Below are 72,089 nucleotides of genomic sequence, written 5' to 3'. Positions count from 1 at the left end.
GGAGGCTTGGCGTATGGCTGTGCAAGGTGATCCTATGTACAGAGTAACCCGCAAGCTGGAAATGAACAAGCGCAGGCTATGTAAGTGGAACTAGGAAGAGGTAGACAACATTTTAGGAGGGTAGTGGAGACAAAAGATTCCATTGCCTATCTCCAATCTCTCGAAGTACGTAGAGGCGCCTAACTAAAGGAGAACAGGGGGAGCTCAGGTGCAGTTAGCCAGGCACCACTCACTCCTTAGACGACAGGATGTCCTCTGGAGACAGAAGTCCTTATTATAGTGGATCACAGAGGAGGATTGGAACCCTAGGTTCTTCAACCAGTTGACAATCATTTGGAGGCAAAGGAACAAAGCAGGAGCATCAAGGATGGTAGTGGACGGTTGATAGAGGAACCTGACACCATCAGAAGGGCATTGAAGTAGTTCTTCAGATCTAGGTGGGCAAATCAGGTGGGCGATGGAGGTATAGCCAGCAAGTGAGCCCCATCGGTTAGCGTATTAGAAGAGGAAAATGAAGCTTTGGTCAGCCCGATATATGCCATGGAAGTCCAGGAGGCTCTCTGGTCCTTGGGGAAAAAAAGGCCATGGAGCTAGATGGTTTTTCTTTCATGTTCTTTAGAAGGTATTAGCACATAATCAGACAGGATGTGACGACGGCAGTCCAGCAATTCTTCAATATGGCTAAGTCATTTTCTCGATACCACCAATTTATTTTCAATATTACTATAACACCCAGCCCATTTGAGAGTTAGGTCTGGTCCACTTGATCGGCCCAAAGTAGCCAATGGGCCAAAATGGAAAACAAGAAAAACAACAAAAAGGCAAAGGCCTATTCAATTGGAGGAGGAGGCGGACTCCTTCTCCAACCTAATCTCTGATGGACCTAGGAAACCTAGCTTTCACCGGCTATTTAATGGCTCCTACACCTCCCTTTGAGCCTCATCAACAAATCATTGTCCGACTATCATCATTCTTTTTTCTTCCTCCTTGATTTGCCGAAGATCTAGTTTCACTTAACCATCAGAATCATGTCTCAAACCTTCTTTGGAGATGAGGTATAAAACCCCAATCCCTCTTTATCTATTTCCCTTAGTCTTCTCTTTTCTCCATTGAGCCGTCGCCTGTCGAATTCTATCGAGAACCACCGAGAATCTGAGTTGAAAATCGCCACCCCTATTTTGGAAATCAGCCTCATTTTTCTTCTTTTCTTTTCTTTCAACCACCGGTGTCACCGTTGGGGCTTTCGTACCCATCTTTTGTGATGGGATGTTGGAGCACTAGCTACGGGTAAGTAAACCAGAGCTCAAATCAAAATCGAGGTTTAATTCCTATTTTCAGCTATTTTTTCATGACATTTTTTTTCTTTTGGCACCAATCGCCGCAGTCAACCATTGATTGTCAGACCTCCGATGGTGTCGTCATGACTAGTGCTACCAACGGCATAGCCACCATCGGCTATAAGGCCCTCCTCTATCCTAGAGAAGGGACGGGCATGAATCCTCTATTCCGCCAAGAAGCCAAGGATAGAAAGGAAAAAGAAGAAAAGAAAAAAAAAGAAAAGGAACAAGAAGAAAAAGAACGAAAAGGATAATGAAAAAAAGAAAAAAGAGCGAGAGAGAGAGATTCAGTTTTTCTCTCTTCTCTCCTTCTCCCTTTCTCTCTTCCCCACATTTTCTCTCTCTTGTTCTCTTTCTTATTTCTCACTCTACAAAGTTCCTCTCTTCTTAGACTTTCTCTCTCTCCTCTCTCTACAATTGTTAGATCCAGTAACGACTCCTCTCGGTGATTTTGGATCCACTCTAGTGAAGGGTCCTGATCCATGGCCGTCGAGTAGCATGCCACTTTGATCCTTACTAGACACTATTAGATTTAGATTTGGCCATCTTTGATTTCTGCTGAACCATCTATACCCTAATTCAACCATAATGGGATGAAATTTGCTTTAATCAAATCGACCGAAGTGTCGGGCACTCTCGCTTGGTCAGCACTATGAGGGTATTGAAATTTAGGGCTTTTACTTTTTGAATGATCATGATGAAATTTTGATGAATATTTTTTTAAAATATCAAGCTTTGAGAGAGAATTTTGAAATTGATTGGACTTATAGATTGGTTTTGTTCGCAAAGTAAGTAATGCTTCACTTTTTCTAGATTAATTGGCAAAATTTTAAGATTATTATATTAATAAATTTTGAATCGTACTGTTCATGATGCATATATTTGATGAACAAAATTTTTATTATTGAATATATTTTATTTTAGAATATTATGATTATGTATGATCTCGATATTGATTATGCTTGATCGATTTCAATATTGCATGATTTTGGCATTTTTATCCAATTGAATTATGGAAACCTATAATGACTTTAAATTTTCTACCTGACTAAGTTAAGAACCCCACCAATAGAGGCTAATATATTACAACTTGATAGTCTTGAAAGTTATATTGCAAGAAGATGCACGACATACTACAAGCAGATACACGGTCCTAAAGGACTTTGTTGCAAGATGATGCGCTGCACACCGCAAGAAGATTTGCGGTGTTATGATCCTACTATAGAAAATATATGGTATAGCTCATGGTTGATGAGATGAACTGAATATTTTAAAGAATTGGAATTCATGAATGAAATTTGAAGAAAGATTTGATTTGCTTATTTTCTATAAATTATTGTTTATTTATTTGCCTGATTATTTTGTTAAAATGATCATTGCCTACTAGGTTGTCTAGTGCATTATACATTTTCTTACTATTTTTATAGATTTACAGAACTAGTAGGATTTTGTTATAAGAAAGCATTGGCAGACTTTCAGCAAACATTATCTTAGATTAGTATTTATTAAGTTGATGCAATACTTTAGACTATTGTTGGATTTGTGCGATTGGCTTTCTTTTATACTTAGAAAGTTGGTTGGCTATACTGGCCTGTAACCACATGTGTACTATATAAGGAATTTTTGCCTGTCTAAAAGGTGCATCATAAATAACAACCACAAATCTGGTGACCTTGTATTCTGTGTTGGTTGCATTGTTGGTTACTGCCAACGATGTGAGATTGCTGACTTGATGGATTTGGAAGGGTGTTTGTCATAATGTTGTTGTTGCCTCAAATCTTACCCAAGATGTTGGTTTATATCGTTATCAACCATTGATCCACACTCTAAATAAGATATCGGCCTTTGTTATCTCAAGGACATAAAATAATATACTTCGAGTTGTCAGCCCAAATAGTATCAGTGTATAAACTTTTTCAGTTTCTCAAGAAGATAAGATTTAGGTTCAAAATATTAGTTTTGCTTTTATTAATATATCAGACATTATTTGGACATCTTGGTCGCTGTATATTGGCCAAGATTTCAAAGTCTTGGACATTTGAACTTCCCAGTCTTTCATCCCGACCAAGATACCTATCACTCATCTCAGCACAATCTCACTCGCTAATGAGATGGTCATGGATATAATTCACTATAAACCTTACTCTATGCTGAAAACTGAACTATGTTTAGCTGGTATTTAATTTGGAAATTTTTCAATAAAGCAGGGATTAGATTTATTTTGGGATTCTTACCTTGCGATTTTGGATTGTGTCACTTTTTCTGATCTTTCTGCCCCCCAAATGTAAAACAAGTTTGTACTAAAAAGTTTAGTCCAAAGGGAACCCTACCAACCGCTACATGCATGGAATGGTAGATTGTAATATAATTTTAATTTCTTCTGCTAGTTTCTTCCTTTAAGACCTTCTTTCAAAATAGTTTACGTGGTTTTCTCCTAGGAATTGTCTTATTTATGGAGACAGTATACTTCAAGAGGGTGTTTGGAGTTTCAAGAGATATGCCAATGCGACTCTGTATTTGTAGTTTAGCAAGATGGCTGACTTCATCCCTTACTAGAAGATGATGGATGCTTTGCATATAGTGGATTTGCCTATGGAGTTCCCAAAACTGCCATTTCAGATCATGACATCAAATTTTCAAGTCACTTCTGGAGGATGCTGTGGCGAAAATTTGAGACAAACATTGTAGTTTAGCAGTGCCTACCACCCCAAAGGATGGCAAAACCGAAGTATTCTTATTGCTAGCAGAAACAATAGAAATACCTCATACGTCCAAACAACCATCTTGTGAATCATCGGTAAAACATCTCCCAAAAATCTTAAGAGTTGCAAGAATAACGGGCGTTAGAGGAAAGGAAATAAACTAAACTTTGTGGCCTTTCAAGGACCATCTAATCTTAATAATAAAAATAATAATAAAACAACAACAGCAACAGAAAAAACAACAACAAAGCCATCACAAAGGCAAGAAAAAGTAAATAAGGAAATTATATTGTTTTTTATAATAGAGAAGGCTATCAAACACAAATCTTCATGTAGCTAAAAGGTTCTAAACCCATTAGAAGGTTTTAGCACTTCCGTACATAAAGAAGACATGAAAGAATGATCCAAAATCCAGTTCTCTTTAGGAGATGTGAAAACAAGCATCCCCTACAGACTAGAGGCTCTTTTCCTTCTTTTCTTAGAGTAGAGTAAGAGAGGGGAGAAACGAAGGCTAGGAGGTGACTATATATATATATTGGAGAATGGTAGAGAAGAGAGGGTGCAAGAGAGGAAGAGAGGTGGGAAAGAGAAGAGAGCATTTTCTATTTTCTTTCCCCTTTGAATCAAGGAAACATGATGAAAAGAAGCCCTTTGCCTTCTGTGAAAATGGATATATGGGCTTAAGAGAATAGCATAAAGCAGATCTAGATTTAGAACAAATTAGGGGTCTACAACATAGAGTAATAGAGGAAGAGGAATACAACAGGACTTGCATTCTTGCGCCCTTGACAAATAGGCTGGATTCTCATTTTAGAGTTTGTCGTCGAGATGTAGCCCCTTCCCCATTGGAAAGAGAGAGAGAGAGAGAGAGAGAGAGAGAGAGAGAGAGAGAGAGAAGGGAAGAAGAAGAAGAATACGTGCATATTTGAACTTTGTTTATACTCACATATGTCAAGCGGTTTGCTAAATTATGGAGATATTTAACATGACATTTTAAAACTAAAATATGTTAAAAATCAAATGTTAGCATATTTTCATGTCGAGATAAAATAATAAAAATAAAGGTCTATAAAACTGCTTGCAAGTATAAAGACTAACAAACGATGAATAATATGAACAAACAAATAAAATGTGGAACTCACCCTAGCAGGTTAACAAAGTAAAGCAAGCAACATCTTCACTTCAGGTGATATTTTATTGTGTGGAAGATTGAAGGGAAAATTAGGGTTAATGGAAATAGATGGTGGTAACAACTAGTGCTTGTAAGTGCAAACGATTAGAAAATTGGTATTTGCAAGAGCTTAGCTATACTTTCTAACACCTTAGTAATCCAAAAGGATCATTGTACCTAGGCCATTATGAATACCTCTAACTAGGGTCCTGAAACAAGATCCACCATATTCATAGTTAAAAACAAATTCATGATGGTCATAACTTTCACATACAACGTTCATTTTTTATGATTTTTTTATTTTCAATATTTGTCAAGAAGAACATGGCCTAGTGGGTGCATAATGACCCCGACTCGAGGCTATCGAGGGCTTCGAAATGCTAGTCAAACTTGCCTCATAATTTATAGTAAATGTTGATAGGGTATAAATCAGAATCCGTCTGGAACTATGACCCAAGAATATCACTAGGTCCATCATGGATTGACTCAAACACTTCAAGTATGTTACAACAAGATTTAGAAGCAAGATCAGATTCAACTATGCCACCTAACTTTCAATGGCTGTAACTATCTTGAACCATATCCAAATTATAACAATATTTTTCTCAAAATTGGATAACTTCTTAAAATCTACGATCAGACTAACCCTTCAGTTCATCATATCAATTACCCTCAAGGGTTCCTTACCCTATTGACATGGGGTATGATGATATTTAAGCCTTAAAACAGTCCAGTCAAAGTACACTTCCTTTATTTATAGGAATTTAATTGAATATATTTTTCAATATGGGATGAATTAATTGATGTGATATAAGACAAAATTAATGTAGGAGTCAAGATCTAACTCTATGATGATTTTTATCTTATTAATAATTTTCTTATTATTTTAAAAAACTTTAATCTCTTTTAGTTAGGAAAGGAATTCGACCTGAATTTAAATTTGAACAATACTAGTGTAAATAGAAGGCTTCTTATTAGTTTGATGAAACAATTGATAAAGTAAAAGGGTCCAAAAACCTACTTTCATAATACTACTATTTATTATTATTCTCAGGTTCGAGTTGAACAGATTAAAGGATTTGTTGCTTTTCTCTATAACCAAATCAACATAAACATAATTATAGAAAATAAAGTTGATAAAGGAGTTGATAACTAGATTTCTATCCAATTATGAAAATCTAATTTTCTTATTTTTAGTAAAGTTTAGCTTCTTAACTAGTAGGGGAAATCGACTAGAATAATAAAGCCAAACTTCTATAGTATAAATAGAGGCCTTGTATTATAGTTTTGACATAGGGTTTAAAGAAGGAAGAGAAGGCAAAAAAACTCCCTTTCAAGTTTTTCATAGAATTAGTTTTACATTTGTGTTTGAGGCCCACGCGATAAACTAGCCAGATCCAAGTGCTTGAAGATGCAGTCCCAAGACTCAAACCTTGAATCTCCTCAAAGTGAAGGAGGCATTTAACCACTATGGCATAACATTGTTCATGCATTGCATGCAGGGACTTGTTTCTCAGTGGGTTATTGAGCCTTTAAGAATTAATTCAATTCAGCATGAGAATAGAAAAAGAAAAGATAACAACTTTCTTATTTTAGTAGTACAAAGTAATTACAGTGTCCAGAAACATCAAAGAAAGTGTATATAAAATTCGGAAATGAAGTAGCAATATTACATATTTGACATCATTTATACTCCTTGAGAAACACCAGCAGTTTAAGAACTTCATAGGCATGTAACGAAGAAGGGGCCTGCTCACCTCCCAAGAATTCCCCTGCAAAAGGAAGCACATTACGAAACTATTAACTTTGTATTAAGGATGACATACCGGATTCGTAGAAGTTTCCTTGTGTAAGCTCGGAGTAATATAGATTCTTTTGTTCATATCAAGGGGAAAAAAAAAGTATGATGTTACTATCTTGTTTGCACTTAACCCCTTTTCAACAATAAATTATGTAGTGCCATGATTATGGCTACATATAATGTAGTGTTGGTCATATAATGTAGTTATACCCAGGCTGTGGTGTTTCGAGGAAACACTACATGATCTTTGGCGATGTTTTCTGTCAAAAATATTGTTGATAGTAACAATAACAACTTTATTGTTGATTATTCAAAAAAAAAAATAGTTATCATCTAGTCACTCTTTGGCCTATAGCTTAAGAGGTTTAAAATTTATAGTAAAAATTAATTAAGCAGATATTTGAACTACCACTCTTCGACGGGAAAAACAAAAAAAAAATGGCGAAGTCAAAAGATTAATATTAGCAATCGCAATGTTTCCGAACGCTTCAACCTGTGACTTCGATTGCAAGGAATGGCTTGACTTGGATTTTAATTAACTTAACTATAAAAATTCATGCAAATTTCTGATATGGAAGAAAGGAATTTCAGCCTAACGTGAGATCCAATGACACTTGGAAGTAGTCTCTGCAGTATCATAGTTAGATTCAGGCCAACTTAGGGTCGAAATACTGCTAAGAAAATTCAGGTTGGTCAGTCTGCCTGATTTTTTTCACGCCAACATTACCTAAATTAAACTCCAGTTTGACATTTTTCTGACCCAGATCCAAGATAATTATGGTTCTTTAGGTCCATTCAAACCAGACCATGGAATGAAGAATTGGATTCACCTCAAACTTGCACACCATCCAGTAGGTGCTATTCCTGTGATGTACCAGTAGACTTAGCAGCGAAGAGTAAGGTCTTGGACTAGAGAGCTGCAAGGGAGCCCGACCGTGAAGAGGATTTAACATGATTTGATCTAAATTTCGAAAGGATAAAAAAAAAAGTTGGAATTCAGACCGAATTTACATCTTTTTGGTAGACTTGGAGTTAGGGTCAAAATTTATGTTATTGATTCAATAGATTTTTCTTGTCAGACAAACTAAATATGATCTAGTCAAAAGCAACCAAGATATATGTATAAATTGGATTGTTGAGACCTTTGGCCTCTCCCTAATAGAGGGGGATATATGCCAACTTACAGGGCTAAGTCTAGTCCATGCAACCATGCTATAATAACCATCAAATTTGGATTCCACATGACATTAATCTTCAATCTTTCTTATCCAGACTTGGAACTGGGCATGACAGTATAAGAAAAGAGTTCAGACTGTAACTCTAGTTAATGAAAATTATTCAGCTACATATTATAAGAATAATCCAAGGGATATATATATTTAGGTTACAAAGGAACACAAATCTATTTTCCTCAAAAAGAAAGGTAATTCAGATCATTTTCCTAGATGTTATGGGCAAAGAAGTTAGCCAATGCAAACCTTAGCACTCGGCAGGCGGAGTGAGATTGCATTTTTGTGGGAGCTGCATGGCAAGGTCAGGGTCTATTCCAAGGGATGGCAGCAGCATTGAGTGCCGGTAAGAGCAAAGGCATGGAAGGTCGGCATTGGAGAGGGCTTCACAACACTCTTCAGATGGCTCAGTAGGTTCTGGGCCGGTGACTGCAGGCTTGCATGCATTGAAACCCTCCATTGTCATGTTACAGAAGCCATCAGCCCTCAACAAGGCGATCTCACCGCAGCCAAGGATGATCGACAGCACCAGCATCACCATGATCACCAACTTCTGAAGAGACTCCATTGCTTCAAGCTTGAAACTTTTTTTGATATGATTGGAGGCTAGGAGTACAGCTTTCTTTTATACAGGGAACTGCGTTATTTTAAGTGGATCAATTGACGATGACAACCATTTTTCTCCAGAAAAAAAAAAACGTAAAAAAACGACGGCAACCACAAAATTTTGAGCCCGTGACTTTGTCTTGGCTGCGTTGCAGGGGTGGTCACGAGTGTGAGTTGGCTGAACTAACAATTTTGGAGGTGTCCTCGCGGCCTCTGATAACTTTGCGGCAATGTGTTGTCTTTATTATGGCTGCTTGCATTCATATTGCTGGAGCTTTGCCACTAGGAGAATCGAGTGGTCCCGATGCCATGATTTTTTTTAAGGACATGGGAATGGTCCATGTTATGCAGCGAAATAAAATAAGAAGCACGAAATGTTCTTTTACTATAAATCATAATGAATACATAGATTATATGCATAATAAGAGAGTTGTATACTTGAGATATTGAAACTGAAAGTATATGACTCTTTGGAAATTATTATCCTCGGTTGTTTCAGTCCATAAGCCTTTTTAGAGCTTTGCACGGCTCTAAGTCTCCTACAACCGCTAGGAATACACTAGAAGAAGAATTTGTCTCATAAGCTTCTCTCTCTCTCTTGCTTTTGGAGAAGAAAACCCTAGCCTAAACTAGTGCCCCTCTCCTTTCTCTCGGTGGTGTGTGAAGAATTGAGTGCCAATACCCCTAGAACACCTCCCATTTATGTAGAGAAGGGAAGCATGGGGTTTCCTTGAACACCTCCAATTGGGAGCTTGAGTCCCAATAGGACTCCGCCAGAGAGGATAAGATAATGATGTGGCGGTCTTACCTGGCTATTCTTTATAGAGTCCTCAAGTTCTGAATGTAAGAGGAAGGGGGCGCTGACCACTAAGGTTGACGCCGAAGCGCCTAGAGCTCACCTACTAGGCGAGTGGGTTTAAACCCACACTAGGTGCCGCCCCACATTGGGCCATCCCATATTGGGATCAATGCTCCATGTCGCCCCACTTAGGTGTCAAGTTTCAATTGGTAAAGTTTGTGTTAGTAAATTTGAGAAAATTTTAATTCTGTAAACTATTTTTCTTGGAGAACTTTTGATGTTATTAGAAAAGTTAATAATTAGAGTTATTCGAATTATAATAAGATTAGGGATCCCACATTGGACAAGTAAAGAAAAAAAATTTCTTGTACTACTTATAAATATACCATTGGAACTCCTCTTGTAATCATTCATGAGTTATTAAATAGTAAAAATTGTATTGTCAGAATTATCATTGGCTCTCCTCTATTCTCTCACATCCCTTTTGGTGGATTTTTAGTTTGTGAGCCCGTTGCTATTTTCGGCTTTGGAAGAAAGTGAACCAACTCTGCCTTCTTCCAACTAACATCTACCTCTGTTGAGAGTCAATCAATTTATGGGTTCACCACTGCCGCGTAAGGCTCCAATTTTTGGTTTCATATGAGCTGTAGTGAGATTTCTACCTCCCTATAATCGGTTCTATTGACAACCCTTTCTTCCTTCAAATTCCAAGTGCAATTCCACACCTCCCATCATCAAACGTAGCTGACCCCCATCTTCTAGATGTGTTCACTCCTAATTGGAGTGTGCCATTTAGTTGGTGTTACACAAGGCAGACATCATGGTCCACCTTGCATGGTTGGTTGAGCCCAACTTAGATTCTATCCAAGTGGTGTTAAGGTTTACTCACCGAAATATTTTTCTAGCTGAATCTCTTCTCTTCTCCAATTAAATCCATATCTTCTTTTATTCAATCAATGAGAGAATTATCAACTAGAATTTCATTCCAATTAACTTGAAGATAGATAGCACATGCTATATATATTACTGGGATAGGTAAACTAAAGTTCTTGCTTACCAATAATCTACCCCTTTAGGTCCGCTTTAATTACATATTGACAATGTAGTCCAACATGGGGATATGGAGCCCATAATGCACTACTGTATCTCTTGGTGTGTAAGATCAAAGCAGTTGGGCTGCTATTTATGTACAAGCTATGTTGTACAATTTAGTCTCCTGATATGACCATCAAGCATGGCACTATTAAGCCCTTAATCATATATTTTATGGCCTAATAGAATCCTTGATCATGTCACACATCCTTTTATGAAAAATGTTCACATGAAATCTTTTCAAAATAATCAATTATTAATTACAATAATCTATAAAAGTAATTATTCCCAAAAATAGTTTAAGTTACTACTCAGCCAAATCTGATATAAAAAGATAATTTCCATGTTGGACAACCGACCCTCACTCACACCCAAACCCAACAAAGTCCTATACTTCCTATCAAAGAGAGTCCAAGATATCATTATCAATACATATGTTGGGCAGCAAATTTATTGACCTCCAGAATATAGCATGGTTCTCTATCCTTTAGTCAAGGGACTACTTACACATTAGTGTGCCTGGTTCAACCTCTATTCTTGATAGTACTTTGTAAAGTTGATTGTCAATATTAACAGTTCAATGTGACAGCACATCTGGATGTTAGTGCATGGCTTCATCTCAGTGAAAAAAGAACTCCATGAAATCATTGTCCACTTTGATAGCCATAGAGATGTGATGTCTAACCTTACTCTAGCTGTAAACATATTTCGAATACCTATAAATATCCAATCTTCCCTATAGAGAGCACTCCATCCATTTGGATAAGCCTCCAAAGTACTTGTACACTCTTTTCTGGCTCTATGATCAATGTATAATATATTTCTTATATTGTTTATGATAGTACATAGAAAGAAGATAGCCATGATTTCTTGATAATTCTTGATGTTAAATACGTGTGGAGTGACTGAGTATTCCCTAATTGATTTTGATGAGCTCAAAGCATTGGAGTATGTCTTATGTCATTCTAATGAATTCAATCTAGTGTTTTAGGTAAATCTTTATGAATATCTATCTAAATGTCTTAAGCTTTGATTCAAAATAGTTTGGTTAAGTATTAAACTCTATTTGAACTAAAGTATGCATCACGAGTCGACTCCTGAATCTTACGAGTCGACTCCTGCACACTTCGAGTTTCTGGTACAAGCTCGAGTCGACTCCGGGACTCTCCGAGTCGACTCCGACTGGTAACAGACAGAAAGACAGAAAGATGAATTTTAGACCCTGTTAGCGAGTCGACTCCGATGCTTGGCGAGTCGACTCCAAATAGTTTCGAGTCGACTCCAAAGGGTAACAGACAGAAAGACAAAATGATGGATTTTAGACCTTGTTACCGAGTCGACTCCAGAAGGTTGCGAGTCGACTCCGACACTTGGCGAGACGACTCCAAGTTTGTCCGAGTCGACTCCCAGAGGAAAGCTGTCTGAAAGGCAGAGACTCAGTTTCGAAAACCCTGTGAACGAGTCGACTCCAAGTATTCCAGAGTCGACCCCCAAGTCAACCAAGTCGACTCCAACAAGGTCTGAATCGACTCCAAGGTAGAAATGTTCAAAAGACAGATAATCGATTTTTCGGTTTCTGAGAATGAGTCGTCTCCCAAAAATATCGAGTCGCCTCTCAAGTCAGCCGAGTCGACTCCAAGTAAACCCGAGTCGACTCGAGGAAGAAAAACAGAAAGTTGAGCTTCTGAAATCCTGAGAACGAGCCGACCCCTAAATGCCCGAGTCGTCTCTAACTGTTGGCGAGTCGACTCCAGTTTGGTCCGAGTCGACCCCAGGACGAGGCATATACTTTAATTCAAATCTGGAACAGCGGGCGAGTCATCTCCAGTAAAGCGCGAGTCGACTCCAGATCATACGAGTCGACTCCGATCCCAACGGATACATTGTCAGATTGTGCAGACGGATCAGAACGGCTCCAAATCACTCTCTAACGGCTAGTTTTCGAAAGAAATCACTTAAATAGCTAGAGTGAACAGTAGTAGACAACAAGAAAGCTATTCCATCTGAGTATTAAAGCATTTCAACCACCAAGAGCTTCCGTAGAGTGAATCCAAGAAAAAGAACGAAAAAGTGCATTCAACTCAAACCAAAAAGTACTTCCGTCGCATTCAAGGCTCTACTACTGTCCTCCATCCTTCGGCCTATTCAAGAGGAGACTCAGAAATCGAGAAGCCCCCACTTTCTCATCTAAAATCTGTTTGAGGGCTTCTAACTCAACTTTGTTTATATTGTCTCACACTTGCTTTTTTAGAAGCTTTCTTGTGAACTATAAACTCTTATTTTGTATACTTGATTCAATCAGGGGATTGAATCAAGGGTTGTAAGGTTTGTTGGTGAGCCAAAGATAAAACCAACGGTATAAGGTTGTGGTTGGTGAACTGGAAAAAATCAACTGGGTTTGATTGTGAACTCGAAAAAACAATCGAGTGGTTCTAGTCGGTGAGCCTGTCAAAACCAACCGAGTTCGTTGTCACCTCGTGAAAACAACAAGTTGGGTTGTGAGCTTGTAAAACAACCGGCTGTAATCCTAGGGATTATAGTGAACTCCCAAGTACGGCTTAGGGAGTGGACGTAGGAGCAAGAGTTGGCACCGAACCACTATAACTCTCTCTGTGTTTGTATTGCACCTTATCTCTTTCACTCTCTTCACTCATTGCATCTTGTGATCTAATTAATTCATTTGCAGTAGGTTTAGTTAATCACTCACCTTATTTTTAATTGGTCAATAATTAATTAAAACCCAATTCAACCCCCCCTCTTAGGTTGTCTCCTTGGGCAACAAGTGGTATCAGAGCAGGTGCTCTCATATTGATTGGTGTTCCAATTCTTAAAAAGAGTAAAAGATTAAGATGACAACCCCTTTTGGATCTTCCCTTAGTGAGGGGCAATCCACCAATAGGCCTCCATTGTTCAATGGAGCTAACTATACCTATTGGAAGGCTAGAATAAGGATATTTATCCAAGCCCAAGATTATGATGTTTGGAGCATTATAGTTAATGGACCGTATATTCCTTCTATCTATGTTGATAACATTGCTATACCCAAGCTTGAAAAACATTGGGATGATAATGATAGAAGAAGGCACAACTAAATGCCAAAGCAATGGATGTTCTTTATTGTGCCTTGGATCCTAATGAATTCAATAAAATTTCTACTTGTAACTCTGCAAAAGAGATATGGGATAGACTTGAAGTGACCCACGAGGGCACAAATCAAGTCAAGGAATCTAAAATCAACATGCTAGTTCATAAATATGAACTATTTAAAATGGAATCTAATGAAACCATCTCTTGCATGTTCACCAGATTTACTGATATTGTCAACGGCTTAAAAAGCCTTGGCAAAAGTTATACTAACAGTGATCTTGTCAGAAAAATTCTTCGTTCTTTAGCAAGGTCATGGGAAGCCAAGGTCACGGCAATCCAAGAAGCAAAAGACTTGAACAAGCTGCCACTCGAGGAGCTCCTTGGATCTCTAATGACGCATTAGCTCACAATGAAACAACACAGCGAAGAAGAATCCTTCCATAAGAAAAAGGTAATTGCCCTCAAGTCTACCTCTTCTAACAAAGATCTTTCTTGTAGTAGCAGTAGTGAAGAAGAAGACAATGAGGAAGATAAAAAAGTGGCTCTCCTTGTGCAAAAATTCAAAAGATTCATCAATCGAAAGAAGCCCTTCCATAAGAAGAGATTTCCTTCGAGTTCCTTCAATAAGGATAAAGGTAAGGAAAGAAAAAGTGCGGAAATCGGATGCTATGAATGCAAGAAGCCATGTCATTTTAGAGCCGACTATCCCTTGCTGAAGAAGGGCAACAAGTACAAGAAGAAAAAAGCTCTTGTCACCACCTGGATTGACTCTGATAAGTCATCATCATCATCGGAAGAGGAACAAGAGGAAAAGACCAATTTCTGCTTTATGGCAAACGAAAATGAGGTAATATCTAAAACTCATTTAGATTTTACCTTTGAATAATTGTATGATGCCTTTAATGAACTAATGGATGAATATAGGACAATAAACTTTAAAAACAAAGAATTGAAGCTAACTAATCAATCTTACATTCATAAAAATGATAAATTGATTAAGGATAAGGACTCTATTGTCAAAGAAAACTTAGAACTTAAAACAAGCAACCAATTGCTAACTCAAAAAACTGATACCTTAATTAAAGATAAAGAAAGACTAACTAAGAAAATTTCAGAACTTAAAAACAGTAATCAAACTCTAAAAGATAACTTTACAAAAGATTTAAACTTACTAAAAACAGAAAAACTGAACTTAACAAAAGAATTTGAAAAATATAAACCTATTGTTGAGAAGTTTACTTATAGCTCTGAAAAACTAGAAATAATTTTTAATAGTCAAAGAGCTGTGTTTAATAGAGCCGGTTTAGGGTATAAGCCTAAGAACAAGCAAAAATTTCTTAAAAAACTTCTTTGTAAAAGTCGGTGAAAGTAAAGCTAAAGATGTAACCTATTTTTGTTGTGGTAGAGTAGGACATAAAGCTAATATGTGTAACTATAGAAAAACAAAAGCTAAAAGAAAGATTAAAAGGATTTGGGTTCCAAAAGGAACTAACATAACTAACCTTAAAGGACCCAAGAAAACTTGGGTACCTAAGACTGTATGATTTTCTTGTGTAGAAGTGTCTTGCAGCCAAGCTCAATAAACACTGTTGGTACTTGGATAGTGGCTGCTCAAGACACATGACGGATGACAAGGAGCAATTCTTCACCCTAGAGTCTAAGAAAAGAGGTGCGGTGACTTTTGGAGACAATAACCAAGGTCACATCATTGGTATCGGTAAAATACAAATCACACATTCAACCTTTGTTGATAATGTTCAGTTTGTAGAGGGTCTCAAGCATAACTTACTTAGCGTTAGTCAATTATGCGATAGATGTTTTGATGTTTTGTTTAAGCCATCTATGTGCATCATAGCCAATTCAATTAACAATAGCTTAGTTTTCAAAGGACTAAGACGTGGCAATGTTTATGTAGTAGATCTTGATGATCTTGCTAAAAACAGCCGCTGCTTAGTAGCTAATGATACTAAGCTCAATGAGGCAAGTTGGTTATGGCATCGTAAATTAGGTCACGCAAGCATGGACACACTATCTAAGTTAATTAAAAGAGATTCTGTGATTGGTTTGCCAAAGCTGAAATTTGAGAAAAATAAAATTTGTAGAGCGTGTCAATTTGGCAAACAATCTAGAAGTTCTTTTAAGTCTATAAATTTTGTCTCTACTACTAAACCTCTTGAGCTACTTCACATGGACCTTTTTGGACCAACTAGGATCACGAGCCTTGGTGGAAACAAGTATGGTCTTGTCATAGTAGATGATTTTTCTACATACACATGGGTCATATTTTTAACTCATAAAGATGAAGCATTTTTAGTGTTTAAGAAATTTCATAAGGAAATAACTAACGCAAAAAATACTTCAACTATAGCTATTAGGAGTGATCATGGAACGGAATTTAAAAATCATCTATTTGAAAAATTTTGTAGTAAAAAGGGAATAACTCATAATTTTTCTGCGCCTAGGACTCCACAACAAACTGGAGTGGTGGAAAGAAAAAATAGAATCCTAGAGAAAATGGCTAGAACCATGTTGTATGAAAGTGATCTTCCAAAGTATTTTTGGGGTGAAGCTATTAACACATCATGTTATATTCTAAATAGAATTCTATTGAGACTAATTATAAAGAAAACACCTTATGACCTTTGGAGAGATAGAAAGCCCAAAGTAAACTACTTTCATGTTTTGGTTGTAGGTATTTCATTCATAATAATGGCAAAGATAACTTAGGTAAATTTGATTCCAAATCTGATAAATGTATCTTTTTGGGATATTCTACATCAAGTAGGGCATATAGAATCTTCAACAAAAGAACTCTTGTTATTGAAGAATCTATTCATGTTGTTTTTGATGAGACTAATGATGCTTCCTCTAGCAAGAGAGTAGCTTTTGATGATGATGCAGGGATACTTGAGGAAAAGATGGATGACATGACGTTGCAAGAGGATGAACCGAAGCAAATTGAAGAAACTTCAACAAGCCAAGAGGTAATTGCTGAACATGGGCTTACAAAGGCTTGGAGGTATGCTCACGGTTACCCTAAAGAGTTAATCTTAGATGATCCATCTCAACCTGTTAGAACTAGAGCCTCTCTTAGAAACTTAAATAATCATCTTGCATTTGTTTCACATTTAGAACCTAAAAATATTGAAGAAGCTGAAAATGATGTAAATTGGATAAATGCTATGCAAGAGGAACTAAACCAATCTACAAGAAACAAAGTATGGAACTTAGTTGAAAGACCCTCTGAATACTCAACAATTGGAACCAAATGAGTGTACAAAAATAAGCTTGATGAAAATGGAGTTGTGGTTAGGAACAAGGCTAGACTAGTAGCAAAGGGCTATAATCAAAAGGAAGGTATAGATTTTGATGAGACTTTTGCTCCTGTGGCCAGAGTTGAAGCAATTAGACTATTACTAGCATTTGCATGTTTTAAAGATTTCAAATTATTTCAAATGGATGTAAAAAGTGCTTTCTTAAATGGGTATATTAATGAGGAGGTTTATGTAGAACAACTTTCTGATTTTGAAAATCATCAATACCCCAACCATGTTTACAAACTAAATAAAGCACTTTATGGTCTAAAACAAGCCCCTAGAGTATGGTATGAAAGGCTTAGCAAATTTCTATTAGATCATGAATTTTCTAGAGAGAATGTTGATACAACCTTGTTTTTGAAAAAGAAAAACAAAGAATGTTAGTAGTGTAGATTTATGTAGATGATATTATTTTCGGTGCTACTAACAATCGTCTTTGCGAAGAATTTGCTGAATTAATGCAGAATGAATTTGAGATGAGCATGATAGGAGAGTTGAACTACTTTCTCAAACTTCAAATCAAACAATCTAAGAAAGGGATTTTCATCAATCAAGCTAAGTACATCAAGAAAATGCTAAAAAAATTTAATATGAATGGAAACAAGTCAATTGGCACCCCCATGAGCTCATCATGCAAACTAAACAAAGATGAATCAAGTAAGTCAGTAGATCAAAAGCTGTATAGAGCTATGATCAGATCATTGTTATATCTTACAGCAAGTAGACCTGATATCATGTTTAGTGTATGCATGTGTGCTAGATATCAATCTAATCCTAAGGAATCACACCTAATTGCGGTTAAAAGAATCTTTAAGTATTTAATAGGAACAAAAGATATAAGATTGTGGTACTCTAAAGAATCAAGCATAGACTTAATAGAATACACTGATTCTGATTTTGCTGGTTGTAAACTTGATAGAAAAAGCACCAGCGGGTCATGTCAATTCTTAGGAGAAAACTTAATCTCATGGTTTAGCAAGAAACAAAACTCGGTTGCACTATCTACGACGGAGACCGAATATGTTGCTGCCGGGAGTTGTTGTGCTCAAATCTTGTGGATCAAGCAACAACTTGAAGATTATGGCATTAAGCAAGATAAGATTTCCATAAACTGTGATAATACAAGTGTCATAAATCTAACAAAAAATTCAATTCAGCACTCAAGAACTAAACACATTCAGATAAGACATCACTTCATAAGAGATTATGTGTTAAATGGTGATGTGATGCTTGAATTTGTTTGTACTGATGATCAACTTGCTGATATCTTCACAAAACCCTTGAGTGAAGATCAATTTTGTACTCTTAGAAGAGGGTTAGGAGTAATTGATCCATTTCTTTAATTCTTTTCTCTCATTCATTGATTTTGATCATTAATTTACGTTTGATATAATATTCCATGTCTATGATCATCAAATCATTTCTTGACCTCTAAAAATTACCATATCTCTCTTTTGGCACGGTATTAACTGAGATTTTGGTTATGTGCCAGAGTCGAGTCGACTCGGATGATTCTGAGAGTCGACTCGCGAATTTTTAGGAGTCGACTCGAGGTCGGGAATCCATCTTTTAATCCTAAACGAAATGACATTTTTTAATCTTTCTTTTCAGCCGTCACTGTTCCAAAACCCTCGAGTCGTCTCCCCTGATTGTCTTCGCCTTCTCTCTCCACTTCTCCTCCGTTTTTTCTCCCTTTTCACGTCTCTCCGTCCTTGGATAGGACAAGATGCCTAGGAAAGCCATTGTCCCTAGCCGGAAGAGACCTCTTGCAGCGAGCGGCGCCGAGAGACGGTCCAAGGCGCGGAATGAACCCATGAGGTCACCACCTCTAGTTCCCTCTCCGCCTCGATCGACTCCCTCGCGTTCGTGCACCGGAAGGTTTGTCTCAACCGGGAGGAAGATCGATTTTGACTTCTTCTCCCGTGAAGGGTTCACTCTAGGGCATCGTCTTAGGGTTCAAGGTTTAGAGTACTTTTGTTTCCTTGACCTTCCTACATATCCTAGGTTAGTCCGGGAATTATATGGCACCGTCACACGGGGTGGCGGTGGTATTCAAGGGAGGGTAGCCAACATTCCCATCTGCATCTTGGAGGACCTCATTGCACAAGTCCTCCACCTCTCTAGAGAGGGTATAGCTCCCACTCACCCTACTGATAGGTCTGAGGCCCTTACGGCCATTCTAGGGAGAGTACCCCAATCCTCCATTAAGGAGATTTTTGCAAATCAGCTCTCTGCTGAAATGCGCCTCCTACTTAGTATCATCTCTCACACCCTCTTTCCCAAAACTGGTAGATTTGATTTCATTTCTGAAAAAGACCTAGCCTTAATGTTCAATATCTTACATGACGTCCCTCTCAACTTTCTAAAACTTATTTACAGTTATATTAGTAAACCCCTAGATAAACCTAGATTGAGTCTTCCCTACGATATGCTCTTCACCTTGATATTTAGGGAGTTAGAGGTTCCTATCTCTGAGGGGGAACCCTCTCGTTCACTCCGTTTCACTGACTATATGGGCGAGGAGACTCTCCACCGAATGGGTTTCCACAAGGTTGAGGGTATTTGGGTTAGAAAAGGTTCCTCTACCATACCATCTGACCCCACTACTCCTCACTCTCCCACTTCTGACCATGACCAGGATATCTCCGCAGATCCTTCCACCTTCCCATCCACTGCTGGCTCTTCATCCACTGCCGGCCCCTCATCCTCTGCTGGCCCTTCATCCACAGTGCCACCATCTCAGCAGCCTCTAGAGGTCAGGCTTAGTACTGAGCAGCTTAGAGCTTTGAGGGACGACATTATGAGGAAACTCAGAGGTACCACTAGTACACCCTCCACTGACTTGACCCCCTCCACTATAGCAGTGTCTGTCATGATTGCCGAAGTCAAGAAGGAGTTGTCCAGTATGAGGAGTCTTATTCAGGGACAGTATATGAGATTCTCCAAAATTCAGGAAGCTACCAAGCAAATGCAAGACTCGGTGAGGTCTGAGCTGCTGAGCCTGAATCAAGGAGCTGAAAGGGTAGCAAACGCAGTCATAGATAAGCTTGATACAATCATCGACAGCGTAACCCAACTGACCCAAACTCAAGCTAGGACTACTTCAGAAATTATTGCGCAACTGGGGAGTATCTCTGAAGGAGTTCTTCTGCTTATGGAGTGTCAGCGCAGAAATATTGGAGCTTCATCTTCTTCCTCTAGACATCCACCTTCCTAGACTTGTATTTTCTTGCAAATCATATGAAGTCCTTTTGGACTTTCAATCATTGTACTCATTTTTGTAATACTTACAATGAATTGAAAAGTCTTATCTTTACCTAAGAATTTGTGTATGCTTTCTGTGTTTTGAGTACTATGTACTTCTTGGTCTCATCTTGTATGTTTTGCCTCTTTGAAACTTCACCTTTTTGCTATGATGACAAAAAGGGGGAGAACATATGATATATTGTAAGTAAAGGGAATCATTAAACAAGAAAACCTTTAAGCAAAATATGTTTTGTTCTTAGTGGATTCGATACCTTGAGGCTAATTATCCCTCTGTTGAGGCTCCTCAAGGAGTAATCTCCAGAATCTATTCAAGGGATATTTGGAGATTAGTTGAATCATATTCAAGAACAAATCGTCAGATTTCCCTTTTATAATTAAGAACTTAAGCTCAAGTTTAAAACATTAAAAGAAAATTCAGAAAACTTGAACAAAATTCAAACAAAATTGAATGCACATGCTGAGGGGGAGAATCTGAAATTCTAAGAAAACAAATTCATTAAAGACAAATAAGCCAAACAATTGATTGCATGATTTGAAGGCTTATATAATTCCAAATGAAAGGGGGAGCTTTAATTTCAGAGTTTACTGACTCATACCTTTCAATTTTAGATACACTAAATGACTAGACATTTGAATTCATTTCAAAACTTTACTATGAATCACTTCTTGAATGAGCAATTCACTTTTACAAATACTCAATGTTTTGTCATCATCAAAAAGGAGGAGATTGTGGAGTGATTGAGTATTCCCTAATTGATTTTGATGAGCTCAAAGCATTGGAGTATGTCTTATGTTATTCTAATGAATTCAATCTAGTGTTTCAAGTAAATCTTTATGAATATCTGTCTAAGTGTCTTGAGCTTTGGTTCAAAATAGTTTGGTTAAGTATTGAACTCTATTTGAACCAAACTCTGCATCACGAGTCGACTCCTGAATCTTGCGAGTTGACTCCTGCACACTTTGAGTTTCTGGCATAAGCTCGAGTCGACTTTGGGACTCTCCGAGTCAACTCTGACTGGTAACAGACAGAAAGACAGAAAGATGAATTTTAGACCCTGTTAGCGAGTCGACTCCAAAAGGTTTCGAGTCGACTCCGATGCTTGGCGAGTCGACTCCAAATGGTTCCGAGTTGACTCCAAAGGGTAACAGACAGAAAGACAGAACAATGGATTTTAGACTCTGTTACCAAGTCGACTCCAGAAGGTTGCGAGTCGACTCCGACACTTGGCGAGACGACTCCATGTTTGTCCGAGTCGACTCCCAGAGGAAAGCTGTCTGAAAGGCAGAGACTCAGTTTCAGAAACCCTGTGAACGAGTCGACTCCAAGTATTCCAGAATCGACCCCCAAGTCAACCGAGTCGACTCCAACAAGGTCCGAGTCGACTCCAAGGTAGAAATGTTCAAAAGACAGATAATCGTTTTTTCGGTTTCTGAGAATGAGTCATCTCCCAAAAATATCGAGTCGCCTCTCAAGTCAGCCGAGTCGACTCCAAGTAAACCCGAGTCGACTCGAGGAAGAAAAACAGAAAGTTGAGCTTCTAAAATCCTGAGAACGAGCCGACCCCTAAATGTCCGAGTCGTCTCTAACTGTTGGCGAGTCGACTCCAGTTTGGTCCGAGTCGACCCCAGGACGAGGCATATACTTTAATTCAAATCTGGAACAGCGGGCGAGTCATCTCCAGTAAAGCGCGAGTCGAGTCCAGATCATACGAGTCGACTCCGATCCCAACGGATACATTGTCAGATTGTGCAGACGGATCAGAACGGCTCCAAATCACTCTCTAACGGCTAGTTTTCGAAAGAAATCACTTAAATAGCTAGAGTGAACAGTAGTAGACAACAACAGGGCTATTCCATCTGAGCATTAAAGTATTTCAACCACCAAGAGCTTCCGTAGAGTGAATCCAAGAAAAAGAACAAAGAAGTGCATTCAACTCAAACCAAAAAGTACTTCCTTCGCATTCAAGGCTCTACTACTGTCCTCCATCCTTCGGCATATTCAAGAGGAGACTCAGAAATCGAGAAGCCCCCACTTTCTCATCTAAAATCTGTTTGAGGGCTTCTAACTCAACTTTGTTTATATTGTCTCACACTTGCTTTTTTAGAAGCTTTCTTGTGAACTATAAACTCTTATTTTGTATACTTGATTCAATCAAGGGATTGAATCAAGGATTGTAAGGTTTGTTGGTGAGCCAAAGATAAAACCAACGGTATAAGGTTGTGGTTGGTGAACCGGAAAAAATCAACTGGGTTTGATTGTGAACTCGGAAAAACAATCGAGTGGTTCTAGTCGGTGAGCCTGTCAAAACCGACCGAGTTCGTTGTAACCTCGTGAAAACAACAAGTTGGGTTGTGAGCTTGTAAAACAACCGGCTGTAATCCTAGGGATTATAGTGAACTCCCAAGTACGGCTTAGGGAGTGGACGTAGGAGCAAGAGTTGGCTCCGAACCACTATAACTCTCTCTGTGTTTGTATTGCACCTTGTCTCTTTCACTCTCTTCACTCATTGCATCTTGTGATCTAATTAATTCATTTGCAGTAGGTTTAGTTAATCACTCACCTTATTTTTAATTGGTCAATAATTAATTAAAACCCAATTCACCCCCCCCCCCCCCCGGGTTGTCTCCTTGGGCAACAATACGCAAGTAGCTTTTAGAGCATACCTTATTTCCGATTTTTTTTTTTACTTGTATCATCCTATATTTTATCTCATTCTTATGCATTAGCAAGGCCAATAATCAATTAATTAGAATTGATGTTCGTCAAAAACAATAGCCACATTTATTTTGTCCAAATTAATGGTGTTTAGATCCCTTATATTTGTGATTGAGTTGGAGAGGTATAATTCAAATCACTTGCCATCCACGAATTGGATGATGGTTGGTTATTGGACAAAATTACTAGACAAAATTATGATATACATGTTTCAGCCTATCCATCACTTGCTATTGAAAGATATATATGGACAATATGTGATTGAACTAGATCTCTCCAGTATCGAGAGAGACTACTGAAGTCTAATTCGTGTCGTAATTGTATAAAGTCATTTATAAGAAATGAAGTTAAAAAGATAAGTTTAGGTTGCATACTATAGAAAGTTAAACTACAAAATAAATATCAAATCTTTGTGAAAAGATTTAAAATTGAAGATTCTAAAATTAAATCTTATATATTTAGAACATCTCTGACTTATATGTACTTTAAATGAGTATAAAAGTAAAACATATCAATTATACCAATGCTAAAATACATGATAAGATATATAAACTAAAAATCAACTTTATTGATCACACTCTAGATATATTAAAGTTCACAAGGTTTTGATGACTAGATCATATTTTATACGTATTATGATACAGTAATTATCTATTTTATACATATTTGATGTTTAGTTTTGAGAACACCAAAAAAACAAGAATTTTTTTAGTTCATAAGCATTTATTATAATACAGATTCTGTTTGGATCTTCAACTTTTATGTTTTACCATTGATTTTATATCATTATCTTTTACTAAAAATTTAACATTTAGTTTGTATATATGTGAATATATATACTAAGAATTGCTAGCCCAGTTGATTGGAACCTTGTGAACGTCTCTGGGAGGGATCAGGGATTTGTGGGAAAAAAATACAGCCATCTTCAATTTTTTAAAAAAAGAGAGAGAAATACAAAATCATGATTTAAACTAATCGAAAAGGACGTGAAAGGGAACAAAGGGAAGGGTAAGGCCAAGGGTACTATTGGGGAAGGCAATCACCCCTAGGATAACCCAAATTGGGCTAGGCCTCTACTCGCCCCCTCTCAGGTCTCGAACGAGTTATGAGCGCAAGCTTGATAAGCGTTGACAAAAGGTTCATCCAAAATTTCATAGCAAATCCATGGTAGCCTCAAATCCGGGTACTCCCATAACTACGGGGCAAGATCTGCTATGCCCTTGGGATGTTTCTGAGGCTAGGCAATTGGGATCTGTCCTGTAAGGACCCTTTTTGAAGTTATCTTTAAGAAAAATAAAGAAAAATAAGGAAAATAAGCTATCCGCCAGCAAAACGACGTGTGCAAATATCCAGCATTGATTAAGATCTAACACAAACAACACTACATGGTCTTCAAAAAAGCCTACATAGATGTCAATGAAAAAAAGGGGCAACGAGTATCAAATCTCTCGGTACAGGGGGAGGCTCTCATTCTCGAAGAGGACCTTTTGGAGGATCTCTTGCTAAGAACTCCTTAGAGGCTCCTTTCATGCTTTTTCTTCAAGAACTAATCTTAAACAAAAGTGTAGATTTAGCTTAAGAAGATGGTGGGAAGCTAGACATAGAATATCTAGGCTTTGGATAGTGTAGATCTAAGGTCTGAGGTTGCTGGTAGAGTTCTTGGCTGCAGGGGTTTCTCCTAGGTTTAAAGCTAAGGGAGTAAGGTTAAGAGAGAGGAGAGAGAGAGCAGAGAGTCCTAAGAAGTTCCAAGGAGGGAAAGCAAAAGGATTCTTTCATTTCTCCTTCATAAGTGTGGGCCTGGTACGATGGTTGATAGCCCTTCAAGAGTGTCTTCAATATCAGAGGAATCAGGTGAATCCAAGGGTAGCAACAAAGGAAAGGAATTAGTCATTACCTAGCCATTTGTGGAACAACCAAAGATTTCAACTGTTGAAGAAAACAATCATGATGTTTGGATGACCAACATTAAGATTAGATATTAAGCTGATCCGTTATGCAACAAAATGTTGAATAAGTGATATATATCTATCGTGTGATTGGAGGGTTTGGGATTATCAATCGAGATACACTAAACAACCATACAACCATTTGATGGCAGGATACCCCTTCATGGACTTCATCATCCAATAATGGTGATACAAATGATAGATTAGGCACGTAGACATCATATCTCGGCAATGAGAATGGTACGGTGGAAGCATCTAATGTATTTTGGGTTAAAATTAGATTTACTTTAGCACCTTGAGATGTTGAGTTTTACTTTGAGTTGATTTGCTAGTTTTGTTTGTGCTGCGTTCTAGAAGACAAATAATTCCTTTGTGGTGGTCCACTTCCCAGCATGGGTAGAGTGGAAGTTCCTTTTAGCCTTGCACTGTTTGGATTCCAGTACTTTATTATTATTTCCTTTTGACTAGCAGTCTGCCCTACCCCTCTCGGATGCAAGACCTTGCAATAAACCCTCTTGTGGGAAGCATGTGATTCGATAACAAGTCTGAGCTACATGAAGGGATAATATGATCCACGGTTCCTAAACTGAGGGCTGAGTAGAATAATTTCTGGGCTAATAAAACTGCAAATGGCATGCTCCACTGGCTTCAACAAATGTAGCTAGGGATAAAAGTAGATCGAAAATCCATCCAAATCTATTTTCTATTCAAATATATTCAGATATGGATAGAAATTTAACTATTCCATTAATAACCTTATCTGTACCCATATCTATCAAAAAAAAAAAAAAAAGAATATGAATATGAATAGACAACTATTTTATTCGTATCAAAATATTCTATTTCATTTATAATCATATTTAAACTTTTAAGAAAAATAAATAATCATATTAACATACTAATTTATCATCTACTTCATAATATTTTTAATTCTATGATCATAAAAAATTAATTATATGATTTGTGTACATATTTTTATCCATTGAAAGTTATCCGATATCTTATTTGTATCCATATTGGTTTAAAACAAATATGGATATAAAATTTTATATCCAACCAACATCCGTTAAACAAAATAAATATGAATATGAATATAATAATATCCGATCCACACCTTTCAACCCTAAATGCAGCAGAAATCATAAATACATTGCACCTCATCTTTCCCGTTGTACCCGAAAAAATGATGCAAATAGTTGGCATGGACCATAAAATTGATATGACTTCACAAAGTAGTCAAAAAAGCACAACTCAATATTTTAAGAACTCTCTGGGGCCAACAACTAGTACACCAAATTTGTTGATAGTCCATGAGAACCGTGATCAATAATTTTTTTGACCATGAGCGTATGATAATTTTTTTGACTATGAACTTATTATGGTAGTTGCATTCCAAAATGATAAATAGGAAAAAGGTTTACTTTCAGTCAGCACGACCATCTTTGGCATCAGGAAAATATAGCGTTACACCCCCTTGTTTTCCTTTATCTCTTTGATTATGCCTTCAGCAAGTGCATCAGCATCATAGTTCTTACCAAAGAATTTGACAAACTCCATGTTTGGGTTCATCAAGTACCTGAAAGTTGATCAGCGTAAATCAATTGTACTGGATACAACTATCATAGCATAACAGAAGATTTCGATCCATTACAGTAAATCATAGTTTGTCAGGACACACAAATTCAGAATTCGTCATCATAAAAGGAGATGTAAACTGTGGGGCAGGCTCATGTCTTAAAACTAGAGTCAATTATTTAACCAGGTCAATAGTGGGTTCATCAAAAATGAATCAAAGCCAATTATAAATTAGACATCAACTCGATCAAAAATTTTAAATCAGATCAAAATTTAAACCCAACACAATCCTGCATCCCAAAATCAATACCAGGTCATTTTGTGTTCAGATCATGCCAAATCAAGGCCCAACTTAACATGTACACCTCATGTAGGAGATCTGAATTATGGGTTAAAGCCCCAGTCCATTTTTATCATCATACTTGTTTTTAATCCTAAAAGTGCATTGACTAAGAAAAATAACCAAAGGCGTCCCTTCCTGATGGCAACAATGCTAATTTGAGTTTAAGCCCTCTTTTAGGGAGTCAGCGGCAGCAATTCTGTTTCCATCAATTTCCCCCCTCTCTCAAGCAGTCCTTGCCCTCAAATTCTCTGGGTCCTTGCCCTAAAATTCTCGGCTGGAGGAAGAGTGTGGTGACTTAGTTAATAGAAGGGAGAGCTGTAGAGCACATTCTTGCTTGTTTCATGTCTTGGGCCAAGAAGAAGGCTTGGTTTGTGGTGGTGAATATGCTCATGAGCTACAGTAGCAGTATATGGGATCACTGATGATGTTATAGCAGAGAGATTGACAGAAATCACAGGACTCCAAAACCAATGGGTACGGTTGGATCTAGATTGGCAGCCAAACCCACAAATTCAAGGCTAGGGAGGAACACAAGCTTTTGTTATGCATGGCAGTAGAGGAGTTTGGAAGGACCTGATATTAGCTAGGAAAAATGGTTGGCACGATCCTAACAAGCATTTTGTGCTCCAAACATACAAAAAAAAAATAGGTTTTTGTAGTTCTTTCAACCTCATATTGATGTCTAATGTGATCATGAAGATCACTAAAATTTTGCTAGGAGTGTAAATGGTCTTATGGGATGAATATGAGCTTTTGTTATGCATGGCAGTAGAAGAGAGTTTGGAAGGACCTGATATAAGCTAGGAAAAATGGTTGGCACGATCCTAACAAGCATTTTGTGCTCCAAACATACAAAAAAAAATAGGTTTTTGTAGTTCTTTCAACCTCATATTGATGTCTAATGTGATCATGAAGATCACTAAAATTTTGCTAGGAGTGTAAATGGTCTTATGGGAGGAATATGAGCTTTTGTTATGCATGGCAGTAGAAGAGAGTTTGGAAGGACCTGATATAAGCTAGGAAAAATGGTTGGCACGATCCTAACAAGCATTTTGTGCTCCAAACATACAAAAAAAAATAGGTTTTTGTAGTTCTTTCAACCTCATATTGATGTCTAATGTGATCATGAAGATCACTAAAATTTTGCTAGGAGTGTAAATGGTCTTATGGGAGGAATATGAGCTTTTGTTATGCATGGCAGTAGATGAGAGTTTGGAAGGACCTGATATAAGCTAGGAAAAATGGTTGGCACGATCCTAACAAGCATTTTGTGCTCCAAACATACAAAAAAAAATAGGTACTTATGTTGATGTCTAATGTGATCATAAAGATCACTAAAATTTTGCTAGGAGTATAAATGGTCTCATGCATTCATATTTGAAATAAACACAAATTGATTCAAGTTCAACTTGGCAAAGGCAAAGACTAAATATCTGTACCATCCCGAACAAGGCGGTTCCAATCATATTGAATCGTTTCGGCGGCAGACCGAAACAGTTCCGTCAACAGAAACGAAACCCGTTGCCGGAGGAAGAAAAAAAAAGAAAGGAATAGAGAGAGCGGGCAGAGAAGGGAGGGAGATGGAGACAGAGGAGGAGGGTGGCAGCCAACGCCCAGGCAGGAGGCGGAGGCCGCGGCCGGATCCTCTGTTTCCAACTTCGAAACAAGGGACTGTCCACTTTTTAATTTCACGATTTTTAAGTAAAGTCGGCAAATCACAAAACAGGGGATCCGGCCGCGGCCTCCACCTCCTGCCCGGGCGTCGGCCTCCATCGGCCCTCCGCCGGCCTCCGCCACCCTCCTCTCTCCCTCCCTCCCTCTTCTCTTTTTTCCTCTCTCGAGTTCGCCCTCTCCCTCGCCTCCTCTACTGTGTCGATACAGGCCCGACACGGCACGGCGCGGGCCCATACCGATCCGTGCCGCCGCGCAACTAGTCCGATGTCTGGTATCGGCACAGCAGACCATGGTACTAAGATTTGTTGTACTGATTGGTACTGACCATACTGCACTATACTGATACCAAATCAAAATACGGTACAAAAAACATACTAACACTTAGTATGCCAAACTGAGTACCATACCAAACATACAAACACTGTAATAAGATGGTATTCATATAGGATCCAATACCGAGATGGCAAACTTTGATCTGCATAGATGTCTTTGATCTAGTCTCAAAATCTAGGCTAGATGGGTAGACCTAGTTAGGTGTCAATTTAGCAAAGTTGATAAAGCTTACTCGACTAAACCCACAAGACTGTGAAAAAGGATTAAATACTGACCCTTTACTATCGAGTAAATGGACATATCTTGGTCCAAAATAAGGTTTGTTGCACTGTGCCAAACCAGACAATTTCAAACGTACTAAACCAGACCAGTCGATTACCATACCAATTTGACATATAAAATCGATTCGTGAGGATGATAATGTTATTTTGATGATTAACACAACCATTGAGGCCATATCAAATTAGAAATGCAAATTAACTCGATACATCATTGATAAATGGCACACCCTCGATACACTCATGAAACATTAGGAGAATGAGATCAAGATGTATTTTCACGATTAATAATGAGACAAAATTTGCGATAGAAAAGGGATAGTGAATTCTAAATTCTAATTCGGCAAAGTTTCAAGTTAAACGTACTCTCAAGGAGATGATAGTAATTTTCATTGTTAAGAGTATGTAGCACTACCATGATATATATTCAAAATTGCTTGGAGTATATTTCATTAATTATATGGATGAATCTAACTCTAAGTTGCAGCAAAGAGTGGAAAGAGTCAACCTCAAGATTGGTGGAGTCGACCCCGGCACTTCAAAGAATCATCTGGCACACTTCTGCAGAAATGGCATGGATGAACAGTACTTGGGTCGACCCAAGTAAAAGTTGAGTCGACCCTATCCTTGAGTCGACCCAAACTGAACTTGAGTCGATCCAAAGGTTGTGTCATTCAAAAACTGGTTCTCTGGAATCCCTGAGAGGGTCGACCCAAATGTAACTTGAGTCGACCCAACTGAATCTTGAGTCGACCCAAAAAGAGTTGAGTCGACCCAAGTGAAGGAAGGCTGAAATACAAGGTTCTGTATTTCCTGAGAGGACCGACCCAAGAAAAGCTTGAGCTGACCCAAGTCTGATGAACAGTGGTTTGGGTCGACCCCAGAAAAGTTTGGGTCGACCCAAGCACGGGCAAAAGCATAACGGCTAGTTGTGCAGAAGTGCTTTTTGGACTCCCAACGGCTATAAACGGCTAGTTTCTTCAATCCAACGGTTAGGAAGGTCTATTTGGAGGTTGGAGAAGTATTTAAGAGGGAGTATTCATCAGAGGAAGCAAGCTTTGGAAAAGACATTAAGTGCATTCAAGATAAAACCCTAGCAAGGCAAGCTTCATTCAATTGCTTCATTCAAAGAGCCAAAAGAAAGTGGTTGAGCAGATTCCAAGAGACATTAAGAGCTCCACCAACCCTTGAAGAGTGAAGCAATCTTGACAAAGAAGAGAAGAGCCTTATTAAAGGGATAATTATATTCTAAACTCTTCTTTGTAGCTCATAATTATTTTATTTGCTCATTTAGGAGCTTTAGTTCCTTGTTCTTTATTCTTGTTGTAAGGTTTGTTGGTAAGCCCGTAAAACCAACATTATAGGTTTGTTGGTGAGTCCGTAAAACCAACGGTATAGGTTTGTTGGTGAGCCCGTAAAACCAACGGTATAGGTTTGTTGGTGAGCCCGTAAAACCAACGTAGGTTGTTGGTAAGCCCGTAAAACCAACGTTAGGTTGTTGGTGAGCCCGCAAAACCAACGTAGGTTATTGGTGATCCCGGAAAACCAAATTGTAAAGATTTTGGATTGTGAGCCCCAAAAACAATCCTACTGTAATCTGAGGGATTATAGTAAAATTCCCAAGGGAACGCTTGGGGAGTGGACGTAGGTGCCTTGGGGTGCACCGAACCACTATACATCGTGGTGTTTGTGTTGTGGATTCACTTGTAATTATTCTTGCATTATCTTTCATCTTTGCTATAGTTTAATTCATTGAAGTAATTTAAGAAAACATTCACCGCACTCAACTAAGGATGTTTTTAAAGCACTAAAAATTTAGAAAAATCCAATTCACCCCCCTCTTGGGTTGTCACCTTGGGCAACAAGTGGTATCAGAGCAGGTGCTCTAATATTAATTATTGATCTCAAGATCAAGAGCCAAAGATCATGACAAATCAAATAGATAGTTTTCTAGGAGAGGGACAATTAATTGATAGACCTCCACTTTTTAATGGCATAAACTATACATATTGTAAAGCACGCATGCGCATTTTCATTCAAGCACATGACTATGATTTATGGAGTATCACAGTCAATGGACCACACACAAGCACTAATCATGATAAGAAAATGTCTCAGCAAAATGCAAAAGCTATGAATGTGCTATTTTGTGCATTAGATGATAGTGAACTTAATTGCATATCTTTTTGCACAACTGCTAAGAAAATATGCAATATGCTTGAAGTTAAATATGAATGCACTAACAAATCTGAAACATCATGTGTAGAAGAAGAGCAGCATCATATTGCAAATTCATGCTTAATGGCACATGAAGATGAGATATATAAGGTACATGCTAAAACTAAAAATGATTTTACATTTGATGAACTTCATGATGCCTTTTCTGATTTGTATTTAGAACATAAGAAACTTATTTGTAGGAACAAGAACTTGAAGAATGAAAATCAAATCCTAATAGATGAAAAACTAAAACTAACTTATAAAATTGAAATCTTAATTAAAGAAAATAAAGAACTAAATCAGAGAAATCAACTTCTCACTGAAAGCCATGATAAACTTAAGAAAAACAATGAATTGCTGTCAGAAGATAATGAAAAATTAGCTAAAGAAGTTGATAATTTGAAACCTACTGTTGAAAGATTCACTCTCAGTTCTGAAAAACTGAATTTAATGATAGAAAATTCAAGAGCTGTATATGACAAAGCTGGATTGGGATATCAACCTTGGTACACCCAAAAATCTTTCGAGAATATAATTCTTAAATCCTCCACTATTCATCCTAAAACAGTTTTTCACAAATCTGGTGAAACTAATAAACAGAAACAGAAAACTGAAAATTCATTATCTGTTTTTGCTAAATCTATGTTGTTTAAATTTAACAAGAGTATGCAGAAATATATTACTTGTAATCCTAAAACCTGCAAACTAATAGACAAAATGGTAATTAAGAAAATATGAGTTCCAAAAGGAATAATTATTGCCAACATGCAAGGACTCAAAAAGGCTTGGGTACCTAAATTAAAGAACTAAAATTATCTTGTAGATGTATCAAAGCAGCCCTTGAAACTCATGTAAAACTCTTAATTGGGTGCCATGACACGTGACTTACAAATGAATTTTATTTCATCATTCATGAATGTAATTTAAATTATCTTGATATGCTTAATTTTTGTAAATTCAATTATGATGTTGGATATTTACAAAATGCCTTAAATGTATGATAAATTTTATCTCAATGATTTTTGCATGAAATTTTCTAGTGCCTGCATGATGATAAGAAAACAACGAATGAATATGTATAACCTTCTTTAAGTTTTTTAAAAATCTAAATTCCCTCTCTAGTATAAATGTTTGATGTTCATTTCATGCTAAAACTTTATTGAGCATAATACTTATATGAAATCTTATTTCATTATTTGTGAAGGTATGAGTATAATTTATCATTATATCACTCATTCCTTATGTGATTATTTGAAATATATTATGATTTACTCTATAAGTCGCATGTATGCATCATATGTTTCAATCATAAATGATTCATGTGTCGTGATCATAATGGAAATTCTACTAAAAAGTTTTATAACAACGGATTGTTTTTTCTTTATAAGTAATTCTCAAGACTATTCTAAAATCTAAGATTAATAAATCTGATCTTTGAAGTGTTTCATTTAGTATAATCATTGTATCCTTGATTGAATGATTAATATTCTTACATAAAATTGTCTCAAATTCTACTGATTAATGTTAACACGTCATGTTTAATCTGAGCATAAAAATATTCTAAAAGTATGAATATTAATTCCTTTGAACCATCTCCCATAAGTCAAATATAAAATCTTAATTAATCTAAAAGAAAATTGCCTATCTCCCTGAAACAAGATTATTTGTATTGAAAACCGAATCATAACCAGAATTTTTGCTATCTTTTAGAACTTAGACAACAAACATATGCCCTACTCTTTAGACTCGGAAACATAACAAAGTTTAATAGAAACAACTGTTTAAGATAATTTGATTAAAACTTAACTGGTATATCTTATTGATAATTATCTTAAGCAAATAGAATCTAAGCTAAATTGCTTCTGAAAACAAGAAATTGGTTTGACTTTGATAAATCTTCTTATTGCCTCACATGGGTATCCTTGAACCATCTTATTTAATGAAATTATCTCTTTAGTTCAAGTGACTTGTGCTTGCTTATATTTAGGCAATCTATTGAGTAGAGTGACTCAAATTCAATCATTGTCATATCTTATGTCAAGTCATATAGTTATGAAATATGTTATATGAATATTCTTGTATCTTGGACAACCTAATGACTTGCCTTCAAGAAAGGAAAAAGATTCTACTAATGATGCAGGATCTATAAGCAAGAAATGAGAGATTTCAACTTGAAGGACACCTCCACGTAAGGTACAATAAACATTCATATGCAAACAAGAAAGAGAACTTTCTTCAGCCAAAAGTTTATACATGAGAAATCTATTAAGTATTTGACTTAAAGAATGCAGAATGAATCGGTAATTTCAGATATCTCTCTTATAAATCAGTTGAGCAAAGTCATATTGTGGCATGATTAAAGTCTTTAATTACTAATTTCTTGATATCATGTCTACATATATTTTGACTAACTTATGCTTTTGGAATTTGTTTCATGGTTTGCCTAAATTGAAATATACTCTTGCCTATGTGATGCATAACCATGAAATACACAAGTTTATGCTTTAAATTTTGATGTAAAATAACTTGTGATAAGCTATGAATCCTTGAGCATAATGAAAATGTTGTTTGCATGATATACATTTATATACATCATATTAGATAAATTCTTTATTATGCTCTTTCATGTAAATTACTTGAAAATAACAAAAAGAGAGAGAGATTAAAAAAAAAAATGAACATTGCTTAAGAAAAATAAAAAACTAAGTAATACTCCAATCTTAAGTAAAAACAAAACAAGCATAATATATTCAGTACATTTGTGAAACTTATTTTTGAAAGGAATAAAATCCATAATAAACTATATTTAAACAGGGAGAGTTGGAAGTGAACATTTTGTTGTTAAAGAAAATGATTTGACCTTTCTATATTGCTCATCATAGAGATGGTGCCAATGGAAAGGCTAGTGGTAGTACCCGGCACTATAGAGCATATAAAAGTAAAACTAAACAGAAATGAAGATCAAAATGTTCATTGACTGCTTAAAGAAAGAAATTCATAAAAATGAGGGAATGAATGACAAGATAAATGAAAGTGTATAAGGAGTTTGTGAAAAGTCAAATAAAATTTCAATCACTTGAAAACGTATCTTAAGGATAAAATCAATGCAGAATTATATTTAAGTAGAGGGAGTTTTACTTAAAAAGAATTGATTTTGATCCTTGACATGATTGTTCTTAATGCTTTAATACATAATGTTATAACTTAATGCATATTATGTTTTGCATGTGACTTGATGTTTTGAATTATGTATTTAGATAACAAATATCTTCTTTAAATATAACTTGTAATGCTCTATGCTTGAACAACTTGTTTGAAACACATTTCTACCAATAGCAATTCCTTTTTTCTTTTATGATATTCATAAATTTGAAATAGGCTTTAACTTTGCACACAAGCTTTTGCTTCACTTTTGACTTCGAAATAACTTGTGTTCCAAAGCCTAATGAAAATTGTTTTCACTTGCATTCCATGCCCATCAATGATATTTTGAATTTCTCTTACACTCGTCTAATCGTATTTTTGAAAGAAATTTCAGATTTGTCGTTCATGATCACTTTTGAAATCTGAAAGTTGAATATATTTGCAAAAGGAGAAGAGAAGGATACTTCTATTTTAATGAATATCATCTAAAAAATAAAAGAAAAGAATAATCCGAATTTGCAAATTAGGCAGAATATATTGATTCTAATTTGTCTAACATTAATACATAATATCCTCCAATTTGTACCAAAATTCAATATGAATTACAAAAATTCTGGATGTGCTCTAATATTTTTGAAATATGTGTTTTCAATCTTATTAATTTAAGATAAGCTACAACGTAGAAGATGCATATCTCAAATTATAATCTTGAAAGCTTCTTTGAAAATTTTTATGAAATTCAGAATCTGATTTTATAATGAAGGCTTAAACTTAATTTAAAATACTTCTACTGTCATATTTTTGTAATTTTCATTATATGCTTCAAAGATTGCATCATGCTGGAGAATAATTTACTATGATTCTTTGATAAAAACTACAGCTTAAGAAAAATAGAATTAATTTTGATACCTTGGTTGTTTGCTCCGATACGCATCTGAAACATATCATTTTTTATCTTGTAAGTGTATTAAAATTGGTCTAAATGATGTGTTTTTCAATGATCTTGATTGCGAACAAATGTTTCTAAATATATGATGTTATTTTGATATTAAAAAGATTTATCGTGCTTCATATATACATTGCTGAAAAACTATAACTAAGAAATTAATATTTTGAATATACACTCCTGCATAATTAAATGCTTCTATCATTAAAAAGAAAAGCTATTTTTAAGAAAAGAGTTAATGATCCTAAGGCTTAAAATATTTCAACTCACTCCAATAATTCTTATAGGAAAGAAAATGTAATTACTTTTGAAAGAAATTTGAGCTTCAAAAGAATTATTTTCTGATTAATATTTTCATACATATTCAAAAAAATTAAGAGAAAATATAATTTATTCTTGAAAGATTAAAAAAAAAAAGATTGATTGCTATAAATTTTTTAAAAAAAAAATTCTGGATCACTCTACATTCTTGATATTAAAGAAGAAAAGAAAGTTTGAAAGAAAATGCATCTTTTGAGGGGAAGCTTTAAATACTCATTCTCTTTATTGAAAATTATCTTCAAACTCTAAACTCTCAAATGGGATAATTAATTGAGGAGAAAGAAAATTTTAGAGGGAGAGATCATATAGAACTTAATCGTGTAAATTCACATTAAAGATTACTCTACGTAAATTTGGCAAAGGACTTTTAGCATGCTTTTAATGTCAAATTGGTTTCAAACTGATATCAATTTAAGCATATTTTGGTATTAGACTTTGTGCTTCATTGAATATCTTTTGAAAGTTGGATTTTCATCTGTACTTAATTGGTAAATCACTTGTTTTGAAAACTAAGTGAAAAGGATTCCATTTGTCTTAGTATTGGAAATTTACTTTGGAATCTACGAATGAGCTCTTATTGGCTTGCACTTTAGTATTTCAATCCTGAGCCAATTCATTTTAATTGATTTTGATGCTATGATCTTTAAAGGAGTAAAAGAAAGTCTTTAAGAGAACTTTAAAAGAACTTTCAAAGCCCTGAATTTTATGTATCCTACATTGCATAAATTCATATTTTGGTATCTATGCCCCAATACTTTTATATCATGAAAGAACTTTGAAGTCATTAAGAATTAAGGATTCAACATAATCTTATGTTTTTCGAGTATATAAGTTTTGATCTTTATCTGCTCTTATACTATACTCTGAAAATTAATCAGATTGCTCTCACGTTGCTATATACTTAATATATTAAAAAAAAGGTGTTGGATTTTCATTCGTGCTTTCTTTGAATATTATTCTTGATACTCCTTGAAATAACTTGAAAAAGATTCCATCTACACTTGATTTGAAAAATATCTTTGGAATCTACATTTAGAGATCACTTCTGGCTCACATCCTAAATGTCTCATTCTTAAAGCCAAACTTTTCATTCTTGATTTTGATGATATCTATTACCCCTGAAATTGTTTCAGGTTTATTTTTTTTAAAGAAAGGTAAAAGAACTTTAAAAGAATGTTAAAATCATCAAATTTGATGTGATCTCATCATAATTTTGAAACTACCCTAATTGGCTCTGATCTATACTCATTATCTTGCCCTGACATTATTGCCTTGAGTTACGTGATTCGTATGCTTGCAATAATTTGACATACATTGAATGAAATATTGCCTTGTGCTTAATGTTTCATTATTTTGCAATCTTTTTGATATTGTCAAAAAAAAAAAAATCTGAGTATATGCTCATAATGCTTTATATTTTGAATTGAATATAAATCAGCTTAGATTGAAATATGTTGACTATGTTAAAGCTGATTACCTCTAAAGCATTATCATGAAGTATGTTCTTAAAGTATCTTCCAAACTTTGTATTTATTTTGACTTATATTTGCTCTTTGTGGTAGTTTGTATTTCTTCTCTAGAACATAGTGCTTTTGGCATAGACAATGTTTCTCTTGAGTTATGATCTTTGTGATTGTCATTACAATGCTATCCACTTTTTGATGATAACAAAAAGGGGGAGAAAATATAAGGGAGAAACTAAAAGCAGATTCTATAAGAAAAACAGTATAGGGGAGAAAATATAAAAGGTATATATTATATACTTAAGGGGGAGACATGTGACAAAAAGAAAATCTAAATTCTAGCACATAATCATAGAGATTTTTCTTGCCTCGATACATGACTTGAAATTCTTGCTTTGACACAAACTTTTGAAAATTGTCTTAATGAAATACAAGAGTAAGGGGGAGCAAAGCTAAAACTCATTTGGCATCCATTTGGATAGGATAGGGGGAGCTCTTGGTTCATTTATACAAACTCGAAATAAGACTACTTTGAAACTCTTGAACCAAAAGTACTTTATGAATGTTAAATCTAACTTTTCATATGAATTCCAATTTGCTTACACTTAATGTTTTGTAATCATCAAAAAGGGGGAGATTGAGGATGATAATGTTATTTTGATGATTAACACAACCATTGAGGCCATATCAAATTAGAAATGCAAATTAACTCGATACATCATTGATAAATGGCACACCCTCGATACACTCATGATACATTAGGAGAATGAGATCAAGATGTATTTTCATGATTAATAATGAGACAAAATTTGCGATAGAAAAGAGATAGTGAATTCTAAATTCTAATTCGGCAAAGTTTCAAGTTAAACGTACTCTCAAGGAGATGATAGTAATTTTCATTGTTAAGAGTATGTAGCACTACCATGATATATATTCAAAATTGCTTGGAGTATATTTCATTAATTATATGGATGAATCTAACTCTAAATTGCAGCAAAAAGTGGAAAGAGTCAACCCCAAGATTGGTGGAGTCGACCTCAGCACTTCAAAGAATCATCTGGCACACTTCTGCAGAAATGGCACGGATGAACAGTACTTGGGTCGACCCAAGTAGAAGTTGAGTCGACCCTATCCTTGAGTCGACCCAAACTAAACTTGAGTCGACCCAAAGGCTGTGTCATTCAAAAACTGGTTCTCTGGAATCCCTGAGAGGGTCGACCCAAATGTAACTTAAGTCGACCCAACTGAATCTTGAGTCGATCCAAAAAGAGTTGAGTCGACCCAAGTGAAGGAAGGCTGAAATACAAGGTTCTGTATTTTCTGAGGGCCGACCCAAGAAAAGCTTGAGCTGACCCAAGTCTGATGAACAGTGGTTTGGGTCGACCCCAAAAAAGTTTGGATCGACCCAAGCACGGGTAGAAGCATAACGGCTAGTTGTGCAGAAGTGCTTTTTGGACTCCCAACGGCTATAAACGGCTAGTTTCTTCAATCCAACGGTTAGGAATGTCTATTTGGAGGTTGGAGAAGTATTTAAGAGGGAGTATTCATCAAAGAAAGCAAGCTTTGGAAAAGACATTAAGTGCATTCAAGAGAAAACCCTAGCAAGGCAAGCTTCATTCAATTGCTTCATTCAAAGAGCCAAAAGAAAGTGGTTGAGCAGATTCCAAGAGACATTAAGAGCTCCACCAACCCTTGAAGAGTGAAGCAATCTTGACAAAGAAGAGAAGAGCCTTATTAAAGGGATAATTATATTCTAAACTCTTCTTTGTAGCTCATAATTATTTTATTTGCTCATTTAGGAGCTTTAGTTCCTTGTTCTTTATTCTTGTTATAAGGTTTGTTGGTAAGCCCGTAAAACCAACATTATAGGTTTGTTGGTGAGCCCGTAAAACCAACGGTATAGGTTTGTTGGTGAGCCCGTAAAACCAACGGTATAGATTGTTGGTAAGCCCGTAAAACCAACGTTAGGTTGTTGGTGAGCCCGCAAAACCAACGTAGGTTATTGGTGATCCCGGAAAATCAAATTGTAAAGGTTTTGGATTGTGAGCCCGAAAAACAATCCTACTGTAATCTGAGGGATTATAGTAAAATTCCCAAGGGGACGCTTGGGGAGTGGACGTAGGTGCCTTGGGGTGCACCGAACCACTATACATCGTGGTGTTTGTGTTGTGGATTCACTTGTGATTATTCTTGCATTATCTTTCATCTTTGCTATAGTTTAATTCATTGAAGTAATTTAAGAAAGCATTCACCGCACTCAACTAAGGATGTTTTTAAAGCACTAAAAATTTAGAAAAACCCAATTCACCCCACCTCTTGGGTTGTCACCTTGGGCAACAATTCGACCCCCTCCCCTTCCCCCATAGTGATTCAACACCTAATCCTTCTCCTCGATCATGGCTTCGACAACCCCCTCCCCCCCTCAAAACCCTAATCCCTCATCTTTAGCGCTCGACGATAATGAGGTCCCCCAGGCCCCTATTAAGTCTCTCTCCCTCTCTCTCGACAACAGCCTCTCCCTCTCCCCTCCCTCTTCCTCTCCCTCCCTCTCCACCCTATCAAAACAAGGAGTTGCCCTTGTTTCATTTCAAAACAAGAGATGCCTTTAATTTTTTTTTGGTAAATTTTGAATTAAAATAAGCAAATGGTTTGCCAACTTCGCTCACAAAAAGTTGGCAAATGGTTTGCGGAAGTTGGCAAACCATTTTCTAATTTCAATTCGAAGTTTACAAAACAAAATTAAGGCATCCCCTATTTTAAAACGCAACAGAGGCAACCCCCTGTCAAGTTTTCGAGCCCTCTCTCTCTCTCCACCTACCTCTCCCTCCATCTCCCTCAGCTCCCTTCCTCTCTTTTCCTCTATCTCCTCTCTCTCCCCCTCCCTCTCCGGCTCTCCCTGTGTCGATATGTCTCAAACAACACTATACGGACTCATAGCATGCCGAACCGGTCACCGGCCGGTACCCCCTCCAGTATAGGTTCGGTGAACCTTCGTCCAAAACCTCGGGTCAACTATTTAGCGCCGAACTTAAGAGTGCATATTTGGATCTCGGCTCATAATTTTCATTTCTTCCAAATTGCGAAGATCGATAACATGGGATCTTCAAACTTCTAATTCCTCTCCTGCCTACATCGACGCAAATCCTCAATAGTAACTGATTTCTTGATTGCATGGAACCTTTTTTTTTTTTAATAGGTAAGACATTTGTTCCTAGGACGACACTGATCCTGGAGCTTAAAAGCCCCTTCCATCACATAAAAGAGAAAAGGAGAGGGAGACCGAGAGAGATAAGAAACTGGTAGATAATTTGTGTATTGAAATTGAATGGAATGTGACGAAAACTTATATTACAAGTTTTAGAAAGTCAGTTACAAAACTTCATGTTACCTATGACGTTTTTGTCTATTCAAGAACAAAAATAACTAAAAATCAGAATTTATCGTTTACAGATTGCTGTAGATTCAAGGGATTTACAGGTTACAAAATAAGCAATTGACAAAAAAAAAAGTTATGAATGTAGAAGAAATCTTCCTATCAGAATCCACATAATATGTATATATGTATTCTGTTGCTTCAGAAAAATTTAGCATAACCATACTTAAGCAGAAATGATCATCACAAAAACCATTAAAGAAATGCCTGGGTTGCCAAATGTACATCTGATAAAAACAATACATTATCATGCTCACAAAAATCATTATTACTTACCCTAGATGCCAACTTATATGCTTAAGCAACAGAAATACAAAATTTATACAGCTAGCAATTGCATTCCAGAAAAATACAAGCCAAAAATGTAGGGAACTTGAACACAAAGAACAAATACATGTCAACTAATTTATAGGCCATACTCACATAACAATTGAGTGGTCAACAAGGTAATCAGAGCCCTCCTCCTCTGTCTTCATATAATAAACTCGATAAGCACGAGCAACTTGTCTTATCTCATCTGGTGTACCAGTTAAGCCTACTAAACCTGGGTGAAATTCTGCACAAATAAAAACACACGGCATTTATCTGGATGAAACAACGCCTTAATATAGACTAAAACTACATTAATCACATGCATGAGAAATATGATGGTGCAGTCTCATAGATGTCGAATACAACAGAATGAAACAATACTTAATTTGGTTCAGATCTAATTTATCTGGACAAAATCCTTGTCCTTCAGCTTCTCTGCCTTAGTAAGCAGCAAATTAGTTCAGTCCTTATTCAGATATGATCTATTATGTTATAGCAGAAATTGTATCTCGTGCATGCAGAAAATTATTGGTGAAAGAGGGGGAAAAGGTTGAAAAAAGAAGAATACAAGGAATAAAGGAAGAAAATAAGAGAAGAGAAAAGCCCTCCAGCCAATTTTCATTCTCAAATAAACTCAGCATACAATTTCCAAGAACTCCAACCAGCCAGCCACAAACCTTTTCAATAGGAAAATGCTTTAGGGTGCTCATTACTTGCACATGAGAAATTTCTCAAGCCCTCTAATTCTGACTTGGTAACTACACATTCAACCACCACCACCGCCATGTATGGCAGCAATTTCTGAGAGTTACACCACTCCCCTCAAGCCACGTGGCAGAACTTTTCATGTGCATAAAACAGCCACAACTTAGTATTACTCTTCTCAATAAATTCATCTAATCTCAAATCCTACTCAACTTAGCATTCTCATAGTTGAATATACAACAGAATCTTCATTGACTTCTAGGACTCTTAAATAAGTTATAAGGAACTAATGACAGCGGACCAAATCCCAAAAGAATATGGACTGACCAGATTCCAGTTTGACTAACAAGTGAACTCTCAGAACCGCATAAAAAATATCTCAAAAAATATAAAAATCCACAAAAATAGGAATGAAAAGCCTAAAAATTGAAAATAAATCCAGCCATCTTAATGCTTAGATTCCAATTGCATCACTGGAGTACAAAAACTGGTATACTAGGAAATCCTGGAACATCACACTTCATTATCTGAATAAAAAAAAGAAAATATGAGTACTCTGCTCACAGCCATTGTTACCAACAAAAGAATAATGATAACATACCTTTGACATAATCATGAACTTGCTCAACAGTATCTCTCTCAGGATCCACTGAAATAAAAACAGGAACAATATCTATCCCTGCCTTCCCTTCTACAAGAAACAAAAGTCTATTATTAGAATAGAGATCCACTATATGGAAGATAAAAAAGAGCATCCATATGGGAACAAAATTTATAAAGATTGCACAAAATTAACAAATGATTCTAACAAGAATTGTCATATTTCTGTAAAACAATCAACAAGAGATAATATCTTATAATAGCAAATTTCATAAATATAGAGAACCGACATGGCTTATTGATCTAATCCTCCCAAAACTGAATATTACTTTCTGTCTCTCATCAATGATCTTGTTTCCATAAATTTTACTCTCAATACCTATGTTCTGAAACCAGCAACCAAGACTAAACCCTTCTTTTGCGGAAAAAAGGTTCGGGTCACAGGTCACTAGTTTGACCATGGCTGAACCATGATTCAACTAGACAACTGGCCCTCAATTATCCCTTGAACCCAACTCTTGTCTACCCTTCTATTCTCAAATGTATTCTCCGCCCTCACTTCTCTATTTTCCAAATCTGAGAGATCGATCCCTCCACCTAAGACTCCACCAGAACCTAGCTTCTCATCCATTGTGAACTCAAATCACTTTCATTTCCTCTGCCTCAACTCCTCCTTGCTATCTTACCTCCCCTCAATTAAAGCGTAGAGCCCTCAACCCCTCTCGGCTCTATAACCTTAACCCCCTTCAGCCTCACCTCCCTGGCACCAGCACTCAACCCCCTCTAGCAGCTCACTTTACCTAGACCCTGCACCATTCCCACTGCCACAATGCCCTCCGATTGAACAGCCTTGATCCCCTCCAGACACACTACCCAAGCACAAAAGAAGATCAGGATGAAGAAGAGGAAGAGAGGCACCACTGAATCTCATCAATCATCGTTGATCTTGTCAATCCAGTGCTTCAATAAAGGAGATGACAAGAGATCATCAAATCAAGATTTACGGTAGAAGAAGCAATTAGATTTTCCTTTTTCCAATTTTTTTCTATTAATTCAACTGGCTCAAATTAGCCAATGCCTGGAAGGTTCGAATGGTTGAACCACCGGGATAGATGGTTTGGATGGTTTTCAGCCAAATAAAGGTTTGGACCCGATCCAACCTGACCTGGCTCGCCATGGTTGATGGATGACATGTCAAACGAGTAAACCAATTTGGGTCTCAAAACACTATTCAGAAGTAGTAGAACCAGTGAATCACACCATATTCTTTCTCAATAATCCAAAATTATCAAGCATTTGAGATCCTTGATAAGTTTCTTGATCAATGACTCAAGCGACATATCCGATTCACAATCCCCGTCTCCTACTACACGCTGTCTCATGTATCTTGATTGATCATCCTCAATCTTGGTAAGATCTCCTAATTCATCTCTTTTTTAAACCTTTTCCATGTCTCCCATTTAGTTACTTATTAGTTATGGAACTAAATCCTGGCATGCCTCTTCGGTTATTCGTTTTCCCTCCTCTACACCCTTTTACTTGCTTTTAACTTTCTTCTACAAATACTTAACAAAGATATGTTAACCACCAAGATGCAATGATAAATGAGATCTGGCATTAGAAATCTTAGAGAGTATTATTCAATATACCAACTTTTCAGAACACTGAAGTCAACTCCCTAAATTGACATGTGAGAATCAGATAGGGCTGAGCCCATATGAAAGCGGAAGGGTGTAGACTTGGGGGATTTGCAAAGTGAATGTATTAAGTATTTCCCTTTTCTAAAAAATGAATAAACAATCTATTGGTAAAATTAAATATTAGATTTTAGTAACACTCATAAAAGTGTGAAATGTATGTACATACCTAGGTGCATATGCATATATCCATGTACATAGGTATGCATGCAAAAAAAAAAGTTTAATTCCACATAGCGCTAACATTTCAAGCTTTTTCCTGTTGATATAACATGAAAATCAGCAGTCCCACTGGTAGCATATGTATAGAAAATAGCAGCAACAACAACAACACTGAAGGCCTTTTTCATTTTGAAAGCAATGAACAGTTTGTATGGACCAAATGCAAACAATAAATGCAACACTTCTCAATTAATAACTGAGGTATATAATTGAGGCAGTGCAGATATGGTAACATGCAACTAGTTATCTTCAAGATAAAATAACCCTCTTGATGAAGATGACAGCAGGATCCATTTTCCAAATGAAGATGCCAAATAAGATACCAACAGCAAACTCAGCCATCTATTTACAGATTATCACAATATTTTCTACTATGATAATTATTTCAATGTACCAAACTGTAAACTTCCAGGACTAGATGTTGAATTATGACAAAGCAACAGACCTTAGGTTCACCTTGCAAAAGGGATGAGAAGACCATGGAGATACCAAAATTGTAGAAGCATGTCACAAACTATTCTTCAATTTGGACTGTTATCAACTAAAGCAAATATAAAGTTGCTTATGCTTGTTTAAAACACTTCTATAGAAAGAAAATGTAGCGAAGTTTATCTGCTAACCACAACACAGTTTTTCATCAAATGTGAAATCAAAGAAAGGACAAATATTCATCATCACTATCCTAGAGTAGGCAATATCACGTCATGCTTTATGGTGGCACAATCATCTTATTCCAATATTTTGGATTTTGTGTGCATCAAAGGACATCAACTTACTTATTTTATCGACTGCAGCAGCCAGTTTTTGGAGTTCATCGGGGCATATATCAGGACAGTGCGTGAATCCAAAATATATCAGCGTCCACTTCCCCAGAAAATCCTTTTCGGTAACTGATTTTCCATCATGGTTCACGAGCTTGAATGCACCACCAATAGCAGCAGTTCCTACAGACGGCCCTTGTTTCACCACACTGGATCCAGTCTTCAGTTCTGCAAGCACGAAAAGAACCTAATAGAAATAAACAAAATATGAAAAATTGACACTTTTTTTGATAAAAAAGGGCGGAGAGAAGGAAAAAGGAAGCAAGAGAAGAAGAGAAAGGAAGAACTTTGAAAATGAGAGAAATGAATATAAGAGAAAGTGGGTTTCTTTCTCTGAGAAAGTGGTTTCTTTTCACTCTGAATCTATCTGCTTTTGGAGAGAGTCAAATGCGGGTTAGAGAGAAGCCTCCTCTCCATTTCTCTTCCCTCTATATTTGACCTTCAAAATGAGGTATTCTGACTCAATTTTCTTTTATCTCCTAACCAAATAAGGGATACTGACATTCTCTCCTTTCTCTTCTCTTATGTACAAATCTCTCGATCCAAATGACTGAAAAAGAGATCTAAGGAATTGCTATATTAACCTATACCTGTACTTTGAAAAGTTGAGGAATAAAGTTGATATCTTCGGACACTAAATAAGATGAGGCGTAAACCTCAAGGCATGAGGCATCAGTCTTATTGATTCCTTTTTTAGGAAAAAAAAAGAGTTAGAAAAATAACAAAAACAATGGGAAATCAGACAAGGTAAAGGGTGTCACTATTATGTTTGAACTTGGCTAGGAATTTGGGATGGACCACATAATTTACTTGTCTAATGTTCATAAATCAATAACTGAAAAGCATGTTTTACAATCCATGGATGAAGTCATGCAAACTTTTATTTAGTTGTGGCAACTATCAAGGTTTTACTACAACCTACAAGGTGTGCGCCTCACATAGACCTATTATTATAATATTAATCACAAGATAAAGCCTCACAAAAAAGCCTCAAGGCATTCTTCTGGGGCATTTTCTTCAGGCATAAGGTAGAGGTATGCCTCAAAGAAGCAACATCAAACAATGGAGTGCAACTTAAAATACATGCTTAGTCGATCCCGTATTTACCACTTTATGGTATCTCTTTATGGATGAATTTAAAATATAGTCTTTCATCTTTACGTGGTTTTATTCTAGCATTTATGAATGTTGCATCATGCACATCAAATACCAAATTTACTGTATACATTTTGCGCTATGCCCTCATGGGAAGAGTATGTTCTCAAATAAAAGAAATGATCTCCAAATATCTGGAAATGATGTGATATACTAAGTAGAGTACGCATCATAAACAACAAACTAAAGAGGATGGATTTGCCTATTGCATCATGACATCAGCTTCTAAATGGTAGCACACTAAGAGGTAAATCATCTCAGTTGTGGAATCTTCAGGGCTCATATACTTGGACCAAAAAAAGGGAGCAACTCCAGAAATTACACACTGTTATTTTGTAGCTGCTTCAAGTAATCTCTAGGTCTGGCAGGCATAGATAAAACCAAGAAATTGCATCTAAATTATGCTTACTTAGAAAGTCGGGGAGGCAGTCAATCCAACAAGTAGGAGGAAGTCAGGGAGGCAGTCAATCCAACAACCTCGAAATCTTTAGAGTACTAAAAATCACCTTTAGATCGATTCTGGCATTCTGAACATTAGGGATTTCAGGACTGAGATATTTTGAACCCTCCCACTTCCCTAGTTCTACTAGGCTCTTCTTGGTGCATTCCCACCCATTCCGGAGATATCACATGGACACATTAAGCATGCATCACAATAAGTTACTCTAAAGACTAGTAAGAAGCTAGGATGGTATCAAAGATCACGCAATTTAAAAGTAAAAGAGAAATAAAAATATAAAACAGTAACTCTCAATGATGTAACATTGATGTCATACCTACCATGCATCTATCATCACCTCAACAGCTAGCAAAAAATCTTGATGGTATTCAGGATATCAAACTAGGGAGAAGGCATAGAATTAAAACTTTAAATTTACAACTAAAGGAGAATTGACTACATAACATTTGAAGTCTCACATTGATTTGACAATGCAAAGACTAACATGATTAATTTCTTTTCTATTAATTAACTTTTTGATGCAAAATAAAACTAATTGGAAACTAAACTTTTATGCATGGAAACATAAAGAACCAACAGCAGCATTTACCAAGAAAAATTGTTACACCTTATCCTATTAATCCTAACTTTGAGAAGAAATCAATATATTGATCTCCACCCAAAGATAAGATTCCTACTCCTACAATCCTACTCACCATAGTAATCTACCTTCAATGTGCCGTTTCTTCTCCTTGTCATAGTAAACTATTAGTCCTCCACCAGTCATAATAAGCAAAAGAAGGCTCAACCATGAGACGGGCTGCAGGATCAAGACATCAAATTATTACTTCGGAAGTTTAAGCACTCAATTTCATGAAAAATAATGCTGGATCTTCAATTCTGAATTTAAACTATATTGGTACATAAGATATTTGAATTGTCTAAAAGACACCAAAAGAAAACATGTCATGAAATTTAATTGATTAATAAAGTAAATGCATAGGGGCTGTTCATTGGTGCAAAGGTAAAAGGTTTCCGCTGACAAGCGTAATGGCATGGGTTCAAGCCCTAGGCAGCCACTTTGCGACAAAAAATGCTAAAGGTTAGGTTGCCCCCAATTTGCCCCTCCCAAGATCTCGGATTGCCAAGACCATAACTAGGTAATGTACTTTAATATAGTAAATTCATGGCTTTTAAAAGGAAAAATATACACTTAAATAATTATTAATAAAATGATTTGCACACAATTTAACAAGCTTATAAAATTAAAATTTAGTAAATACTTCGATTTTTGTTTTCTGAGCATTTAAAAAATAACAAGAGAGTTGACTTAATCTATTTAGCGATGGCTTCGAAGATCCTATTTTACCATTTCAACAAATTCTTTAACCTACTTGTATTTAAACCTTCTATGATATATTTCAAGCAACCCTATGTTCTCTAGTGATGTGACTCTTGCATCTTGTCTTACATAATCACTTATCGTATTGCATTTTTCCTCTAAATTGTTACACCAACATAACAGTACATATCTTCAAGTACGCTCTTAACAACCAAAATTTTTACAGATTATGATGATGCATAACACTTTGGCCATGTACTTACATCTGATCCACCTTAATCTAATCCTATTTGAGACATATAATACATACCCAGGTTAGGACCTCCCTCCATAAATGAAATACAAAACTCTCACTTCTTACAGGTATTCATCACATTTCCCTTGCACCTGTAAATAACCAAACCACATCCTTATATACAGAATTGGCTGGCCTAACTCCGACATAGCTCTAGACCAACTTTGCTCATGATCTACCCCATTCTAAAATTCTAAAGATCCCATATTTATGTGCAAAGTAGAACTCATACACCCCCAAGATGATGTGAATCAACTAAAGGATAGTGCAGTGAAGTCTATGAAGGAAACTAGGAAAGGCATGAACACAAGAAAGCATGGGGGAAAAGTCGGCAATGTGTTGGAGTTTGCTTCCTTCTGCAGAGCAGGAGTTTAACGAGTGATGATATCATTTGCAATATTGAGACTAAAAGTCGAAAAAAAATCTGAGATCATATTGAATATATGAGCCTAACTTGGTACATAGCTTAAGGAATGGTGATCCAAATTAACAGAATAGACCATAACTTGAATTGCAGAGGATGTGCTTAAGGGGAGAAGATTAGAAAAAGACACTACAAGCAGGGAAATTTTTGGCAATGCTCCAAATTGACATTGATAGGACCTTACAAGTCCTCTAACATATAAGGGGGATCTTTCTGGAACAAGCAGGTTTGCTATAAGAGGCATGACCCTCCAACAGATTGAGTCTAGGTTACTTTGGCCCAAACAGTGACAGCATTATATCAGATAAAATATAAGAGATTCTTCCCTATTAGGAAATTAAGAAAACTCAGATTTCCACATCTCTTCCAAGATTGCTATATCTTTTCAAGATTTAGGTGTTGCCAACATAGAATGCAGAAGCAATCTCTTATTAAAACTTGTCAAATATATAGCTTAATTTAAGATTTCTGACTATTTCTCTCTGCATCAAAAAAACAAAATCAAACTCTAGACCAATCTACAAACCTTGGCAAATAGTTCCATCAAAATGGTGATAAGCTGCCAATTCCATCTTTGGAAAATGCTTGAATCAAGTTTCATTGACAAGAAGCTTTAACAATCAATAGCACATATAGATTGTTTATTTAAAAAAAAACGAAAAGAGATATTAGTAACACCTTGAAGCTGGATTACTCTGCAGCTTATTAAAAAGATTGTACTCTTTAAGAAAGAAAACCCCTAATAGACTACAGACTTTGGTTATAAGAAGACCGGGCACCCATCTTCTTCGTCAAATTTAAAACATAAAATGGAGGGAGCGGTTTTCCATGCAACCTAGAAACCTGAACCTTCAACTTAACCAGCGATTCTGGTGCTTGGAGCACAAAATTCTGATCCTATAAGCTGCTTGTAAGAAAATTTTATTTTTCTAAAACTTGTAAGTAGGCCAGTATTTATATGATTGGGAGACTGTATATGGATGGGTTTGAAATAATATATCGATTTTGACTTTAAAAAGTAGTTAAATCTTGCTCCAAAGAAAACATTAGTTATTCTGAAGAAAAAAAACTACTTACTTCAAACCATTATCCCGAACCAAAAAAAAAAACACAAGTATATATGATCAAGATCCTCCATACTGCAATGCATCACAGAGCTGCAGCTTGGGGATTTTATTAGATTTAATTTTAGTTATCAATTTTCTGTATTTTCTTTTTATTTCTGGTTATTTTCAGTTTTAGTGGTTTATTTTGGATCCAATGGCTGAGATTAAAGGATCTCAATATCCATCTATAAATCTGATAAGGCTAATTCTGTAGTGCATTACTATTCACAGCACTGCTCATGCTAGAGTAACTGTGAACAATAACCATGCCTTATAAGGGGCAATTTCGAGACTTTAAAGTAGACATGAATTAGTTTCCATCTTGTTATGAAAAGGGACTCTTAGGTTTGATGTAACAATGTTGGATGATTGCTTGCTGAAGAACATGAACGGAGTATCAGCTTTTTTTTTCCTTTTCTTGGTGAGAAGCTGTAGAACAAGCATGATGCATACAATCCTACATATGATATTTAGGTTCCGGAGTATGCCCAGTATTATCATCCCTCTTTATTGTATTCTTCTTTCATTCCTTTATTCTAGTCATTATTTGCTTTCTTCTAATCTTCTTTGATCAATACATACTTTTACCTTCCCTGGATCTTTTATGCCATATATAATCAGATCTTTTCCAAAAAGAAATTCAAGCAAACTTTTGATTTTGGCTATTCAATTGCATAAAGCCCCTAAAATCCAATTCGAGCTCTAAAATTCTAAACCCTAGCTTTAAAATCCTAAACCCCTACGAATTCCCTAGAGTAAGCTCTAAAATGATATAGGATTTGGCACTGGTATTGAAATTGATCCCCTTACCTCGGTACATCATTACATAGTGCTTCAATATGAATTCTATCCTTCAGCAGAAAGGACAAAGTCAAATGTCTCTAAATACTACAAAGATGAATACCAAATTTTTCATTAATTGGTTTCAAATAAGGCACATTTTCAAAGCATTGATTGTATAAAAATGCTAAGTATCATGTACCATGATCATGCCAATCAAGGGCCATCATGGCACACGTACAATGTCATGTTGTGCTCATACTAAGCAAGCACTAGGACAAAGACATCATAAAAAGATTCACAACTAGTGCATTCAAAGATATGCACTAGCACAGAGAAATACATGTACACCTACTTTATTTTGTTTTAAGACATAAGTGTTTTTCCTTTTGCTTTATACTAATATACGGACATCAGGAAATGTTCAACATAAATATTGTAGTTCTTAAATAGATAGAAGAAATGTAGGATCATAAACCTAAAGTTCTGTGATTGTTGTAGTTTTGCATGTGTATTGAATAGCTTGGAGTAATTTCTTATGCAAATTGGCATTAGACAACAATTTTAAAAATAAAAAATTCAGGATAAAAAACTAAAATGTAATAGGTAAATATATTTATACATTTATAACATTCAACATTTTAAGCATTGTATAAATATTAATGACATGAGGCAAAGCTTATATATCAGCAGTCGCATGGGAGGCTTATATACCATTGGATACCATGATTTTTAACTTTGATCTAATGTAAATTGATGGTCTTTTGTTATTATCAATAGATGAGTGCTTCAAATCCCCATTGGAAGAGAAGAAAGAAAAAATAATGGGGCAGAGTTTCATACCATTAAGAGTAGAAACAGAGGCTGTTTAGGATGGCCAGTTACAAGTTTAAAAATGGCAAAGTAGGTCACAACATCGCACCACTATGTATGCGCACAGACCAATCTGTAATTTATTGATACGCATACATATATGGTGATAGGCATCTATCGGCACATTAATCCTTCATGTTTCCTACAAGGAGCAAATCAGCACTGGAGCAATTTCTCTATTAACCAAATTTTATTAATACGCATTATCAAATGATTCTTCATGCCATCTGCATTGTTTATTGCCTATGAGGCAGGAAAAGTACTAGCAATGCAACAGTTTGAAGATTTCAGTTCAAAATGACCAAGCTAATTTTCTGAGTTGGATAGTACAAGATAACAAAAATGGGGGGAGAGCCTATAGAACTCTTGCATGAGCCTACACCTAGTCTGTTTTAGTAGTTTAATTAGTAGGCTAGTGACCTATGTTTTTAAAATAGAGTCGAAAAAGTCCACATGTTCTACAAATGAACAATTGGGTAATAAAACCAAGCGTAAATTGTAGTTGGAAGCAAAGGATGAGAAGAAAACAGAGAAGAAAAGGTTGTCAATCACATCAATAATGCATTGGCTATATATTGCAATAAGCCAGCATGATAAGGACATCAGATAGTAAAGCATAACCTATCTTTCTTTCAAAGATTTTGTCCATATTGTCTCAAAAAAAGTTTCAAATTGGTTTTTTGGCTCACTGTCTATGCCTTAGAAACGAATGGAACTTCCTATAGCAAACAATACCTTCTCCTTTATTTACATAGACTCTTTCAAAGTCTTGAAGCTTTGAGAGCTATCCCAACAAGATAGATCTCCCTACACACCAACTAGCTTTGTAGGTTTAACAGCACGCCTTGGAGATGCCTAAACTAAGGATACAACTTTAATTTACAGAATAAGTTTTTGGTTAAGTAATAGTCATAAAACAATCATAACCAAGGTTAGCGGTACCGATGGTACCGACGTACCGGTCGGCTTAACGGTACGGTACCGGTGCCGAACCGAGCCGAACCGAACCGGTACCGTACCGATAGGGCACATTCGGCCTGGTTTCGACCCCATCGTCATTTTTTTTTTTTTGGAGTTCTTTCACTTTTGGATTTTTTTTGATGTTTTTATGTTTAGGTTTAAGGTTAAAACTAGATGATGCAACTTATTACTTCCAAATGATTCAAATAATGAGATGAAGAACATAAAATATTTTCAAATTAAGATACAATCAATTACATACATTTAAAGCACTCTCGGATATCTAAAATCGGGTTGAGTGGCGATGCTTCTCGTCAATATCTGGATCATCAGCATAATATGGAGGCAGATCAACCCATCCTTCTAACCAAGCGGCATTGTAGTCTTGTATGCTCAATCCTCGAAGAATGCGCGTCGGCTCATAAGAACTCTCGGATCTCTCGCTGAAGCTCTGGCTCTGAGAGGTGTCTTGATAAGGGGCCCATCCGAATATGCCGGCACCAAAATCCGACCCGTAAGACCCTCCGGGCTGCGCAGGATAGTAGCCACCGGAAGATGACTCCGATGCACCATATCCATAGGCTGGCTGAGGCCGCGGATAATAGGAAGACTCGGAACTTGATACATCAATGGATCCGACTCCACATGGGAGGTCATCTGCAACTGCATCCTGGCCTCTTGAACGACCTCGATGAGCTCTTCTTCGATATGCAATGGTATCCGACCGGCCTATATCAGACGGCCTACCGTGGTCCGTATCTTGTGTAGCATGCGTAAACTGAGACTCACCGGTGTATCGAAAACCTTCCTCCGGCTGTGTCTCATAAGTAGTATCATACTGTCCTCCATTTCCTCCATGGCTAGTAGATCCATCACCACCAGAACCTTCATCGCTGCTGGTCCAAGTCTCCTCCTCGACACTCTCCATTGGGGCCCTTTCTTTTCCTTTTCTTCTTTGCTGGGATTGACGCCCTCCTGATCGAGTTGACTGGGTACTAGAGCGTCCTCGTCCTCGCATGAGAGGATCATCTCTCTGAACGGGAGCATCGTACCAGTCATGCGGTGACTGGCTCCCCTCTAGACACGTCATATCAGCTGTAGGAGTACGTGGAATGTTGCGCTCAGCCCATTGCTGTGGATCGACCATAGCCTCGATGGTTATGATGCTGGCTGGTCGTCGAGGCGATCCTGGCTCATCAAGCTCGAGCTCGTGCTGCTGGGCCGCAAGCCAGTCGAGCATAGGATTATCATCATCATCTGTAAAAGTCCTATAGATGAGATCTGCATACTTGAGCTCCACTTCCTCCTGAATGCATTTTAGCCTCAACCGCAGATTGTAGTGCACATAAACTAGGTCGTTGAGGCGCTTTTGTGTCAAACGGTTCCTCTGTTTGCTGTGGATGAGGCCGAAGGTAGACTAGTTGCGCTCACAGCCACTCGAGGAGACCGTTTGGAAGAGGATCCGGATAGCTATCCGCTTAAGATTTTTTGCGGATCCGCCAAAATGAATCCACCATTCAGCTGCAAAAATATTGAAGATAATTACATTTTACATATATGATGGCCTCATAGTTGAAGATAATTCAGATGCAGAGGTGTCTTGCAGATTTGTATTGTACCTGGATTCATAGTTGTCTTACTCACGACAGCTGGTCGTTGTCCAAAGCTATGGCTGCCCTCTCTAAATAATTTGGTCTGTGGAAAGAAGTTTGTTGTAGTATGTCAATAATATAAGATCCGATATATTTACATATGTTACTAAATCATAGTTACCTCTTCTATACATGACGCGGCGACTTCTGGATCAGGCTCCATCTTATAAATAACATTACGCAGAGCATGAAGAAGTTCATCATCCATACCAATTCCACTCTCGTACTGAAACCGGAGATTCAGATAGTATGCTGCACATAGATGACACCATCTTAGTATAATTATACAAATATATCAATCAGTATAATTATCAATATTATCGCTTACCTGCTAGATACAATTTTCTACCCATTTGGGCTTCCCACCGCTGCTCAATGATGTCGATGTACTCCTAGGCATGGGCTACATCTGCCTCCATGATCTGAGCCTTTGTCTTCTCCATCATGTGATACAAAAAGCCCATCTGGGGGTACCTCTCGCTATCCACGGCCCGCAGCACTTGATATAATGGTTTGATAGCCTTGACTATCGCATTGGCCCGCTGCCAGAATGACTGCCTGTTTACAAGTCTTCCATTCTGCTTCCTTCAGTGCCAGCCTGGGCATATCTACTTTCCTGCCACTCGGGACTGACAAACATCTGACGTAGGGCTCCTTTCTTCTCGATAAGGCTATCAAGTGCAATGTAATTCGTAGCAAACCGTGTGACTTCTGCTCTAAGAATTTCTCCCCCTGCATACTTTTTCATTAATGAAAGAACCCAAGTATGGCTATAAATATACCTGGTGATGCGTTGGGCTATCTCCACCGTATGTTGCACCCTACGGATCTTTTCAATGTCCATCAGGATGAGGTCGATGCAATGTGCAGCACATGGGGTCCAGAAAATTTGTGGTCGCCGCTCCATCAAGACCTGCCCGGCCAACTTATATTGCGGCCCGTTATCAGTGACGACCTGCACGATATTCTCCTCTCCAATCTGATCAATCACCTCCTCCATAAGTCTGAGGATGTATGAGGCGTTGTGCACCTTATCTGAAGCATCAACTGACTTGTGGAAGAAGGTCTTCGTATCACAGTATGTCAGAAAGTTGATGATGGCCCGCTTTGTTGGACCGGTCCAACCATCACACATCAGAGTGAGCCCATATGTGGGCCACTTGCTCTTATATGAGCCAATCCAATTCTCTAGCTTCTCCTTATTGTTGTCAAGAAGCTCACCGTAGATGTCCCTCGGGCCTGGAGGATCGACACCGAGACCGGCAGACTGTATGGCAGAAATGGCAGACTTGTAGTATGTATTGTCTGCAGCATTCGCTGGAATGTGGCTGAAGTGGAACTAGAATCCAATAGCTCGCCACATATCCTTCTTCTTCTCCTTCTTCCACATTGTGTCTACCCTTTGCTACTTCGAATCTCTCCTGGGGAAGGCATGCGGATCTACATCATGGATTGACGCACCTGGTGGAATCCCTCCGGAAGACTTCTTTCGGCCACTAAAACCACCCAGGATAGATGCAATCCGGCTACGTCCTCTGCCCTCGCCCTCCCTGACTGAGATTGTCCTTTGAAACTCTGGATCTTGTCTGCTTCCACCAGAACCGGCGCCCGACTCGAAAAACGAGGGCCCAAATCGAGCCCGATGCCTCGCCACCTCCTCCTGCTGCCACCAATCATCCAGACTCGCCCGCATGGCAGCCTGAATCTGTGTCTCCTCATCTGGACCCTCGACCTCCTGTGACACCATCAAGTGATAGGAAGGTGCTTCTACAGCTTGGCGTTCCACCTCCGCTTTCTGCTTGGCAGCTCTCTCCTTGGCTGCTTTGATCTCAGCGAGGTTTTTCCTCATCAGCTGACGGGTGCTCGGTGGGCACTCCGAGCATGCAGATATCTCACGAGAATTACCGACTAAGTGTTGCTTTAATCTGATTACTCCTCCTCTTTTGAAGCACTTGTGGCAATAATTGCACTGAAACTGGTGCCGTTCACCGAGCATCTTCCCATGCTCCCAGCCAATATTACGCTCTTGGGGTTGCCCTCTCCTTGACGGCTCCATTCCTACAACCACATTAAATTTTTTCAATTTCTATTTTTTTTGCAATTAAAAATTAATGTTTAAATTTTTTAATTAAATTTTAAATTATATAAATTCTGTAAAAACAAAAGTTAATGTCACCATTAACATCGTCCATATATCGACAACATATAAAAAATTCAAGACGAAATGGAATCATTGAATCATTTCCTATTTTTTGGCAATTTTTGACTTAATTTTTTTAAGCAATTTAAATGAAATATTAAAAAAATAATGTAGGGAAAAGAAATTTTACCTTATTTAGTTTTTGCTGGATTTTTCTTCGAGAAAAACGACGCTCTCCGACCTTTCTAATTTTTTTTCATGCCTGTCTTTGCCTTTCTCTTCTTTTCCTCCTTTCTCTCTGCAAAATACTTCACCTAAGCTGATGGATTTCGCTTCAGCATTCGGTCGGCTTTTATAGCCAACCGTTGAGGGCTTGAGGCACTGTGGCACTTTGAAAAGTGCCACTGTGAGCCACAGCGCGGCACTTTCGATTGAAGTGCCGCACAAAGCGGCACTTTCATTTTAAGTGCCGCACAAAGCGGCACTTTCAATTGAAGTGCCGCACAAAGCGGCACTTTGAAAGTGCCTCTGGCCCACCAAAAATACCCGACCCGATGCGAACCGGCTCGGTTCGCACCGATTTAACCATCAAACCGAACGGTTCCGACCCAATATGGGTCGGAACCGTTTTATACCTCGGAACCGGACCGGTGCCAGTCGGTACCGGTCCGGTTCGGGCTGAACCAACCGGTACAGGTCGGTTCAGCAGACCCTGATCATAACCATATATTGGATAAAGCCTGCTGGTTTGTTTATGCTAATGTCTCTTAGAAAGGAGAGGATATTTAAACCATAGAAACATTTGCTTCAGAAAACAAGGCAACACTATGGCATGCAACTAGTCATCTGCAGTTTCCTATTAACAATCGGCTGAGCAAGCAAGATTGGAAATGTGACTGTTCCAATAGCTGCATCTCACAATCTTATCAGCTTGACTGTAAGTAGATAAGTGGATGAAATGTTCCAAGCAGAAAATGTTTACACATTCTAACACAGGAGCAAAGTACAACATTGCAACTGACAAAAAGAAAACCAGAAGATTGTTTTGCTCACAGGCATAGGTTGAATCTTTAATATCAAATTCTTCCTGACCTACAAAATTAAGCATGTGGAATCGATTACTGCATAACTGTTTTTCCTGAGAAACAAAAGCAGCTGCACAAATAAATAACAGAACTGTTGCAACTTTGATCCTTTAGCAGGATAGCTGTCATTTTCTCTGGTAAGGCTAAAGTCATGTTCCATGTATGACAATTAGGAACTTAATTTGGTCCTTTATTTAAGCATGGTGATATAAATTTTTAAAATGGATTATAACTTAAGTTGCAAAGACCACCCATTTATCAGTAGAAGATGGCCCTCCAGTAAATATGAGAACCTCACAAGCTTTCACCACTTGTCCTGTTTGAGAAAAGGTGTATTGGCCAGTCCCTTTGTAAACGCAAGGATGTCGCATTTTTGCAGCAAGCAAGTATATCAACATTTGATAAAATCACATGAAGTACCAAATTCTAACAAAAATTTATTTCTTCTTTCTTCATTGGAGACAAATAGTTCTTCTTTTCTTTCAGTCCAGTAGTCTTTTTTCTTTAAGTAGGGGAAATACAGAAGGAATTTGAAACGTATGGAGAAAGGCGGGCATGGCCTTTGCCAAAGTATTAGGGCATTTATAGAAGAATGTTGATTGTTGTAAAATTAAAGAAACTATAAGAGATAATAAAGTTTTCTCCTATTTAAATCAAACCTTTTCTCGCTTTACTTTAAAATAAGCATGTGACAGTTTTAGTTACCCCTCCTCGAATAGGCTTCTTAGTAGGACCAGTCTGATTCGATTCCCCAGGCCCTTTCCCTTCATGAGAAGCAGCTGTTGATGATATTTCCACACTGGCATTATCTGAAGATGCAGCAGCACTGGCTAGATGGCAATAAGAAAAAGCTGAAGTTTCCCTCGCAGTTGACAAATCAATAAACTGCGAACATAAATCATTATTTAGAGAGATGCCAAAGAGAATAGAGAAAGTATTTCCGATTGCAAGAAGAGAAATATGTATCCAATTATAGATGATGATGACAATGAGAACAAAACTAATGAGAAACATGCTAGAAAAACTTTATTTTATGTCATTCAAAATATTATGAAAATGTAGCAGATAACTCTTTCAAATATAACATCTCCATAAATAAGAGTGGATAACACTCTAAAATATAACATCTCCATAAAAAAAGAAGCAATCTAAATGTCAGTAACAAATGATCAAAAAATTCATCTGAAACTCAGATGGTGGGAATGATGCCCTGATCTAGAATTTACCTGATATCTCTATTAACGCTATCTTTGAGAAGATCAAAATTTTGGTACAGCCGAACCACCAGGTTCTGCCAACCTTGACATAAATCAAGCAAGATCTTTTACTTGAAGCTTGTATTTTTCAACAACAATAGACATATTAAAAGAGCATTAGTGCATCCACTAAACCAATAGATTTTTATGTGACTTCCTATTTGAGTTTTCCATGTTTCTTTTCACCCTTCTTCCTCTCATTTCCTCATTTTGTCTTCTAGTGGCAATGGGAAAAAGAAGGTACAGACAACATAAGGCTGCCCAACATCATTCAATGCATATATGGCTCAAAAAGATCCATAGCAAGCTGAACTTATGGGCTCACACCTCCTATGAACTAGTCCTATACTCGTTAAGCTGATACTGATGCAAACTCACAATGAATAAGTCTTTACACTCTACTTCATGAGACAATAAATCAAAATCATAGGGGAAAAATCAAATGGTAAAAACAGTTTTAGAAGAAACAAGGATCCTAGTGTAATACATCCCCATTATAAAGCAAATGTAACAATAAAAAACTTTCCAGAAATATAGAAGAAACCCCCCAGGCAACAACATTAGGGCGCTTCACTCAACTAGGAGAAAATGTTTGACATGAAGACATCACCAACCTTTTTCATACGGTAACTTTAACATTATTAGAAACTTTTCTAACTTCTTACTTGCAGACTTGTACCAATTTTCATGGGGAGTTGGAGTACTATTCCATTATTTTATACTCCCCATGCTAAGGATGGATAGTTTTAACCCTTAAGGAATCAACCAGCCCACCAGTGGAGTCAAAGGCAAATGGTAAAACACTTGATCAATTCTTTCTAGAAAAAGGGGGAAAAAAATGTGATGTAGAACCAGGCGTAATAAGTGACACTAACAAGGGTGGCCAGCCAGGATTATCAAAATATCATGGTGGTAGGATTGCCCCAAATGCATAATATCAAAACATAGGATAAACAAACAAGGATCGATCAGTCAAGAACATATCCAGTCTAAGCACCAAATATCATCAATTTATTAAGTGGAATTTATGGTCTCTTTTGTTCTTCATATCTCAATCATCCAACCATCCTAGTTGTGGAATGATTATCAATGGATATATGTTCAAGCTCGTCACTTAGCACCCTGTTGTCACTGGCTCCAAAAACAAATATATGAATTTCTTGAGAACACGGCACCATGTTAATATTAACCAACAAGGAGAGAATAACTCAAACATCAAAAAAAAAAAAAAGAATATTCATGGAATTCCAATATTGCGACAAGAAAGGAGTCAGGTTTGTGGGGCTCAAGGATAACAAAAGATGGAATCCAAACCCAATGAAGATAAATGGCTGAATAAGTTTAGAATGGATATAAAGGATAACATATTAAGGTAAAATTCATAACAGGAGGTTGGTTTCAATCGGACAATTAGAGGTTCTTAGAGCATCAGAAGTGGAAAATATGATGAGAAAAGAAACTTTTTATCCCTAGGAGACACATAGAGGCTCCTCTAATCACTTGGAAGAGAAAATTTTAACTAAAACATTCACAAAGAGGTCCCTTAGCATCCTATGAAAATGACGGAGAAAAGATTTACAAATTTCGGAACACCATGGAACTCCATATCCAGAGACTTTTGAAACCAAGGAAAAAAAACAGTACGACACTAATCTAATCTTACTAGTACGTGGCATCCAGCACAATGATAGTCAATAAAAACAATCTGAAAATCCAAAAAATCAAAACAAAATTAATACACTAAAATGTTACTCTTAAACACAAGATAAGCATAAAAACTGTAATAGGAAAGATTAAAATGGCACAGTGACCTGAGGATAGCTTCCCCTAGTTATTGATCTGAAGAATCCTCGAAAGACCCTAAGCCCGCTCATCATTCTTAAGAAAACCTGCAGGAACAGATAGAAATAGCACTTCATGTATAAGATACACTGAATGACTTCACACAAACTAAAAAAAAACGACATTATAAACCTTGCAACAAATAAATAGAAAAAGAGAGAAAGTGAGAGGTGGACGATTTTAGAATGGAATACAGCAAGGAAAAAAATGCAAGCAGATCATCTGGCATATTTTAGGTTAGACAACTAAAATTCTACAAGCATAATGTAGTTCTGAATTCTGAAATTACCCAATATTAAACCCTTATTCATCAATTAACTAAGACAAGCCAACGCAAGTTGCTATTATCAATCATAAAGACCGTTCACTTTTGAAGGATATATTTCACATTTCAACTTATGTCGCACGTGGCAATTAGCAAAACCAATAATTTCAACAAGCATGGAGTAACCAGGTCATCATGATTTGGACTCAAGAATTCGATAATCTTATGATTTCACCATGTTAATCTTAGTTGTTCAAATTAAACCTCCAGCCTTTGCCAAACAAATTCAGACCTCCAAATCCATAAGAATAGCAAAAGTACAATTTTCCCAGGATGGAGATGATGCAGCCAAGAAAATCACTCCCTTATCATCTTGGAAGCAACAGGTAGGCTACTAGACTCTTGATGTAATCAAAGCTCTTTCTTTGGTTTAATGGAGAGGGATCGAAGAATGGCTGCAAGGAACAGATATTGTTTTTCATTTAGATATTTTATAGAACAGTGTACAAAGTTCCCAACTCTGTTTCAGAACTAACGACAGCAATTTGTCTGCGGAGGAAGTATTTGGACTCCCGAAGTAATCTGATCACATCCACCTCTTCTGAATGGTATTTGTTAAATATTCTATACTAGAGCTTTTATCTTCAGCTAGTTGATCTAAAATTTGGCGTATGTGTACATAACAAATTGAGAATCTCATACCTCTGTTTAGTCTTTAAAAAAATTCCTACGGTCGAATGGTCATACATCAACACAGCACTCCACCTCGTTTCATTAATACAAATAGAATGAAAAATCTGACACGGAAAAAAAAAAAAAAGCAAGCTTCAGTTTTTTTTTTTCAGAATAAGTTTCCTCTCATCCACTAATAGGCTTTAATTCTGTCATCTAGTACATATTTGTTGGATACTTGGATTAAATGGCTGTTCTTAAAAGCAAATGATATGAAAGGAGATAACATAACAAATATTATCTCCTAGGTGTGCATAAAATCCTTATAACTGCTGAACAGTGTTGTGTTACGCCTGCCCACCTTCTCTTAATGGTTTCATTTATACGGAAATAAGAAAGAAAAACACTGTGACCTCTGCGAATCGTGTCGTTACCTCAACGAAAAACACTGTAACCACTGCGAATAACAGAAAATAGCGCAAAAGCTCCTGTTTCCTCTAATCCAAAGCCCAAATCCAAGGAGACAAACCGGCGTTCTGCACGGAGCACGCTCAGATTAAGATGCAAATCCAAGAATAAGGCGAATTACCGCCAAACCCAGAAACGGAGACGAAGAAAAAGAACAAGAAGACGACGACGAAAGCGAGGAGAAATCCCAAAGAACGAGGGGAAGATCTACCCTTAGGGACCTAATGTAGAGCTTACCACGACGATTCCACTTCTCCAACAGTTTCAGACGATGGGAACAACTACAAGAACCGCCATGGAACGAGGTCTGGAAGGAGATCGTCGCCGCCTAGAGGAGTGGCGGGGCTGCGGTTGACAGCGTAGAGGAATAGCAGGATGGCGCGGCGATGCTGCGGTTCACGGCGTCACGGCGGGGACGGATGCGTTGGAGTTAGGATGAGGGTTAGAATGAGAGAAGAAAAAGAGAAGGGAGAGGAATGGCTGCCACGGTTAGAAGAAGTGGCGGTGGCAAAATGTGACCCGACCCGCCGATCCGACTCGTATTCGACCCGCCATAAACAGGTTTGGGTTTGGCCTAAACAAGTTCGGATCGTAAACAGTTTGACCCATTTAACCTGTTTATTAATTAGATCGGATACGGATTTTATATGTCTGGTCCGTGTAACCCGTTTAACCCCTTTAATTTTTGGGCTGATAGACAAGGGCCACAACCCACAAAGCCTAGGGCCGGCCCAACTCCCCGCCTCAGCCTGTTTTAGTTGCCTCGGCCCAACACACCGCGTCGGCCCAATTTTACGCATCCGCACAGTCTCCAAGTCACAGTCCGCGACTTGCCGACTTCCCGAGTTCCCGTCTTCTACTCTTCTCTTTAGGGTTAGGACTTAGGGTTTGTGCTGCGCCGCCCGAGCTCCATTCCGCTATTCCCTCTCTCAAGTCAGGCCTCAGTCTCTCTCGAGTCTCTCCCCTCTCCTCCGGACCTCCGCCTCCTCCCTCTCCTCCTCCGTGCCGACAACTTTGGCCTCCCCGTCGACGGCGACCGTGGCGGCTTGAGGACCACACTCCACCATCCGCAATTTCTCCTTAGTTAGGGACTTAAGGTTAGGGTTTGTGTGCCGCCCGAGCTCTATTCCCTCCCTCAGTCTCTCTCGAGTCTCTCCCCTCTCCTCTCCTTCGGATTCTTCACCTCCCGAGCCCTCTCCTCCGGACCTCCGCCTCCGCCCTCTCCTCCCCTGTGCCGACAACTTCAGCCTCCCCGTCGACGGCGACCGTGGCGGCTCGACGGGTCCTGGGAACCAAGGTTGAACGGAAGAGCTCATAAAGAGGTCGGATCCTCTGCTCTACCGAGGTAAGAAAGACCTATCTTTCCTTCTTTCTTCTTTTGATGTTTCAGTCTTTCCTCTCTTCTTCTCTTTCTTTTTGAATGCCGGTAAAACCTCTTAGGTAAGAGTTTTCGAAGATTTATGAGCTTTGATCCTCTTAGTAACTGTTATTGCTTAACTGTTAGTAATTGTTATTCACTTTTTTTGGAAAAATAATAGTAAGATTTATGCTTAAAGCTTTGATCCTCTTAGTAACTGTTATTGCTTAACTGTTATTGCTTAACTTTGGTAAGAGTTTCCGAAGATTCATGTTTTTATTATTTTGTTTTTTTGCAATGCATTTACAGTGACTTTCTAACTGTTTTTAACATTATTATTTTATTTTTTTGCAGTGCATTTACAGTTGTTGGAAAGTAGAAGCAGTTGAACATCTAAGTATTAGAGATTATTTTGATAAATCTGACTCAACAAAAGTAAATGCTTTATAACCTTATGGTTTCAACCTCAATGCTTTATGTTTCTGCTCTCTTTTCATATTATTTTCTTTCTAAATTGGTATTCTGGTACAATTTTAAATTATATGACATAGATGGATAAACAATTCGTGAATATAGAGTTAAAGAGTGATAGTGATGAATCGACTCCCTTAGGTTCTAATGCAGTTGTATGCGACTCCACACATGAAAAACGTAAAAGAAAATTGACTTCCCGTGTTTATCAATATTATCATATAAATGAAGCAACTGAAAAATGCAAATGTATAAAGTGTGGTGCAGAATATTCATTTGGTGGTAAGGTTGAGACCGGAAATTTGAAACGTCATTTAGAGAATTGCAGAAAGAACTGTGACATAGGACAGATGATCTTATCACAAGCTCAAGGGTCCATATCAATGTGTTCTACTAAGTTTAATCCTGACAAATTTCGTGAATTGCTAACACTTGCAATTATTAAGCATGATCTACCATTTCAATTTGTTGAGTATGAAGGCATTAGATCTTTATTTGCTTATGTTCGTGAGGAGGCCAAGTTAGTATCAAGGAATACTATAAAGGCTGATTTGTTGAAATTATATAAAAAAGAGAAGGAAAAATTAGTATTGTGGCTACATTCAATTCCTTCTAGGATAAGTTTAACTTCGGATTTGTGGACCTCCATTATTACCAATGGCTATTTATGTTTAACTGCCCATTTTATTGATGATGAATGGGTGTTACAAAAGAAAGTTCTTAACTTTCGCTTCATGCCTCCTCCACATAATGGCATATCTTTATGTGAAATAATTTACAATTTGTTGATTGATTGGGGGATTGAAAAGAAATTGTATTGCATGACTTTAGATAATGCATCAGTAAATGATGTTTTTGTTGACATGCTAAAGATCCAACTTAATTTGAACAATGCACTTTACTCAGATGGTGAGTTCTTTCATGTCCGATGTTGTGCTCATATTCTTAACTTAATTGTACAAGAGGGATTAAAGGAGATAGATGAACCCATCTCTAAAATTCGTGAAAGTATTAAATATGTGAGAGGTTCACAAGTTTGGAAACAAAAAATTTTTGGAATGTGTTAGACAAGTTTCTTTGGAAAGTAAAAAAAGTTTAAGGCAAGATGTTCCTACAAGATGGAATTCAACTTTTTTGATGCTAGATAGTGCTGTCTTTTACCGTCGTGCCTTTCTTCATTTGAAATTAAGTGACTCTAATTACAAGCATTGTCTATCTGAAGAGGAGTGGGGTAAAGTTGAGAAGATTAGCATGTTGTTGAGTGTATTCTATTATGCTACTTTAGTATTCTCCGGAGCTAAATATCCTACATTAAACCTATATTTTCCTCAAGTTTTCTTGATTGAGCTTACTTTAAGGCAAGAGATGCAGAGTGCAGATGCTTTCATACAAAGAATGACACGGCAGATGTATCATAAATTTGAAAAGTATTGGTCGGATCATAGCTTAATCTTGTCCATGGCAGTTATTTTGGATCCTCGGTACAAATTTCAGTTTGTGGAGTATTGTTATAAGAAGTTGAATGGGTATGGTTCTACTGAGAGCATGCACATCCGTGATTGTATGTTTTTTCTCTTTAATCAGTATATGCTTGCTTCTTCTAAAACTCCAACTGGTATCACATCAACTCATAGAGATATGGAGACCGGTACTTCTTCTAAAACTTCAAAGGCATTTAGAAAAGCAGATGCTTTTAAGGTACTATAAAACTTTTTTTTTATCTAAAATAAATGTATTGTGCTTGCATATGGTATTGTTTCTTATAAATAACTTATTCCATTTTTTCAATAATATAGGATTTTGATACATTTGAAAGCTTTGATTTTGTTACTACTGCACAGAAGTCTTAATTGGAATTATATTTGGATGAGCCTAGAGTTGATAAGATGTCCAATTTGGATATCCTTGATTTTTGGAAAACCAAGCAGTCTCATTACCTCAACTTTTTCTTATGGCACGTGATATTCTAACTATTCTAATATCTACAGTTGCCTCTGAATCTGCTTTTAGTATCGGTGGGCGAGTACTTGATAAGTATCGTAGTGCTCTTAAACCGGATATTGCCAAGGCCTTGATTTGTACTCGAGATTGGGTGTTTGAAAAGAAAGGTATATGTTTTATGAATTATATTTCTATTATTTTTTGAATGAATTTATTATTAATTATTGCAATATTTCAATGCAGATGTTGAGGAGGCCGAGTTAGATGAGACTGTAGAAGATGTCATAAACTCAAATTCCTACAATGAAACTCAATTAACTCAATGCTCGGCCAATGTTGAATCTAGTTCATAGTGAGATGAATCATGATCATGGATACTCCTTTTTGGTTTTGGTTTAAATATGGATGTTGTTATTGTTTCTCTCCTTTTTTAGTTTTGCTTTGACTATGGATGGTGTCATTTGACTTATGGAGTTATGGACCTTATGATGGTGGTTATTCAATATTAAGTTGATATTTATAGCTATTTGGTAGTTTCTTATTCAATATATGAATGCTTTATAGAAACTATGAATCTTGCTGTTTTCTTGAAATCATTCTTATGTTATAATGAGAAAGGTTCATTCTTATAATCTTATGTTATTCAATATAGCTATTTGATAGTTTCTTTTGCTAGATTCTTTTTTTGCACAGGTTGCTATTGTAAGTTTGTAACTTTGGGACAAAGCAAGAACATTCATCTGGAGATTGCCAAGCAAAAGGAAATTCATCTTGATGTATGCAATGTTGTTTTTATTTTTATTCAATAATAGTCTAATAGCCATCACCGGAGGGACAAGAGGTGAAGATATTAGGTGTTCAGTTGGTCTGATGATCTGGGTCTGCGATTCTTGGTTGTAGTTCTATTGGCCTGGCTTTGTTTGTTAGGGACGCATGGAGTTGGTGCAGGCAACTGGTACTTGATCTGTTCAATCACATAACTTTTGTCCCCTTATATTGAGGTACCAAACTCTTTTCTCTCCTTATCTTTTCATTAATTTTCTGCCATCTGTTATCGCAACTTTTCTGCGATACGGGCTCTTTGATTTGTATTAATCAAGTTGTATTAATCAACTTTTTTGCAATATAGGCTCTTTTCTGCGATACGTTGCTGCTTTTTGGGTTATAGAAATATCGTGTTTTAGCAGCCACATTTTTGTCAGTGTTTATATTCTTGTGATTGAAAACTGACTATCTGTTCTCTTCACCATTTCTACAGTAAGTTACAGAGTGATGTTTTGCGGGAAGCAATCTCTCAGATTGCAAATGATTCTCCAGAGAAGAAGCGCAATTTTACTGAAACCATTGAGCTACAAATTGGTCTGAAAAACTATGACCCCCAAAAAGATAAGCATTTTAGTAGATCTTATGTTTACCTAATATAATTTTTAATGGCAAACATCATACAAATAACTTGTCCAATGCATTTGAATTCAGGGCCTGGTTGTTCTTCTATTGGCTATGGAGAGCAGAGGAACTTGGACCTTTCTTAATACAAAAAGGTGTGCCAGAGCTCAAATTCAACAAGCATTCTTGGAATCGGAGGAATTGCGACTCATCACTCGCCTATACTGGTAAGCTCATCACTTGTAAGCTTAGAAATACATATTATTGATTTAAATAACTTAGGGACAAGATCATTAAACTACATCTGCATTATGTCTGTTGATCAACAATGTATGAAGAAAAATGAAAACATCTAGTAGCTCATTTTCATTAATTGCAATTTACAGTAACAAAATATTATACTAATGCTTGATTATGTCTTCTGCAGACAGAGAAAATAGGGCTTGATTATATGGATTTTGAAGCACTAAAAAAATGAACAAAAACAAGAAGCTGGTCAAAAAGCTTGCTAAGAAGTACCATGCTTTCCTAGCATCAGAGGCAATCATGTATATTGACATTTGTTCTATGTGAAGCAGATTTTCTTTTCGGGCTATTCCATATGTAAATTTGGATGATTTGACTTGTATTCCTTGTCTTTGTAAAGATTAAATATTTTTTGAATATTGCTGGTATTAGATGAATGAATTAACTTGTATCCTTATGTTCAGCTTTTTGTAAAGTTTGAATGCTTTTTTAATGTCAATGATGTTGGGACAAGATTTTTGTAATGTTTTCTAAATTTACCTTCTTTTTTTCTTGTGCTGCTTAATGTATAAAAAAGGTTGGGTCAGATTGGGTTGGGCTAAGGTCTAAGGCTAAGAGCCTAAGTGGTTAGTGGTTACCTATTTACTAAACAGGTTTGGTTGGGCAGGTTAAATAGGTCCAAATAGGTTAAACGGGTCGGGTTGGGCAGGTTAAACAGATTGGGTTGGGCAGGTTAAACAGGTTTAAACAGGTTAAACGGGTCGAGTTGGACAAATAGGTTAAACAGGTCGGGTCGGATTGGGCAAACAAGTTACCTGTTTATTAAACAGGTTAAACGGGTCGGGTCGGGGTACCTATTTAATAAACAGGTCGGGTTCAGGTTGTAATTTCTGACCTGTTTAATAAACAGGTCAAGTTCAGGTTTATGATTTTCTGACCCGATCTGTATCTGACCCGACCTGTTTATGTCTGACCCGATCCGATTGCCACCCCTAGGGCGGCTGCCGGCTATAATCGGAAATTTTTTACTTCTACTCTCTAATGGGGCAACGAACCGGCCAGCTGAACTGCCTCTAGGGTTAAGTGAAAGTTACCCCCAAGCATAGATATACACACTATAGTTCTTAAGGAAAAAACATGCAAGCAGTCCCCAAGAGGTTCTTAACAAAGAAAAGACCCTCAAAGGACTCCTTTGCAAGAAAGATAGTTTCTCTTCCCATTGAAATTGAAGATTCACTTGCCTTCTACTCTTTCTATGTTTAAATCTATATTGCTTCTTTTCAATCTCATTTAAACTGTATTTGGCTGACCTATTGGCAGTAGAGCTTTCGAAAATAGAACTTTTAAAGTGAAGCTTTTTATAAAAAGTTATTTGTTGTTTGGTAACTATATTTCTAAAGTGCTGTAGAACTTTAATATGTATTTGGTAAACAAACTAAAAAAGTACTTTTGTATGACAAAATGACCATAAAGAACATTACATAATATCATACAACAAAGCATAATAATATAAAATATATATTAATAAATAAATTTATAATATATTATAATATTATTGTAATGTAATATAATACTATTATAATATAAAAATATAATAATGTATACTATAGTATAATAATATAACATAATTTGATACTATATAACATAGCATACAATGTATTATGATACAATGTAATATAATATTATATTTATAGTATAATACAATAATAAAGATATAAAATATTATAATTATTATCATTATATATTAATATTTGATTAGTATAATATTTTTATAAATTATAAAAGGATATTTTTTGTAATTATAGTATTTTATCATGGGTATTTTTGTCCAAAAAATATGAATCAAAATAACTTTCTGACGCATGCTAAAAGTGTTTTTTTGAAGAAGTTCCATTTTGGAGCTTCTCGATTTTTTACCAAATACCTTTATTCCATCCAAAAGTACTTTTGGAGGATCAGAAAGTACTTTAGGCCCCGTTTGGCAAAGCTATTAGTAGTAGAGCTTTTTGAAGTAAAGCTTTTAAAGTAGAGCTTTATAAAAACTATTTGTTGTTTGATAACTATATTTCTAAAGTGTTGTAGAATTTTAATATATGTTTGATAAACAAATTGATAAAATACTTTTAGTATGATAAAATGACCATAAAGGATATTGCATAGTATTATACAACAGAGAATAATAAAATATAATATATACTAATACATAAATATATGATATAGTATAATATTACTGTGATATAATATAATATTATTTTAATATAGTAATATAATATTGTATACTATAGCATAATAATATAACATAATTTGATATTATATAACATAACATATTAATGTATTATAATATAATATAATATTATATTATATTTATAGTATAATACAATAAAAAAGGTATAAAATATTATAATTATCATCATTATATATTAATATTTTATTAATATAATATTTTTAAAACTAATTTTTGTACTTATAATATTTTATCATAGATATTTCATTCTAAAAAAATTAAAAATCAAAACAGCTTCTCAACGCATGATAAAGTGCTTTTTTGAAGAAACTTCATTTTTGAGTTTCTCGGAAGAAGCTATTTTAGCTTTTTGGCAAAGCTAAAATAGCTTTTTGATTTTTTTACCAAACATCCCTATTTCATCCAAAAGTACTTTTGGTGGGCCAGAAAATACTTTCTGGCCCACCAACAGCTCTGCCAAACGGGGCCTTAATTTTTTGTATTACTCCTGGCATAATAAATGATTGTATTTTATTTACATGAGTTGTTCTTTCTAGTAGTGTAGCTAATCTTCTTATTTACACACACACACACACACACACACACACACACACACACATATATATATATATATATCACCCTAAGCTATGGAAGCATCCAGTTTTTAGCCAAATCCACTTTGGTTTTATATCTAGTTATACTCTATGAATGCCTCTTATGTAAGTGATCACAATCTATCTCATAATTAATGATTATTAAGTAAAGACATGGTCTTTCTAAGGCTAAACCAGGCCAGCTCCCTTCTCCAGCAATATCCTTTGCCTTATGCTTCCTATGTTTTATTTGCCATTCCTTTTTTGATCTTGATATATTAGATATTTCTAATTATACCTTATTTTGAAAAATAGGTAGTGGCTTCATATATAGTCTAATTGATGGTTGTCCTCCCTAAGAATGTCTACAGGTTTGGTTGGATTAGTAGGCCTCAAAATATGGTCACTTTTGAGAGTGCCTCCCTAAGCGATTAGCACTTACACGAGAAATTGAAACAATCGGCCAAGAATTGTGGCAAAGGCTAGTTACTCCACCTGATAGTTGGTACAAGGTACAACAAAGAAGGTATCATTGCCCTAATCATTATTATCACTATCATTACATGACCAAGACATAGAAGAGGCAATGGCAAAGGCTGTGGGTGATGGAGAGAAAGAAGATGGAGGAAAAATTATAGATGAATAGGGTGGAGAGACAACTTTCTCAAGCCCAATCATAGGCTATTATTTCCTCAGTCATGAAGGCCAACATTTTTGAAAGATCAGAGATGAAGGATATGAACACCAAGATCTATTTGGTTCAATGCCAAATAAGGTGGAGGAAGAGAATTGCCTTCGGTTGTTAACATAGGAGCCAACTATGGATGTCCAAATTTGCATGCCCACCAAGAGTATGTTCCAGAAACCCACAAAAGGGATGGGTTAGCACATCAAACCCTTGTACATTGATGTGCATATATTTGGCAGGCCAATCAGACAGGTGCTCATAGACAACAGGGTGGCCATCAACGTTATGTCAACTTCAGTTATGAGGAAGCTCTACAAAAGTGAAGACGATTTATTGGTAGCATATGTGGTAGTCATTAATATTGACCGAAAGGATTAACTTTGATGATCATAAAACTTTTGAGTATAAGTTCTAATGGTTTGACTTACCTTAGAAATAAAAAGGTTGAGTTTTGTAGAAAGGTTAATGAGTTTGAAAGATTAGAGAAGAATGAAGAAGCCTAGAAGAACAAATTTCAAAGTTGGAGAAGTATTTGAACTATTTTGGAAGCTTTTGCAGTGGAGTCATCAATTCCATGTGAAGAAGAGTCGACCCAAAAACCCTAGGAGTGGCTCTAGATTTATAGGAGTCGACCCCAGAAAGTCGTATAAAAAAAGAAGACAATCATTTTCAAACACTTCAGGAGTCGACCCTAGAACTTCAAAAGTCGACCCTAAAAGTTCAGAAGCCGACCTTAGAATTTCAAGAGCCAGCTCCAGCACTGTAGGAGTCAACTCCTTTGCACCTAATTGCTCTAGCAGCTAGAAACGGCTTTTCGATAGCTTTTCAAGATATAAATGCTTCCAAATTTTATTAGAGAAGGAGTGGATTGAGGAGATTGAATAGATAAGTGAAAAGAAAAAGGAATACAAGTTAACCACCACTTCTAGAGCTTCAACTTGGACATCAATCTGAGAAGTGATTATTCAAAGCCTTTAGCCACTTTAAAGAGAGCTTCTAAATATCTATAGAGAGAGCTTCAACATCTATATATTGAGTACCATCACAAAATCAAGAGCAAGCAAGAACAAACATAGGAAAGGGTTAAATTCTATGTACTTTAAGATCTCAACATTTAGAGCAATCAAACTCGAGCTACAATGGCATAAATTCAACTTTTGCAGAGGTTATATTGTATTTTATTTTCTATCTTTCTTTTGTGCACGAGATTAAAAAAATTCATGTAGAATTTTGGTGCGACTGACACGATAAAAAATCAGTTGTCTTATAAGA

At 36.7% G+C, this 72,089-nt stretch overlaps 2 protein-coding genes and 2 long non-coding RNA genes across 12 annotated transcripts; 1 reads left to right on the top strand and 3 right to left on the bottom strand.

Moving 5' to 3' along the window:
* Window positions 1-6,771: 6,771 nt before the first annotated feature.
* On the bottom strand, window positions 6,772-8,905 carry LOC103695990. Its single transcript, XR_003383243.1, has 2 exons — window positions 8,490-8,905; window positions 6,772-6,982 (listed from the first exon to the last, which is right to left on the bottom strand). It is a non-coding gene; the product is annotated as an uncharacterized LOC103695990 (long non-coding RNA).
* Window positions 8,906-26,136: 17,231 nt separating this feature from the next.
* Window positions 26,137-62,379, bottom strand: LOC103697769 (protein SCO1 homolog 1, mitochondrial). Of its 4 annotated transcripts, none has more exons than XR_005514952.1 (10): window positions 62,149-62,379; window positions 61,878-61,979; window positions 60,476-60,553; window positions 58,114-58,293; window positions 47,481-47,571; window positions 45,113-45,325; window positions 42,419-42,508; window positions 41,224-41,356; window positions 26,263-26,646; window positions 26,137-26,231 (listed from the first exon to the last, which is right to left on the bottom strand). XR_005514952.1 is itself a non-coding variant. In XM_039133881.1 (10 exons), exons 4-10 carry the CDS (start codon window positions 60,539-60,541, stop codon window positions 26,535-26,537), a joined length of 885 nt encoding a protein of 294 aa, XP_038989809.1. In that variant the 5' UTR covers window positions 60,542-60,553; window positions 61,474-61,568; window positions 61,878-61,979; window positions 62,149-62,379; the 3' UTR covers window positions 26,253-26,534. The 4 variants fall into 4 exon arrangements, 3 of the variants coding, with proteins under 3 accessions (XP_038989809.1, XP_038989808.1, XP_038989810.1); XM_039133881.1 differs by lacking the exon at window positions 26,137-26,231 and adding an exon at window positions 61,474-61,568 and having other exon boundaries at window positions 26,253-26,646; XM_039133880.1 differs by lacking the exon at window positions 26,137-26,231 and having other exon boundaries at window positions 26,253-26,646.
* Window positions 52,800-58,107, bottom strand: LOC120113097. Of its 3 annotated transcripts, XM_039133879.1 has the most exons (4): window positions 54,512-58,107; window positions 54,305-54,435; window positions 54,151-54,226; window positions 52,800-54,052 (listed from the first exon to the last, which is right to left on the bottom strand). In XM_039133879.1, exons 1-4 carry the CDS (start codon window positions 54,534-54,536, stop codon window positions 53,949-53,951), a joined length of 336 nt encoding a protein of 111 aa, XP_038989807.1. In that variant the 5' UTR covers window positions 54,537-58,107; the 3' UTR covers window positions 52,800-53,948. The 3 variants fall into 3 exon arrangements, with proteins under 3 accessions (XP_038989807.1, XP_038989806.1, XP_038989805.1); XM_039133878.1 differs by having other exon boundaries at window positions 54,305-58,107; XM_039133877.1 differs by having other exon boundaries at window positions 52,800-54,435.
* Window positions 62,380-62,726: 347 nt separating the features above from the next.
* On the top strand, window positions 62,727-67,775 carry LOC103697771. 4 transcript variants are annotated; one of them, XR_003383626.2, is made up of 7 exons: window positions 62,727-63,256; window positions 63,623-63,703; window positions 65,324-65,437; window positions 65,728-65,847; window positions 65,924-66,681; window positions 66,939-67,293; window positions 67,494-67,775. It is a non-coding gene; the product is annotated as an uncharacterized LOC103697771 (long non-coding RNA). The 4 variants fall into 4 exon arrangements; XR_003383628.2 differs by lacking the exon at window positions 65,324-65,437 and having other exon boundaries at window positions 62,728-63,256; window positions 65,924-66,456; window positions 66,608-66,681; XR_005514951.1 differs by lacking the exon at window positions 65,324-65,437 and having other exon boundaries at window positions 62,728-63,256; window positions 66,939-67,039; window positions 67,157-67,293.
* Window positions 67,776-72,089: the final 4,314 nt, after the last annotated feature.

Source organism: Phoenix dactylifera, chromosome 14 (genome assembly GCF_009389715.1).
Source record: "Phoenix dactylifera cultivar Barhee BC4 chromosome 14, palm_55x_up_171113_PBpolish2nd_filt_p, whole genome shotgun sequence".
Classification (NCBI taxonomy): domain Eukaryota; kingdom Viridiplantae; phylum Streptophyta; class Magnoliopsida; order Arecales; family Arecaceae; genus Phoenix; species Phoenix dactylifera.
Note: the sequence above shows the minus strand (reverse complement) of the source record. Positions and strands in the feature narration are given on the sequence as shown.

Bases quoted from the DNA above. Each gene is read 5' to 3' on its own strand.
- LOC120113097 (XM_039133878.1), bottom strand. From the start codon at position 53,771: ATGCTCGACTGGCTTGCGGCCCAGCAGCACGAGCTCGAGCTTGATGAG.
- LOC103697769 (XM_039133881.1), bottom strand. From the start codon at position 60,541: ATGATGAGCGGGCTTAGGGTCTTTCGAGGATTCTTCAGATCAATAACT. The intron at 41,357-42,418 runs GTATGTTATCAT...TTATTTGTGCAG, and splicing joins AGTTCATGATTATGTCAAAG to AATTTCACCCAGGTTTAGTA. The intron at 26,647-41,223 runs GTGAGTATGGCC...ATCAACTTTCAG, and splicing joins GTTGACCACTCAATTGTTAT to GTACTTGATGAACCCAAACA.